The following is a 51,411-nucleotide window of genomic DNA, read 5'->3' as shown; positions in this document are numbered from 1 at the left end:
CATTTGAAGTTGGAATCTCAGATGATGATGCATGCGTGCACGAGCATACGCCAAATGCCCTCAATTTTGCTGTGCCAAACAAGAATCGTTGTAACTTCGTCGTCCGAACTCAGAATTGCACGATTGCAATTGTGTTTCGAAGAGGACTCAACGAATTACAATTCTCAAGTACAAAACCCAGTTCAACTCATGGACACTCCGAAAATGCCAACAAATCTGCTATAAGTGCGGAACCCTTATGAAATCAAAATTTTTGATGCATCTAGCCTTCACCCGAGGGTATCCAAGGCTTCCAACCACTTTAGAACACTGGACTTAGGTTCCTTATGCTACCACGTATCACCGCCAACATGTCGAATCATTGCCAAAGAAGACTAAAATAACCCTACGTAGATTTTTGTGATTTTCGCACCAGTGAAGGCTACAATCCACCTCTTTTATCATTCCCTGTGCATAGAGCTCTCCGAGACAAAAAATTTGCAAGTTGAATCGTCTCAAACAGAGGTCGGATGAGAGAGATATCATCATTTGAAATTGGAATCTCAGATGTATTTTGACCTATGTTCAAGAGTTGCGTAGGACTCGTCGAGAGCTTCGAAAAGATATGCATTTCGACATATATTCAGGATTCGTGTAGGGTTCGTCGAGAGCTTCGAAATGATATGTATTTCGACATATGTTCAGGAGTCGTGTAGGGCTCGTTGTGAGCTTCAAAATGATATGTATTTTGGTCTACATTCAGGAGTCATGAGAGCTTGTTGTGAGCTTCAAAATGATATGTATTTCGACATATGTTTAGGAGTTGTGTAGGACTCATCGAGAGCTTCGAAAATATATGTATTTCAACATATGTTTAGGATCCGTGTAGGGTTCGTCGAGAGCTTCGGAATGAAATATATTTTGACATATGTTCAACAATTGTGTAGGGCTCGTCAAGAGTTTCAAAAAGATATGTATTTTGACATATGTTCAGGAGTCGTATAGGGCTTGTCGAGAGATGATATGTATTTCGAAATATGTTCAGGAGTCGTGTAGAGCTTGTCAAGAGCTTCGAAATATTATGTATTTCAACTTATATTCAGGAGTCGTGCAGGACTCATTGAGAGCTTCGAAAAGATATGTATTTCGACATATGTTCAAGAGTCGTGTAGGACTCGTCGAGAGCTTCGAAAAGATATGTATTTCGACATATGTTTAGGATCCGTGTAGGGCTCGTCAAGAGCTTTGAAATGACATGTATTTTGACATATGTTCAGCGGTCGTGTAGGACTCGTCTAGAACTTCAAAAAGATAAGTATTTTGACATATGTTTAGAAGTCGTGTAGGGCTCGTCGAGAGCTTCAAAATGATATGTATTTCGAAATATGTTCAGGAATCGTTTAGGGCTCGTCATGAGCTTCAAAATGATATGTATTTCGACATTAGTTCAGGCTTCATGTATGGCTCGTCGAGAGCTTCGAAAAGATATGTATTTCGACATATATTCAAGAGTCATGTAGGGCTCATTAAGAGCTTCGAAAATATATGTATTTCGACATATGTTCAAGAGTCATGTAGGGTTCATTAAGAACTTAAAAAATATATGTATTTTGACATATGTTCAGGATCCATGTTGGACTCGTCGAGAGCTTCTAAAGATATGTATTTCGACATATGTTCAGCAGTCGTGTAGGGCTCATCGACAGCTTCAAAAAGATATGTATTTTGACATATGTTCAGGAGTCATATAGGGCTCGTCGAGAGCTTCGAAAAGATATGTATTTTGACATATGTTCAGGATCCATGTAGGGCTCGTCGAGAGCTTCGAAAAGATATGTATTTTGACATATGTTCAGGATCCATGTAGGGCTCGTCGAGAGCTTCGAAAAGTTATGTATTTTGACATATGTTCAGGATCAGTGTAGGGTTCTTCGAGAGCTTCGAAAAGTTATGTATTTCAACATATGTTCAGGAGTCGTGTAGGGTTCGTCGAGAGCTTCAAAATGATATGTATTTCGACTTAAGTTCAGGAGTCATGTAAGGCTTGTCGAGTGGTTTGAAATGATATATATATCGACATATGTTCAAGAGTCATGTAGGGCACGTCGAGAGCTTCGAAAAGATATGTATTTTGACATATGTTCAGGATCCGAAAAGAACTCGTCGAGAGCTTCAAAATGATATGTATTTCGACGTATGTTCAGCAGTCGTGTAGGGATCGTTGAGAGCTTCAAAATGATATGTATTTCGACATATATTCAGGAGTCGTGTAGGGCTCATTGTGAGCGTTGAAATGATATGTATTTGGACCTATGTTCAAGAGTTGTGTTGGACTCGTCGAGAGCTTCGAAAAGACATATGTATTCAGGAATCATGTAGGACTCGTCGAGAGATTCGAAATGATATATATTTCGACATATGTTCAGGAGTTGTATAGGGCTCGTTGTGAGTTTCGTAATGATATGTATTTCAACCAATGTTAAGGAGTCGTGTAGGGCTCATTGAGCTTCAAAATGATATGTATTTTGACCTAAGTTCAGGAGTCGTGTAGGACTCATCGAGAGCTTCAGAATGATATGTATTTCGACATAAGTTTAGGAGTTGTTTAGGACTCGTTGAGAGCTTCAAAATGATATGTATTTCGACATATGTTCAGGAGTTTTCTTATGACCTTGTCAATGTTGTGAGTTTCGTAATGATATGTATTTCAACCAATGTTAAGGAGTCGTGTAGGGCTCATTGAGCTTCAAAATGATATGTATTTTGACTTAAGTTCAGGAGTCGTGTAGGACTCATCGAGAGCTTCAAAATGATATGTATTTCGACATAAGTTTAAGAATTGTTTAGGACTCGTCGAGAGCTTCAAAATGATATGTATTTCGACATAGGTTCAGGAGTTTTCTTATGACTTGTCAATGTATATATGTTTCCTTATTGAAGACTCTGTAGTATGATCTGTCGCCCCCCAATCCAAACACACCAAACATCCAACTCAATTCTCAAATTGCCCACATCGGAGGATCTTTTTGTGGTATAAATATGATGAGGCAACTCCATAACTCGTTCCTATTAAATGTATGGCTCACTAAATGCACCAATAAGGAATAATTGTAGAAGAGATAAACTAAAAAATACATAAGTTGTGATATGCATTAAAGTGGCCCGCCAATGAATATTCGATGCGTGACAGAGTCAAAGCAGGAAGTTGGGATATATCTATCATAGTCCTTTCAACTCTAAGACTTTCCACTGCCATGTAGAGAAGGACCCACAAGGGCAACTTTCCTTTTTCGTCTCTTAGGAATCAGACTCCACCAATCGTCTCTCCTATAAATAATTAAAGAGGGTACGATACGAGGTAACATATATGATCAATCACATTTACAATTAATAGCTCTTATGCTAGTGCTCTTCCAATTCCCAGCTCATGCTATTGTTGCTCGGAGTTCTGATTTAAGCTTCAGAGAGTTCCAACTCGGAGTCCGCTTCGATCCTCTTTCTTGCTTAGTTCTTGGTTTATGGTGTTCAGGTCTCCTCTCAGTTTGACGATTTAGATTCCAGCAACTACAAGTAGCTTAAAGATAACCGAGGAAGAAATTGTGGCAAAATATTTGGATGCCATGAGTTAATAAATACGATTTTAAATAAGGTTACGTAGCAAAAAGGGATTCATGTAATTGAACCCATTAATTTTTTTTCTTAATGGAAATTGACCCCATTAGTTGGAAAAAATCTTGATTGAGTGGAGTAGAATTAGAAATAATTGGTTGATTATTGGATGAAGAGGAGACCATGTGGATTGATCATTCATGGCTTACGGTATTGGGATCGGATCCGGTGATCCTTATCTGTACTGATATTAGTATCGACGATGTCGATACTGGCACCAATATTGTGCACTAAATATACTGATATAGGTTGGGTCATCACCAATGATGATAATGTCCACTAAATATACTGATATAGGTTGGGTCATCACCAATGATGATAATGTCATCAATGTTGACTAGGACAACTGTAAAAGAGGACTTGCCACATGAGGTAAACAAGGAGTAGTTGGCCTTGGACTGTGAAAAACCAGCATCAATAAGAGCGGATAAAAACTTGGCAAACCAATTTTCTGAGGCTTGATTGAAACCATAAAATGACTTGTAAAGACGACACACGCGCTGCACCCCTAGTTTGGCAAAATCAGGTAGCATTTTCATATAAACTTCTTCATCCAAATCACTATGAAGAAAGACATTATTCATTTCCATCTGATATAAAAACCAACCGTGGATGGCTGCAACTACTAAAAGACAATTGATGGTGACAAGCTTTGCAACAGGTGTGAAAGTCTCGATATAGTCAGTGCCTTCTATTTGTGTGTAGGCTTTAGCTACAAGGTGAGCTTTTTAACACTCAATGGAACCTTCGTACTTGTGCTTGATTTTGTAAACCCATTTGCATCCGATAGGGATCTTTCCCTGGGGTAAATCAGTGAGAGTGTCAAGGTTTGGTTATGCTCAAAAGCTGAAATTTCAGCTATCATTGCTTCTTTCCATTTTAGATCTTTATTTGCCACAATGAAGGAGGTGGATTCCCGATCATTGTTAATAGAGCAAAGGTTAGAAAATTGAGTGGAGCTAAAATGATGATAAGAGAGGTAATTGGGAAAGAGGATAGGGTGTACATGAGGATGCCGACGCGCTTGGTGGAGAAGCATCATGGAAATGGTTCAAGTGGCTACAATAATAGCTCTTCAACTTGGTGGGGAGACGCATCCGATTGGATTTTCGGGTTGAGGTGGTGGTTGGGGCTATGGGCTGAGGGAGAGATGTAGGTGGGGAAACTGGATTTTCGATTGGTGAAGGAGGAGGGGGATGTCCAAGTAACGGGCAAAGGATGGGTATCAAAGAGGTTGGTGAAGGAGTAGAAAATGCTTAGGAGGAGAGAGGTCAGATAGGGAAGGGGAAGGATGGTAGGAGAACCGTTTGAGTGAAGTTGCAAAGATTGATCCTTTGGGAAAAATAGCCTCATGGAAAACGACATCACGACTTGAAATATATTTATGGATTGCATGATCGAAGAGATGGTATCCCTTTTGACCTTACGAGTTACCCACAAAAATACAACATTTTGCACATGGATCAAATTTATCGCGATGTAAATGCCCATAGGACGTATTACAAAGACAACTGAAAACACACATACGATCATAGGTCGGGGTCAGTTGAGAAGGGCTTGATAGGGTGTGAGACCAACAATGAGTGGTGTGGGGTGATGATTCATCAAGTTAGTTTCCGTTAGAAAGCAATCACCCTCAAAAAGAGTGGGAAGGTGGACTGTAAACGAAGAGCATGTGCCACTTTTAGAAAGTGACGATGCTTGCGTTCAGCCATACCATTTTGTTGGGGGTGTGGTAGCAATGTTGTGTTGGTGAGAGATACCCTAGTCATGAAAAAAGATTGCATTGATCTTGAAAAAATTAATTCTAAACCATTTTCAATGCATATATGGTCTTGATAGAACAATTATATTGGTTTTGGATGTGGTTAAAAAATTTGCAAAGTACACCATAAGTGTTAAACATAAACACAAGGTAACTAATATTTACAACAATGAAAGAATCAATAGAAAATAAAATTAAGAATACGTTGCACAATCAACAATAAAGGATGAACATAAAAGGACATGTAATATATACACGTGGAAGATGTGCTAATAAATTGGAATTCCTAAATTGTGAAAAACAAAAGAAAACAAAAATGAGCAACATTTAGTTCGCATTGACGTGGGCTCAATGCCACTGAAAAACCCTTCATCGGTTGATGTATGATCTCCCCGTTCCTTGCTCCGACCTGAAGACAATGGTGTTAAAAGTAAATTAAACTTTTTTCTTAGCTACAAATAAAGTTACTTTTTCTCATTACAAATTCATAGAAAAAATGAGTAAAGTAGTGTAATCTTCTCTCCAAATTACATGACCAACTTGCATGTTGCAGTTTCAATCATGGTTCGTAATCTCGGATCGGAACCGTCGAGATCAATCCAATCCATCTGTACGGACAAGGATAAAAATGTTTTTAAAAAAAAATAGATTATTTTTTTACAAAAAACAGAGATAAAAGTATCATATTTGGCCCAAGTTTAGGCGATCTCGATACGATCCACTTATCTGATACCGATACCAAGATTACGAACCATGGTTTCAACTTCCCCATGGAGGAGGTAAATGAATTCTCAAGACAAGCAAATGGGCTATCTGAAATTTATTAGAAACATTAAGGGGTAAGGTGGTGTACATGGCCCCTTCCAGACCCTGCAGTAGCAGGAGCCTTGTGCACTGGGACGCTCTTTTTTTTTTAGGTGATTGGTTGTTAAGTAACAACAAATCATTTGAAAACCCAATTAACATTACTCCAACTTTTAGTCCCCCAATGGAAAAACAAAAAACAAAAACAAAAAACAAAAAACAAAAAACAGAAGAAAAGAATCAAGCTACCTCTATCGAATCTCTTAACCATGTCTAAAAAGGAGGAGGGGGGAATTCGATCAGGATCCTTATAATTCTGAGATAGATATAGGTTGATAAGTAAAATTGAAAAAACCAATCTAATTTTGATTTCAAATCTAATGCTTATATCATCCTTAAGAACTTTTCTTTACAAAAATAAAGATGAATACATTAAAAGAGAAGAAAAGGGGGTGGAATAAGAGAACAAAGCAATTTGTACCTTAAGAAAGATCCATTACTTCACAATCTTCTCATGCAATTAGAGTTCTACTTCAAACCCACTCAATCCTATTGAGTAAACAAGCAAATAACTGATATATTGGGCTAGCACAAGCTTGCAATGGATCTCTAACATAATTATGCCAATAAGAACTTATAGAAGCTCTAATGGCTAGTCTCCTCATCCAGAACCTATCCAACCAATTCTGGTTGTGATTCGTAATTAGTCTCCCTGCCGATTGAAGATAAGCCGATGCCGCTTGTTTAACCAACTGGTTTCGAATCGAAATGTCGAATCCATTGACATAGAGGTTTGGCAAACATTTAGTTGGGGAATTTGGTAAGAGATCTTTCAAGCTTGTGTACTTAAGCTGATCATCATCAACAATGTAAGGGTATCTAACGCTTTCTATGTTGTTCTCCAATCTAATCTCAGATGAACTTTTCAAATGTTGCATCTCTGTCTCTGTATCCATTGCTACTACTACTACTACCATGAAAAGAGGTGGAAATGGTGATCGGTTATGTGTTTCTTGGTTTGTCTTGTGGTTGTAAGAGGTTGAGAACAGAATGGAGAGAGATGGGGAAGAATAGTTAGTTTTAGTAACCATAAATTAAAATGGATCTTTTGCATCTAATTTCTCTCGTTTGATGTGATGTGTCAAAGGTAATGAGGTGTTCATGGTAATTAGACCTGCAAATGTATTGCTCTGTATTGACCAAAATACCCTTAATAAACACGTGTCATTGAAATGTTTTGATTTTTTTGCTTAACAGAAACATTCAATTTTTATTGGTCGACCTTAGATATTGGAGTTGACCCGGACAAATCTAAGGTAGCGTTTTTCTAATTTAGGACCTTTTTTACTATTTGATTAGATGACAAATATGACAAATGGCGTTTAATTATTACGCCATCTGTCAAATTAAAGGGCCATATCAACCCAACAATCTCAGTTGGGTATAGGACTAGCGTACGTAGCTCTTGACCCGCCACATCCATGGTTTTAGGAGTCGGTATTGTATCAATTGATCCGTATCAGTATTGGTCGTGACTCGTGACTGAAGGCCGCGGGACTGGGGTCCGATGCGATTTGAGGCTAGCAAGGCTGGGAGGACGAACAGGGATTGGGCGAGGTGGGTGCGTGGGTGGGTTGCAAAGGATAGGGGTGGGGCGGTGGTGTTCTACAAAGAAGAAGAAATGGGTTACCAGTAGGGGTGTCAATGGGTCGGTTTGATCCGGTTTTGGTTTGAGTTTTTTGATTTCGGTGTGACTTTTAGAGAAACCGAGACCAATTCAATAAGAACTTTTCGATATCGACTCAGTTTCGGTTTCGATGCGGTTTGATTTCGTGTCAATTTCGATTTATGATAACGAGTTGATATCGGTTTGGTATCGGATTTTTTTAAACAAGTTGGGTTTGGTTTGTGCCTATTTTTTTCTCTTTCTCTTTTCAACTGCATAAAATATTTCATTAGCCCCACACTTAAAAAGGAGATCAATGGAACAAGCATTGTTACAAATCAATTTCTATATTTTCATAACCTCATACTCATTGATTTGTAACAATTTATCTTACAACCATAAATTTGCTCACTAATATTGAAATCAATTCAATGATTCATAACCTTATACTCATTATTTTCTTATCTGTTTCATTCGGTTCGATTTTCGGTTTGTTATCGGTCGGTCCGGTGTTCAACCGATCACGTCATACCCTAGGGTTCGGTTCGGTCTCGGATTTTTTCAGCAGGTTTTGGTCGATCATAACGGTTCAGGCTAGATTTTGACACCCCTAGTTACCAGTTACATTGGTATTTAATTATTAACTTAATACCTATATTAAATCCAATGGTCCATAATAAATAATTACTCTTCAAGAAGTTTCTAAAAAAGCATAAGATGAAAGAAAGGGTCTGAGAATTTAGCCCATCACCAAACAAGAATGGAAGTTCCACCAACTGCGTAGGGAAACCAAGCAATAGGACTACTATAGGACCACCTCCACACTACCCAGGTGACTGAAACTCCTCCTCTTCCTTGCTACTCTATGGAGGCAGGGTTTTATTGGTATTGGTCTATTGATCCGGATCGGTCTGTATCGGTTTGGATCAGATAGATTTGTTCCTGTATTCTTCCAAAAATTAAATTTTTTCCAAAATATTTTTATCGGTCTACTGATACAGATCAGTCAGGAATAAATATCGGTCCCCACCAATTTCAATACGAATCGATCAATCTAGCCAATCTAATACTGATTCCTCAAACCATGTGTGGAGGAAACATTGTTACAAAACTTAGAGTAAATCTAGCCCACCCTTCATTTCTTGGATAGACAAAAAATCTATGGGAAAGAATGAGTAAATCTTGAGATGTACTATGCCTAGTGAAGTATAATGCTTCACTATTTGGCCCTAAGGGTGTCAATGTGTATCGAGTTGAACACTGAAACTGTTTCCATATCGAATTATCGATATCGAATCTGGTACGGTATCGATATGGGATATACGTACCAAGTTAGTATTCAATATAGTATGGGTTATAATATTGAAAATACACCATACTTAACTGATACTATACTGAAAGACCTATTTTAATTTATACCGAATCGATTCGGTACAATATTGATATGAAATACCTGTACCAAATTGAAATTCAGTAAGGCGTCGGTATGGGGCATATGTGCAGTGTACCGAATCAAAACCATACCAATTGACATCCTTATTTGGCAATGTATGGGTTAATGCATGCATGGTTCTAAGTATCGGTATCGTATCGCCCGTATCAGGCGATACGTATCGGTTTTGCCAGTTACTGATACCGATACCGTATCAATAGCTCGGTACGAATAAGGGGTAAAATGGTCCAAAAACTTATTTTTTAAGGAAATCAAGGGGTTTCTGATACAGCCGATCTAGGCCAATATCGTATCGGTATCATATCGGTTTTCCGTGTTGTCGATAACCATTCCGATACCTTGCACTAAAACCATGAGTGCATGTGAAAGAAGATCACACATACATCTCAATAGCCAAATTTTAGTCCAAAAGTAGGAAAAATTAAAGTTGAAACTCCTATTCAAAATTTTAGTAAAATTATCAAAATGCCATCAAATGGAGATGAATATAAAATACATTTTAAGCTGAATGACATGCTTGCTTGGTCTTCTATCACATAAATGTGTCCGTATAAGGATTGGTCTGATATGGATTGACTTGAATCCACCGAACCGATCCCATTTTTCACCTTATGCCGGCATGCAGGGGTATTTCAGTCACTGAACGTTATAATCGACCGAGTTTAAAACCTTTTTTTATTGAAAAAATAGGCTCAATTTCGGAAATATAATAATGGGTTTTTTTTATTTTATGTAAATTTAATTTTAAAAAATAAAAATAAAAACAGAGTACAAGAGCAAAGCCCGAAGGCAAGGCAATAGGGGGACCCCTATGGTACATGGTTTCATTTGGTTTAATTCGATTTGATTTCGTTTGACTTGTTTAATTCACTTTAGTTCAAACCCACAGTTTTACCCCTAAAATCAAAATCGAATTAAATTTCATTTTTTAAAATTAAAAACAAATGTTTTTCTTGGTTCAGTTTGATTCTATTTTAAACGAATAACTGTAGACACCTCATTTTTTTCGTCACCTTGAAGGATCTTCGAGACAATGATGAATCAAGTCCAACTTTGTTGTCAAAGTTCACCTGACATAAAATAACCTGTTGGAAATGTCACATCGTTTATCTACGTGGTATCAGGATTTTAGTAATCGGGATCAATCTTGGTCGATTCCGATCCAGATTGCCCTGAATCGGGCCGGATCAGACAGATTTGCCCTTAGTGTTTCATAAAATGATTTTTATTATCTTTTTACCTTTGGGTTGTATCATTGGATCAGTATCCGAGGTGGCGAGGCAAAAGATCAGGATCCCCCACGGGCTATACCGAATTTTATCCGGGCGATTCCACCGATCCAAACCCATATTTTGAACCAAGCATGGTACCAGAGCTTGGTTCCTACTAAAACCTTCATCGGTGGGCTTAGGAGTCGGGAAAGATGAATGTGAAGGAACAAGTTGGGTCTGAGCGGTAGTTTGGAACACTCTCGAGAACGTTTTTCCTGTTCTTTATCCCATTTGGGACCAGAAAAGGGAATAAATCATGGACCATTTTTCCGTGCCCAAATAATGAACCGGGTCCAACTCTCACTCCCAGGATCAAATTCAAGAAACAGGTCATAAAAGTGGTCCTTGAAAACCCGATGAAACTACCCAATCCCCCCTCTTTCGCTCTCGGCTGAAACCTTCTTGCGACTGAAACACGTCTTGAACTCCTCTGCAACTCAAAGCCCAGGCAAATCGACTCCATTGCAAGGCACGAAAACCTTCTGCAACTCTATACTACTCGAGTGAATTTACACACGCAAAGCTGAAGCTCTCTCTCTCTGCAACTCAATCAACTTGCTCAACTAGGCGTCCGAGTGTCCAGGTATAGCTTTGAAACTGTTGCTCCTCACTCAATCTTCACCCCTCTTCTCACTCTGTCACTCTGGCTCTCCCTCTTTATCTCTCTCTTTCTTGCTTTCTCGCTTTCTCGCTTTCTCGCTATAGCCTAGGTTACCATTCACTCAAAGTTCAAGTGAATGGCCAAACAGGGGAACCGTACTTCTCCCCATCCCTGTTCCACAAACCAAAATTTTCTCATTTCCCCATCGTTTTCAACCCCAAACCCTTAAATCCCCAAAATGTATGTCAAACCAAGTTTTATTCGTCCTCATATACATATCGTTAGTTTGCAACTTAGGCATTCCATTCCTTTAAGGATCAAACTTACAAATCTGTTGAAGGGTTTTTTTTTTTTTAAATGAAAATCTGTTATGCGCTCAAAGATGAAGATGGAATAAGCAACTATTTAATTTCATTTTTGCAGGGAAAATAGAAGAGAAAGTTGGATCAGTGGTGAACAAATCTATAGTTCATACCCTAAAATCCCAGGTGAGTCTTATGAATGAAATACTTTCATTCTTTCAAACGTATTTGTGTAGCACCAGGACTTTATCAAAGATTTTAAGAATAAGATTAAAGAAAGGGTTGATTTGCTGGTGATGTTTTTTCATTTTATACAAGTCCACAGGATGTCAAGAACTTTGCTGAATTTATTTGAATATATGGGTTGGGATAGTAGATGATGGATTGGACTTTATGAGGGATGAATTCGAATATTTTATTTGAAGACTAGTAGGTTTGTAAGTAGAAGAGAGGAAAATTAAAAGTGTCTTTATTGCTGTCTTTAGCAGAAAGTTTCAACTCAACTACCCCTGCGCTATACTGTTCTTTTAATTTTCAAGAGAGTTTAGCTTATTTGTTGTTGTTATGGTTTCGAGTGTTCGATGTTTTTTTGTTCTCAAAGAATGGAAAAACATTTCAGAACGGCGTTCAGACATTTACCAAACGTAGCCAAACAGAACTGAAAGTCGGAAACGGGCAATTTTGTCATAAAATTTTTGGCCTGCCCAAATCGATCCCCTGAGCTGAGCGAGTTGATGGCTAGAAGGTTTTGTTGCCGCCTTTCGTTGTTTCCGTCTCTGCTTTCCATTCGAAAATCATGGTTGGCAGAACCAGCAGTTCAAAGGTGATAACATCTGCCACTGTTTTCACAATCAGAGAGAACACACTCTCTCTTTTTCTTTCTTTGTAGTCTTTTTCAAGTGTGAATTTGGTTCTTATAATTCTTCAAATAAGTCCTACGAGTAAAAGCACTCGTCTTCCTTTCAGGTTGGATGCTCAGAGTGATTTCTTTGTTAGTATTTTAAGAAATCAAATTATTGGAGGATACTGGCCGAGTTTTCAAGGTTAGTTTCCAATGCTGAATTTTATGCGTAAGATTTATAATTTTTCTTTCTTTCTGTCCCACGACATCCTTAATTCATTTTGGAGCAAGTCTATTTATCTTCATTGACTGCCAACTTCTGTACAGGCTTTTTGTTATGGAGAATGAGTGGGTTGTAGTAAGTTTACTGTATGAGTGTAATCTATGTTTTTGTAGAAAGTACTCAAAGGGGACATTCTTCTTCTGGTTGGAACTAATCATTCGATGAATAATTCCCCAGTGGTTTGACATTTTGGTAATTGGGAGGCATTTTCTTATATGCTGATATATTTGTGTCTCTCACTCTTCATCGACTCAACTTTGATTCCTTTAATCAAATTATCATTTTGGTAATAGGGAAAAAGTTGTGCACAACACCAGCTCAAATTGCACAACCCCTCACATATCACTGTTCATGTGAGGGGGTAATATGTCATAAACACCCCTCCCCCTATTGTCAGATTCAAAAGGGGGTTCTCTCATTCGCCGGAAACTGCACTCGGGCAGTGTAGGGAACCATTTCCGAATGAATATTTACTAAGGGAAGAAGTTTTTAACAGAGATCATATAATGTTTTTGTAATTGCTTGACAACACAGTTGTATTTGTTATCTCAAATCTAGCACATTGCCCACTGTCACAATATGCTACACCCTTAAAACAACACTACAAAATTCTTAAATGGAATTCCATACAGATGTACCAGTGCAAGCTTGCATAATGATTTCACTTTTGAGACAACTAATAAGATCAAAGTGCAGTTTACTTCCTATTCTGTAGTATTCTATTGTTTTTCGCAATTTGATTAACAGATATTGAGTATCTAGTACTGTCAAAATTCTTCCCTACTGTTCTGCTATTTGTATTGTACTCATCATACATCATTGCTTATCTTGAATCTTCAGTATGGCGATCATATGCTCGTAGTGGACGTTCATATTATGACCTCTTTGGCAATGGAAAACCTGGAGATGAGGAGTTTAGGAAAGCTTGGGAAAAGGAGATGGATGAGGAGACATGTCTTTGGACAGGAAGTGATGATGATGATAATGATGATGATGAAAGAAATGCTAAAAAAGGTCGAAGCCGTGTTGAAGAGGAGATCAGGAAAGTCAAACAGAAAGCAAAGGAGCACTCAGACCTTATTGATGCAGATGATAGCGATGAGTTGAGAAGTGTATGGTCTGGAAGTGATGAGGAGAAGACACTTTGGACAGGTAGCGAATGTGATGATGACGATGACATTCCTACAGAAGCCTACCCAAACAAGAGTAGTGATGCTTATTTAGACAAGTTATTTGAGTTTGAGGAGACACCAAAATATCGAACAATCTCAGAATTATTGAAAGCTGAGAAGGAACCGCCCGAGCTTTCTCCAGGAAAACAAGCTAGGAAAATTGCAGTTGAGAATGCCCTGAAAAAACTGAAGAAAGGGCCAGATGGGCGTTACATCAATGTATGGGAGGTCATGAGTGATATAGACATCCTAATAGGAGCTTTTGAAAATATTGTTTCAGGGCCAGAGTATGCAGAGCTTAGAAAGGGTGGACCAAAGAAGTTAAACATGCAATTCTTCAAGGATATACAAGCACGCATGAGAGATCCGAATTTCAAGTTCTCGCCAGAGTTAAAATTGAAACCAAAGAGCAAACTGGTCTCAAGAAAAAAATGGCAGAGAGCCAAATCTAGACAGAGGAAAGATCGGAAGCGCTGACAGTTATAGATACATTTCTTCTTTCTTATTGGAGACAAGGTAAATATACATTTTATGGTTTTGAATCCATGGTTCATATTGATAGCTGGAGTCTAATGTACTGATCGCTTTGTTAAAAACTCAAAATCTTTGACATACATCGTTGTACAGCCTTTAAACTGTCTTTAATGTTTGATGCAGGCGTTTCCTCACAATTATTATATTTTCGCTGCTACATTTTATTTTTAGTCCATTTTTAATCTTAATTTTCTATACTGTCATGTGTTGGTGGCAACCTTGTCTAAGGATTGCAATGGGTTAGAAAAGGGTGCTACTGCAGGGAGATGGTTAATACTGTGAGATCTGCCATATCATGTTCTTCTCAACCATTATGCATTCCTCTTTTCTTCTGTTTCTTTTTTAGATCTATTATTTGTACATTTTTTTATTGAGCTATTTACTTATGCATTTTTGGGAACTATTCTTAGTTTCTTTCTCTTTCAAGGTTGTCACAATCTATTGTATCTCAAAATATCCAGTGTTCTTAAAAGTGCAGCCTTTAACTGGTTTTGGGGACCGGGTCCCATTTTCACTAGGTTTGACCAGTAAACAAAACCACCTTATGCATTTGCAGCTACTCAGTCAAATGTTGGACAATCAAATCTTTCTAAAAATACAAATAACCAGGTTTAAGAATTGTAAATTTGGATTTTTTTTTTTAATTAGTGATTCTTGCTCTGTTTGGACCTTCAAGATTTGTTTATACGTTCTGTCAACCATAAATAAAGAGGATACTATTGAGATAACATTAGCTGCAATGGGCGTGATACCTATGGTTGTGAGAATATGGTCTTAGTACAGTATGAACATTCTTACTGTACTCAAAACCTGGAAACTTTCCTCTTACATTCATGCTGAACCCAAACTGTAATGAACATTGCTTGACTTGTCTGTGGAAGACTTCCTTATGAAATAGCATCAGGTTGATTTAGTTTCAAGTCGAGTGTGCAAATGAAATATATATGTGATGTAGTCATGATCTTACATTTAATACCCACTCCAATTTCTCCCATGCACTCTTTCCAAGATGTTTCCAGCAGCTATATTCCAACGGCTAGTTCCCCCTTCCCCAATATATATATGTATTGTGAAGTATAAAAAAAAAAAAAAAAGAGAAGAATTTGAGTCCAATGTAACCTATTGTGGTGAGTGAGTCCCCAAGCGACCCCAGAGTTAAGTGGTCCTCTTTGACCCTTGAGTTGAGCAGTCTTCTCTCTGACCCTTGTTATCTTACTCTTGGTTTCTTATTTTGGCAATAGAATTCTTCTATATTTTTTAGCTGCATCAATATGGGACTATAGCTTTTTATTCTCCTGTTGAGCATCATAAGTCGGGCATACCTATCTCCTGAAATGTTTGCAATTGTTCATGATCTCTTTCCTCTCATTTGCATTTTCAGTTGTTAAGTTGCCTGGATTTGAGCTGCCAAAGTATCCTATTTACTTACCCTCCTCCCCACTTCCCCCTTCCCTCAAGACCCCTCCAACCACCGCCCCCCCTACACAAAAAAAAAGAGACAAATTACAAAGAACTGCAAAAAACTACAAATTGGAAAAAATTGGTGTTCAAGAAAATATATGGGGAAAAAAGTGATTTAACTCTCTTCTGATCATCATTGAAAAAAAATTAGCATCATCGCCTTAAGCATCAGCTACAGAAGTATTGGTTTGTTCTCAGAAATCGACATTCCTGGCCCCACGACTACTTCCATCTGTATTAAGATACTCCAATACTACCAACCTCCAATTTGATTTGCTTGATAATAATAATACAGTAAAAGTGAACGGCAGAGAAATTCTGTAGTACAACATATGTTTTCCTACTTGAGGTAAACATGCAAATGTTTTGGAGATCCCTTTGAAGCATTCATCCTCAGTCTGCTTATAACCATGAGATCAGCTTTAACAAAAAGATGCCTTTTTCATATAAACTTGTTGCCAATCCTTCGACAGATTCAAGAGACTATTTATTTACATCAGAAGTAAACACTGACACTTCTAAGAACCTAGACAAACACATTTGTATATCTTTGTGCTCTATGTCAAGATTGTAATACCTTTTTTTTGAGGGTGGGGGAAGCAGAAGATTTAGTCCTGGCACTTTTACAACTGTCACCGAAAAATCATGTTAGTGAGCCTGGTAATACATCCTACAGCTTAAATATCTCCAAGTATTGAAGGAAAAGAATTTGAAGTTTGATACAAAGTTGATTCCTCCAAAATCCTACAGAAGTGACCATGGAATTCATAATTTGAATCTAACAGTAGCTCTTCTCTATAGCGACCTCATGGGTAGTGCAATTGAATGTGTTTTTTTTGTTTGAAACTGGGAATGAACCATTCAGCTCTAATCTGTAAGCTTAAGAAATTTTTTCTGGACTGTATTTGTCTACACAAGTCACAAAGGAGTTGTTAACAGCATTGTCTAGGCCTTTGGTAGGTTTCCAGAGTAAGATAGCTGCATACTTCATTAGTCTAACAACAGAATCTTCTTCATTAGTCTAACTATAGAATCTTTCATTAGTTTAACCAAGGCTGCATATTTCTTCCCAAGACAGAGCAGGACCAACAATCTGTTAGATAAATTCAACTATACCTATTCGAATTGGCGCATGGAAACTTGGACCACATCTGGTACTAACTTTGATCTTATTGAATGATTCTTTCGGGTAATAGTTTGATTATCACAAGTGACTCTTAAAATAAAAATAAAAATAAAAAACACTTTTTAACATGGAATCTTTGGACAGTTCACCTAGTTCTATCATGTTGTAATGGTTGGTTATCCAGGGAGTGGTCTGGGTTGCTCATGAGTTATATTTTGGATTCAAATTCATATTATATACAGTTCTATCTACTGGCATCTTCCTTTGTATTGGTTTCCCCCCTGTCCTGAATTTCTCAGAGCTTTATTTTCTGTTTGGTCAACTCAGTTTGGATTGAAACTTGAGATTTGAATGAAGGAACCTTGAGTCTACCTGTCTATGGAGCTTTAGTGTCACTTAATCTGTCATGTAGTACAATTAGGGTATGTTTGTTGGGCAAGAAAAGAAAGGGGGGGGGGGAATTTGTTCCTAAAACTGTGGATAAAGGGACTGTCAAAACTGATATCCAAAAAGGCATAATTTGGCCAAGGTCAAATTAATTCCAGTCAGTCGAGAATCAAAATTCTTTATCCCTCTGGAATTTAGAGAGGTGATACAAAACATGACCCAAACCTTCTGAGCTGATGACTAGCGATTCATTCAGATTAGAATGGACTGAGGCTGATCCCGATTCCGGCCGATCCCCTTCTAAAATCTATGGTTATGACAGATTTCAGTCGATTCTCGCCCATCCGATCTGGACCGGGTTCTTTAAACCCTTGAGCAAAGTCCATAACTCTTTGCCAACTTCTTGGAATCGTCTCAGATTTTGGGCTTCTGAAACCCATCCACGGGACAATCAAAAAGTTATCTTACATGTTTGGAACATGGCATGCAAACTGCAAGGCACAGGGTCCAGCTTACATGGTCCTCCCCCACCTCTCTCCCATACTATCAAAGTTTGACTCAAATATCTACTCAGAGTTGCATGTGCACCTTCACCTAACTTACACTAGATTATAATACCACTTACAAACACGCACGATTTAAATGATCAGATCAGAATCGATTGGGATTCTGATTCATCCATGATTCCAATTATGCCTGTTCTCAAACTCTTATTTTTTTTCCACCATCTCTATCTAGGGCTGCAACAGGGTCGGGTTGGGCCGGGTTTTATAGAACCCTAGCCCAATCCTAAGTCCCCTTAGCTGGGCCTAGGCCCGACCCGACCCTAACTCAGGGCCAGAAAAATCCAACCCTGACCCGCCCTCAGGGTCGGGTCGGGCCGACCCTGATTGGCCCTGATCATGGGGAGGGGAAAAGAAATGCATGGGCTGGAATGGGCTGGGAAGAACATTATTAATTTTACATAAAATAATAATATAATAAATTATATTATAACACTTATTGTCTTCATATATAATATATTATATAAAGAAATGTGGGTGAAATTTAAAGTTTATAATGTATAAATTTTGTCAATATATATTTTACAGTATAACTTAAATCAGGGTCAGGCCGGGCCGGGCCGGGCCAAGCTTAGCTCGAGGCCTCAACCCTAACCCGACCCGACCCTAACTCAAGGCCAGAAATTTCTAGCCCTGACCTGCCCTCAGGGCCAAATATCTCAGCCCAAACCCTATTCGGGCTCAGGGCGGGCCAAGGCGGGTTCAGGTCAACAGGGCCAAACTTGCACCCCTATCTCTATCTATTTATTATTTTCTCTTGGGGAGAAGAATCCCATCTGCCAGTATGGGGAAATCTTCTGTCACCCAATAACGATGTTAGAATAAGTATCATTAACATGGGACCTACATGATCAAAGAAAGAGAAAATAATAACAAAAAAATAAAAACCCTTGTGAGTGGGCATATGGTGCCATTGGCTACAAGACAAACTTTTTGGCCTTTCTTGTTAGTCTCTAGAGTACAAAAAATCAATTGTTTAATTTCAAATTTTAATGCAGCATCTCTCATAAGACTCAGATTACTCTAAGCACTACCACTGTAAAATGTCTCATACATCCTCCTCCCTTTATTTTTATTATTTTTTCATAATGCCCTCCTTTAAGCCATGAAACTGCACACTGTCCGTTTAGCAAACCCACCCCACTAAATTTTCGTATCTTTACAATCAAAAACTCTAAAAACCAGAGATTTATGAGCAATTACGGTTTCCACCCAATTCCTAACAGGCTAAAACCCTAGACTCTGCTACCATTTCTGATGATGAACTTTATAATCTCTTTTGTTGCGTTAATTTAGTCTAAGATTTTGCCTTAAAAAAATTTATAAAGACCTATGATGCTTTTTCTTTCCAATGCAATCCAGGCTTGTAAACGGATTGAATTCGACTCGGATATGGATTGAAATCCAGATATTCCTTGACCGAATACAAATACCTCTAAATAGATTCGGATGAGGATCCAATGCAGATTTCTTACCATCCTTCTATAGCTTCCTCCCCGTAGCAGATACAATTCACTCTCAATCTATCTCATAGATCATGATTCTTATTTCTTCATATTTTAAAACCTGTTGAATTGTCAAAAACCTTCAAAATCATTATTTTCTTAACTTTTTATTATTAATTATAAGGATTTTTTCCTAGACGAATTTTTATCACAATATTCAGATTTTTTTCTGGATATCTCTAAATGAATACGGATGTCCATAAAGAGATAAGGATCAAATTCAAAATTTCGTTTATCCATTTACAACTCTAATAAGATCCCATTTTCTAGGGTTTAGAACAAAATTCCAATTGGGATCCAATCACTTGAAGCTCAGAGTTCTTAAACATCACATACATGATGGAAACCCCAAATGTTCCTCCTACTCTGTTTCATGTCTACTGATACCAAAGATAAGAGTAAATATATAAATTCTGACAGTCTTGTCTGTAAAAAAATAAATCACATAAATTGACACATATGACATACCTTTTACTTACCATATACCTTCTTTTTTATTTTTTGTTGAAAATTTAATTATAACAATCTATCAATTATTTATCTTGAATCCTCAACATATTCCTCCCCCAAAGCCATAAATTACAGAACAAAGCCCAGAAACAAAGAGAGGACTACAAACAAACAAACAAACACATTTGCAAAGAGGGATAAAAACATCTTTACAAACAACTTATACTTTTAAAACTAAAGAAGAAGATTCATCACTCAGAGGCATATCCATATACCTCCCTCCATCAAAACAGCACTGTTTTAATATTGCCTACCAGCTAATAATAATAATAATATAGCACTTGTCCTCTTCCCTCCTCTTTGGTTTCTCAAATGAATAACATTTTCTTTACATAACAACACAGCTGTTTGGGTTTTCATCACTGAACATATGGGCGGCAGAATCAGCACCATTGTTGTCTGGTTGGGAGCTTGGGTAGGGGAATGGAGTGTAGTAGTTGTTGTAGTAATAGCCAGTGCTGGGAGCGATGCTAGGAGATCTGTTATACATCATCTGGGGCTGCATATACTTTGCCTCATTCATCATCAAGTTCATGTTATTCCTGTTCTGCATATTCATCACTGATGGATGATTAAACTGGTAACCCTGCAAGTTGTTCATCATGGCTGATGGCTGGTGCCCACCTGCTGCATACCCAGCAGCAGCAGCAGCAGCTGGGAATCCAGCAGAAGACCCCTGGAAGCCATTGTTCATCTGGGCTTGAAATCCTAACCCATTCCCTCCAAGGCCAACACCAGCTCCATGGCCATTTAGTCCTGCTAACATGGCAGTGATTTCATTTCCTTTTTTAGCTTCACCAGCATTTACATGGCCACCATTCAAATGGGCATTATTCATCTTGGCAGCAGCTGCTGCCATGACCTTCTGATCCATACCCATATTTTGGTTAGGGTTTCCTCCGCCATTGCCTCCACCACCTTTCTTTCCAGCTTGCCCGTTTCCACCATTGTTCATTTTTCCGTTGTTGTGTGTGGCCCCTGAACCATTCTTCTTGGCATTGGCTACCATATTGGCCTGCTGATTGAGCAAACCCATATGGTTAGCTTTCTGTTGGAACAACCGTAACTCTTCTTCAAAATCATCTTCGTCGTCATCATCATCATCACAGTCGAATTCATCATCTTCAGAACTGAATGCTGGGTGCTTATGCTGGTTTTTGAAGGCCTGGAGACCCTTCATCAGACCCTGCTTTTGGTTTTGGCCATTCTTGTTATCTTTGATGCAATGAGCTTGCTGCTGCTGTTTCTGGTTGTGGTTGGATTTTGCCGACCAAAGCTCTGCATGTTTACCTGATCTCATCAGCTTCTTAATCAAAGTTGCAGGATCGACACTTCCTGAGACTGTGACCTTTTGTTGTTCTGCATCTATATTTACTTTGAGAACACCTGAAACAAGCAAAAGAACTAAGTAAGAAAGAATAATAATAATAATAAACAGCTTAAAATTAAAAGCAACAAACAAGATGATCAGTACTACAGCAAGGATAAGGAGAAGAAACAGCATTTTGATGTTATTAAAGCTTTGCACTGTTCTCTGTCCTGTGCTTCTAAACTAGTTGGGGAAAATTTTCAGTTCTAAAGCTCAGAAACATAATAATCCCCCAAAAGTTTCCCAAAATATTAGTAAAAACACTCGGCATAAAGCATCAATCAACTAGCTCCTTAAATTCTTCCTTTCACGTTCCATTTCAAAAAGAATTCCTCACCTCACCTGCTAAAACCATGGTACATTTTCTACTTATTCTGGGTATTGAAGACCATAGAATCCTTTTAGATTTCCCATAGTTGATACCAAACCCAGAGTCCAAGATCCACGCTAGTACAAGAACTAACTGATGTAGATAAACAGATCACTAGCTCCTAGCTAAGAAGACAGAAACGGAAAATGGGCTCTCTGAATTTTAGGCAAAACCCAGTCAATGGGAACAAGAAACAGATGTTAAAAGTATAAAAAGAGTAGTAGAGTGAGTAGCTACCCTCAATTTTCTGCAGGAGTTTCTTCACTTTCTGCTTGCATCCATCACAATGTATGTTCACTTTGAGAACACACGTCTGTAAAAAAGAAGCAAAGAAACAAAAACACAAACACAAACAAGAAGCAAATTCTCAGTAGGAAAGACCACCGCCCACCTTTGTGGTCTTAAAAAACAGAGAGCCTCAAAAGACAGGGAGAAAGAGAGAGAGACCTGGATCTTGAGAAGCTTAAAGTCTTCATCTTTAGTCATTTCTTCAGTTGTCTGCTTAGGATCTAACTATCACTCTGCGCAAAAAGAGGAAAAAGAAGGGAAAACAATGGTGGTGAAAAGGGTTGTGTGGGAAGTTTTTGAACAGATTTTTCTTCCTCACTTGTTCTTATCAGCAAAAAAACCAACCAAACCCACATGGGGGGTCTTAAGGTTTAACAATTAAAAACTCTAAATAAAAGAAAAAAAAAAACACTTTCACTGAGCAGGATGCCAAGTACAAAACAACACCAAAACAAAAGAGAAAAATCTCAAAATAAGAGACAGGAGACAGTGGAGGTGAGGGGGTAAAAGAGAGATGGACGAGAGTTTTGAAATGGAAGTCAGGAGGAAGGGAAGGGAAAATAGTTAGGGAGTGCACTGGAGTATAGTCACTAGCCTGGTGAGATTGGACCTGTAGTAGTAGTAGTAGGGTAGGACTTTGGAGCCGGGGGGGACTGTTCTGAAGTGATGTGATTAGACAAAATTAAAAATCCTGAAGAAAAGAAAGACAATAAAGAAAGAGGAACAGTGACTTGACAGGCCAACTAGTTCTATGTGACACTGTCTCCTCTGTCACATGTTACCCCCATTTTCTCGTGATGATCAATTTGTTTCGTTTAAAAATGAGAACTTTTACTACTGCGATTTTCAACTTCTGAGCAGGTGAGCTCAGTACCTCACTTCAACATATATTTATGGATTATCCTTTCGCCTTGGTCGTACTCATATTTTTTTAAATTTATTTTAATATTTGGGAAAAGTTTTCATACACAGTCCCTTAACATTTTATAAGAAAATACTTTTTCAGGTCTGTGTATATACTATTAGGACATACTATTATTTGAGGTATCGGTATTGTATCAGTTTTGTAAGTGATCAATTCCACTATTATGTTGATACTGTATTTGTGCGATACGGTACGAACAAGGGGTAACATGGTTTTAAAAAAAACTATTTTTAAAGAAGAATCAGGGGCAAATTTATCTAATACAATCGATCAGCGTTGATTCCAATCCAATACCATTTCAGTTTTTGAGTTGACCGATACACATTCCTATACCATACACTATTTGGTCGATTCGAAATGGAATTGATTGCTCTTGACTAGAGGTGCAAGCTTAGCCCGGTGAGCCCGAGCCGGCCCAAGTCCAACTTTAGTCTGACAGATCCTGGGTTAGGCTCTCCATCCACGTGTTGGGCCAGGCTTGTTGGGCCTATGTTGAGTCCTTGGTTTAAGTTTGATCCGGCCGTCTAACCCTATATATAAATATATATTTTATTCAATTGAGGCTGCCACTTTTACAGGATTAATTCGGCCCAATCCGGTCCCAATTAGGGTCAATTAGAGTTGGGTTGGGATGGCTTGAGCTTGATTAGGCTGAGTCTGCCTGAAATATCCTATCCCAACCAAACCTCGGGCTAGGTTTGGGCTAAGTCAAGGGGACTTAGGATTGGGCTGCGTCATTACAACCCAGCCCAATCCAAAGGCATCTTTTATTTTTAGAGACAATTTTCTATCTGGGGCATAGTCTACGCTAGCACCCTCTCCCTCTATATGTTTAGGGAAAAAGATCTTATCCAGCCGTGGCGGGAGCTGCACCTGTGCAGCTCCGCTAAACGACAGCAAAAATAGGGGTAAGATAGTTATTTCACAAGTGGGTCCCACCTGGGACCCACATGTGAAATGACTCCTCCCCCCTGTATTTGGGGTGGTTTTCGAGTTGCACAGTGCAGCTCCCGCCACAACTGCACAAGAGCCAAGTCCATATCTTTAGTCCCTAGCTTTGCCCTTAATTAAACTGAGAACTCGAGAAGAGAATGTTCATTGGCTCTCGCTTGCTTGCATAGCCTTCGGTACCAAGTAGGAAACACTCCCTTGTTTTTATTACGTAATATTCATATGGGAAAAAGAAAGTTAATTGGGCACGTGCAGTATGTTGCCCCTATGGACACAGGGGTTGGCAAATGACCGCCGCACCCCACGGGAAATTTTGCCTATCCATGGGGGTGTGGCAGTCATTTCGCCTACTTGTGTTTGGATGCCACAGGGGCAGTGTATTGTACGCGCCCAAATTGCGTTTTTTCTCCCTATTCTTATTTTGCAGTCAATCAATAAAGTGTATCGGTGACATGTCAAGCTGATTCTACCAATCCATTCGCTTCGCTGCCTCCTATTGTTTCAAAACTCGAAATCAGATCGATCAGATTGGCCGAGTTATGTTGGAATCGGACATGCCTGATCTAGCTGATTTTGCATCGTTTTTATTTGACCATTTTGCAAAGGGTGCAATTCGATTGTCGAGTTGTGTTCCACTGTTCCACCTAAATGGCTAAATTGGATAATGGAACACATTGGTACACTATTGGAGAACAAACGTTCAGAAGCACAAAAAGCAACTCCAATGCGACGTGAACAACAAACAATTCAAAGACACCATACGTGATCTATGGATTCCAAGGTTGATCGAGACTAGGGCTGCAACAGGGTCGGGTTGGACCGGGTTTTATAGAACCCTAGCCCAACCCTAAGTCCCCTTAACTGGGCCCAGGCCCGACCCGACCCTGATTCAGGGCCAGAAAAATCCAACCCTGACCCGCCCTCAGGGTCGGGTCGGGCCGACCCTGATTGGCCCTAATCATGGGGAGGGGGAAAGAAATGCATGGGCTGGAATGGGCTGGGAAGAACATTATTAATTTTACATAAAATAATAATATAATAAATTATATTATAACACTTATTGTCTTCATATATAATATATTATATAAAGAAATGTGGGTGAAATTTAAAGTTTATAATGTATAAATTTTGTCAATATATATTTTACAGTATAACCTTAATCAGGGTCGGGCCGGGCCGAGCCAAGCTTAGCTCGAGGCCTCAACCCTAACCCGACCCGACCCTAACTCAGGGCCAGGAATTTCTAGCCCTGACCCGCCCTCAGGGCCAAATATCTCAGCCCAAACCCTGTTCAGGCTCAGGGTTGGCTAAGGCGGGTTCGGGCCAACAGGGCCAAACTTGCACCCCTAATCGAGACCAAGCCGCCATCGCCTTAGCTTCAGCCTCCACCAACTTCACCATAAAAAACAACATCACCAGCGGTGGCCCAGTCCTGGATTAGGTTGCCAGCTAAACCGGCAACAGGGGTGGGGGCGAAGTTGCAAGAGGAGGAAGAAGAATAAAGAAAAGGTAAAACTGTCTTTCTTTTATTCTCTCTTTATGTGCACATTTTCTTAATAATGGATATCTTGATAAGTGTTCTCTAATCTGGTTTTTTTCGGTCTTTATCATTACTTGTTATGTCAGTTGGGATACTCGAAATAAAAAACTTTTTAGAAAATCAAAACTTGATTCATTTCAAACTTTAAACAATATTAATAGATGGTTTACTGATCTTCATATCTCTCCACCCACAATTGATGTTTCTGTTAATTCGCTTAACAGTATCGTTTCTCCGAATGGTTCTCACAATATTATATACTCAGACAATCCTATTCTATGTTGTACAGGATCCTTTGCAGCAGGGCTAGACAAGTCAACTTGAGTTTTTTGTGTTATTCTGCAAGGACACGTCATTTTGATAGAAATAGGTAAGATGGAAGCACATCACCCACTAGAGCCAGATCTGACGGTAATGACAAAGGGAAGAAGGCTCAAAATTTTGGTCTCCGAGTACAAGAAATTTGGAGTTTGAGCGAGGTTGTTTTACTTTTTGTTTCTCACCCAAAGGATCATCCATAGCCGTGGAACTTAGTCCCCCTTCTTTTTCATATTTCAAAAGCTGCACAGAATTGTAATTTTATTCATATGACTAGGGATAACTATATTTTGTTGAGTTATCCATGATAGTTAGGATTAATTTTCCTAACTCTAACCAAGCTGTATCTATTTCAACTCTTTAATATAATATTTGCTCATGTTTCATCACAAAAAAAAATTTGTTTTTTACATTTTAATTCAAGCAAGAGAGGGTGCATGTACTCCGCTCTTATTGATATGTATGGTGTTGATATCATGTTTTTTTTATCAAACCCGCAAACCCAAAAACAGAAACAAAAAAATTCAAACTCCCCTAGTGATATGTGGGCCCATCGGATGCAACAGTTTGTGTGGGTTACTTATGAATGGGTTTTTTATTTTTTTTGTTTTTGTTTTTGTTTTTTGTGATCACCTCTGCCATTGGTCTAAGATGTCTAGTTTCACTCTTCTAGGCACATATGGAAGAGCTCTATAGCTCTTTTTCAACTATGAAAAGAGAAGATGGGGGACACCACTGAATTGATGGACGAGAAGAATCATGAAAAGCAATTTGGATTTTTGTGTGTCGTAGTGACCTAAGTGTGTGTTTATTTTTCTGATCAAGTGGCATAAAGAAGTACACTAAGGTGCGGAAAAATAGTATCCTATGCTGAAGAAAGAACCAATTAGACCTAACAGTTTCATGTAAGTAGTAGATATAGAAATAAAGGTACTACCGATATTTTCCCCTAATTTAAAATCCAATATCTCCTTATCTGACCCTAATAAACCATCTCTTGGTAAAACAAAGAAATGTTCAAGTTTTAATTTTCCTTTAAAATTCCGTATAAAAAAATAAAGGGGAGTGAAGGCTTACCATGTCCTCACCCAAAATATTTAAAAAAATAAAAAAACAAAAAAAACTAGCCCTCTAATAATTACGATGTGGTAGTTCACTTGGAGCTGAAATTTTATATATGAATGGATCATAATTTATATATGGATGGATCATAATGTCTTCTTTTTTACTTGTCAAGTTTCACCCAATTTGAGTTTGTCAAATGGCGAAACGATGTATTTAGAAAAAAATATATATTAGGGACTACCAACCGACGGTACATGGAAGAACATGGAAGGATATACATCTACATAAAAAAATACATTGAATCTTGATCTAAAATTTGATATGTGACTAGTCCAAATCATCTCCTACAAATCCAATAGTCATAATTTTTAAATCACCTTTCCAACTAATCATCATTTTTCCGTATAGATTTTCATTATTTTATTTATGATAAGAAAACAAATGAAACAATAAATATTCAATGTAGATAGATTTACTTACCTTTGTTGAAAAAATTGCATTATATATAGTTTTAGAAATAAGATCATGAACAAGTAAATGGAGTTGTCGAGTTCTAAACACATCTTAGAGGTATCATTCAAACAACCCCTTTATTTATTGAATAAAGGTTTTCCACCAATGTACTTTACGTCCTCCTTATATAAGTTTTTTTTTTTAGGACAAGAGATCGTTGTCTAGTCGCATGACCCCTACATCAATGCGAACCAATGAGAATGCACATAAGGATATCAACAGTGATGAGATTTTTTTTTATTTCAAAAGACGAAGTGGTAATTTCATGCACTCCTATATCTAAAAATAGAGAAGCACGAAAAGACAATTCTTTTTTCTGTTTTTTTCTATGAATTTCATATGAAAATGATACCATTATCCATTCATGCAGCCACGCCACCATTAATATAACGTATGAGATTTCTTGATATTAACTCTCTCCCTCTATTAAATTTGATCTTCACTTTTATATTTTATGGGAAAAAGATATCTATCTGGGAGTGTGGCCTACACCAACATTCTTATGAGTCTATCTTTTTTTTTCCTATATGAAAAGATATTTATACCCCCATGTTTTGAGTAAAGAACCAGATGCATGGGAGTATGATTTATATGAAAAGACACCTAGGCCCGCACTCCTGGATAGAAAACTGCTTCCCATATCTTATATGCGGCAGTTTTGTGACTGCGCTTCATCATGCGTCTGTTTTCTACCATCGTTGGAGTTTTCAGGCAGTAAGCCATGGTGGCGAAGACACCCATTTGAATAATTGAATGCGTATATGTATGTGGGTGTGCGTGCGAGATAAAGAGAGGGGAGAGGAAGAAGGAGAGACCAGCTCTTAACAAGAAGCTCTTTTATCCGTTTGGGTATGGTGGAGTCATTGGGGGTGGGTGGGTGGGGGTGGCCTTGTGTTTGTTTCAAGGGTCAATTCTATCTGGCCTGGGTAAGCGTGTGCGTGTGTATCTTCATGATGACTGCCTCCCGCTTTCAGCAATATTTCCCTGCAAAGTGGTCGGCAACATGCCCTTTTCTCTCCCTCTCTCAGTCCCTTTCCCTGGCTTAAATTACTGACCTTTACTCTCTCTCTCTCACGACTCTCACAGTCACAGAGTAAAAATATGGCTTGCACTCCAAGGATCATCTGAGACGTCTCAGTTTCTTTATTGGAAGTCCAAACAAGAAAAAGATTAGAGTAGGGCTCATCACTCATCAGGCTCGATCTGCTGCTGATCGAGAATCTCAAAGTCCATTGCTTAATGCTTATTGCTTAGTAGGAGTACCTCCTCATTATATATATATATATACTCATTTTACATAATTACAACGTCATACATATAACATATTCGTACGTCTTCCAGACACTTTAATGCTCAGAATTTCCTTCTTTCCTTCTTTCCTTCTTTCCGGGGCAGTTTGCCTTGCAAAATTGAACTGGGTATGATTCTTATCCAACTGAAAAGATGCTCTGTTGTTTCGGTTTCATCCAAATTATGATAAATTTCCATTCATTCCTAAATAAAAATATGAAAAAAATATATCTACTTGGTGGTGTTTTTCTATGCCGCTACCTTTTTTCACAGGGTATCATGAGATCACGCTTCTATTCCTAGGTAGATACTCAGATGTGCTTACCCAATGGCCTAAGTAAAGATTTCTTGCGACAAAAAAATATAAAGTATAAATTCATTAATGGTATGAAAAATTCCTGTCTAAATCGATCAGATCAACCGAAATGACCAGAAAATAGTAAATCAAACCAAATACTTAATGGTCTGGCTTTGGTTTCGTTCTTTTAGAAACCCAAACCATCCATAACGTGGAAACCGACTAAAAAAACCCAATAAAATGCAGTTTCCAGCAATAAAATAGTAAACCCAAACCATCCATATCTATTGGACAATTCATCACCCACGAAACCCATTGATTGATTGAAAACTGCTTGTTGCACTGTGAAGAACCTCTACCATTATATATATTTATAAAAAAAGGAAAACTAAACTGGTAATAATCTGATAACAACCCGTTAAACCAATCTGATAAAATCCATAACCGAATTAAATCAAAATCGAATCTCACCTTAACGATTTGGATTCAATTTAAACCTGAAAAAAAAAAAATTCCAAAACCGAACCAACCATTTGACACACCTTATTGATCCGTTCACTTTCACATATCAATTGAATTATTTCGTTTCAAAAGGTAAAGTGTCGGACTAGTTCTAAAGTAGGTTTCCTTTGTCCTAAAAATTTTCAATGAGTGGAAACTATGATTGAATTTCATAGTATTCGATTCATGAAAATAAACTATATGAGACAGATTGTCAATTTTTTTGAAAGATTATTGTCAAAGTTTTGATAATGTTAATTTGTCTTGGACGACTTCAGTTTTCGGTATTAGTGAGTGACAACCAACTCATATATGGCAAGACCACACGTTGCAATTTGCAAAGCCCATGGGACCTGGGTCCATTGGTCCCCTACAATTATTATTGTCTATAGCTACTCTTAACTCGTTTGTTAGGTTAAGGTTAGGTGCATACATACCTGTAACCAATATATTATAAGGTGATTTTATTTTTATTTTTAAATTGTCATTTCAAGTATTGCTTCTATTGAGGACAGCTGCTATCTCAGCTGGCTTAGGAGGTTTCTAAGTTTGAGACCTTTTATTCCTCTTTTACCTTCACATGAAAAAAAAAATATTGTTTCTATTGGACTTCTTATAGTAGGATATGAATCGAATAATAAATATTCTTTTTCGGGGAGTCCTCGTAAGAGCGATAGGCACAGGTAGTAAGGAATGTTTAAACTTAAGGGTCCCGTAATTAATTTGCAAAGATGAGGAACACTGCTTCAAATATAAAGCAGTGAATAACGGACCCGATTTCCTTACTAACCGTATAACCTCTTTGCTGAAGAGATAAGCAGCAATACAAATCTCCGTGGACAGACCATCGAAGATTATCAAGGAGGCTTTTCCGCAAAGCCCCTGGATAATTAAAGACCTTCGGATAGCCTTCTGCCACTGAATTGGTGAAAGGTGCAGATTTGCATAGCACAATTCTTCTTGGAGGAGGGTTGGTTTGCCCGGGTGATTGATCCTGCCATAATGTACTCCTACCTATAGCACCGGCAAAGGAAATCGAGCATACATATGACGATCTTCATGCGTGAATAGCCGGGAGGAAAGAAAGGGTGGTAGATGATAATGAGAAAGGGCGCCATGTTTGGACGGACGGGCTGAATGGATGAGCTAAAGGTGGCATAGTGTGATGCACTCTCTAGTGCATTTGACGGTGGCCACTGCACTTGAGAAGATAAAAATCTAAGAACATGTTCTTGGTCACCATAGGATGCACTTCAAAGGTGCACTGGGCAGTGCATTGCACTTAAGAGGATAAAAATTCTTTTTTCAGGTTGTCTAGAGTTGCTTCTCTCAATCGATTAGTCAGGAAATGCCATTTACGTCCAATCTGAACAAGTCTGCCCTCTAATCTAACTGAGAATGCTAAGGAAGAAATTAAGCACTGAATTGAGGTTTAGCCGTCGTTATTACTCAGGACGCCTAGACTCTGGTGATCGCTTTAGTGCAAGGGAGACTGAGCAAGTGGGAATAAGTTCTTCCAAATGCAGACTTAGAAAAGAACAATGGGCCAAATGTTTTTTCTGAACAAGTACTTAGGGCTGCAAATTTGGTCATAAAGCTTGAACCAGCCCTATTTCCCGGGATTGGGCTAGTCTATGGTTGAGGCTTGGGATTGGTGGGCCTGACTGTAGCCCAAGTTCATAAAAGCAATATGTAAATATATGTGCATATATGGCCTATAGTTGTTGTTTGGGATTTTGTAACTTTACTTTTTTCTTAAAAAGCTATTTAATGGAGGGGTAAAAAGGGATTGTTAAAAGGTTGGAAGTCATTTAATGCAACATTTAATACAACTCCTATGTGAATGACATATTAACTCTTGTTTGAAAAGCTGCATTAAATGTTTTTGAAATAAGCCAAAGGGGCAATTGAGAGTGTCAAATTCTAAATACACCTATAGAAATATCATTTGTCAAATTCTAAATACACCTATAGACACATCATTTGTCAATTATGGATCAATAACCGACTACTAAATATAAACATGTCCATACCTAGCATTTGAGGGCCGATTACCTAAACGTTACAGTAAAGGTGCAATGCTTTAAATTGGTGGGAAATGATTAGGCCTAACCGAAATTAATTGGGACCAGCCGGTAGACATCCCTTTATGGAGTCATCCAATGTCTCAAGAGTGAGAGGATGCGAGATTATGTCCAACAAAGTGGTCCAAAAATGAGGGAAAATTTATGTATTAGGAGAAATTTTTTCCTACATCGTGCAATGAAGGAACTATACAATCATTAATGGCTGTCAATATCTGCCTCAATTTACGAATCATCGATAATACCTTCAAGTATTTCCTTATACCCCATGAACACCATCCGAAGGCCTCGTTCTCCCTTGACCATGACTGAAGAAAAAGTCAGTCGTATGAATAAAGTATTGTTTCTTAGTTAATTGTTTGCCTTTAGAACTGATTTTAGTTTTTACTACACAATAATGGATTCATTGGAACGGTTGCCTGATAAATACTTTTTAAGGATTATTTTCAATGGATGATGGATCCAATCTTTGTCGTCGAACTGATGTACATTCATTTAAATACACAAGGGTTGGGCTGGTCTGGACTCAGGTCCAGCCGTCAAGTCACTGCAAGTTACAGGCTGGGTGCGACCCAATTTTTGCCCAAATCCAGCCCATTAGCTGGGTGTGGACCCAAGTTTTATTCAAATGGGCCAAATCCAGCCCATTAAATAAATCCATGGTGCCAAACTTTGACCAGACAAAGATTCACTTTGTTTTTTTGTTGGTAAAAGATAATCTTATTCAGACGAGTGTGCAGGAGAGTAATTACAAAGCTCTCTCAACCACGCAGAGGATAACGGCCAAACCGTCTAGCACTCAATCGATAGGGCTTTCCTGACTATAGTATCAACCTAATAGATGAACTAGGGGTGTTAAATGGTCGGTTGATCAGTTTGCTTTCGGTGGTGTTTTTTTTAATTATTGTATTTTATTTTGGATATGCCATGCCAAACCAAAACAAAACCGATAACTATTCATCCGGTTGGTTTCGGTCCATCAGCGATTGCTTTTAATGGTACCTTATCGATCTATTATAGATCTGCTCTGAGTATTTCATATATTTAAAAAGTGTAACAAATATTGAATTTATCGGATTTTCAGTTTTTTTTATATCGATTTTTTCTTCGATTTGTCAATATTATTGGTAGTCTGATCGGTTTTGATCTCTTAGCGGTTTCTTTAAACCAATACCTAACTGATAAGGAATTCGGTTTTGTCAATTTTGGTCAGTTCAATCGGTTCGGTCTCATTTTTTACACCACTAAAGTGAAGGTTTCATTTGGATGTATGGAATGGCATGGTGTGACTCAAAGGCATTATAATAATGGCAATACATGGGACAGAATCATTCAATAGAGGGCCCTCCATGATCCAAAAGGATCTGTCCAGCATCCTGCCTGGGCTGCATGAGCAGCATCGGACACAGTGACGAGTGAAAAGACTGTCTCATTCATGTTTGGGCAAAGCGCTCGGATAAGGGTGAGGTGGTCTTTTCATATCGCACTGTGTTCGACGCTGCACGTGCAGCCCGAGCAGAGTATTGAACAGCAGCCAAGTCCATGAATGATCAGGGAAACAATCCTTATAGTTTTTTTTTTTCTTTGGTAAAGGAAAAATCCCTATAGTGGGGGATCGTGAAGCAGACAATGTGGAAAATGTTTCCACTCAAAGAAACCATCAATACCAGCAACACATGGATCAAATAAGATGCCATACTTTTTCTTGATAATAAGAGTGGGGGTTTGCACTAAATACAAATCAAGTGTCCCACAATTCTTCTTGCTATGGTTGTTGTGGGCTTAAATCTGTTTTTTTTTTTTTTTTTTTTTCAATTATTATTATTATTCAAATAGAGGGGAACAGGTTTTTATATCCAATGGCCGAAGTCTCTTGTTCACTCCTCACATGAAAATGACATCTCTACATCTTATGAAATCGTTTCATTATTCTTCATTGGTGCGCTTCTTACTGTTTGTTCAGAAAACCCTCTTCTTAAAAAGGAGATGAGAAAAGGTTTTTTGGGCTATTAAACGGGATCTTTATCGCTTACGGTCTCCTGCCTAGTACAATTCCTACAATTTTTTAGCAAGGGGGGCAAAATGACCATTCCACCCCTTGCCCGAACACTTTGTTCGGATGGGGTCCATCTCCTCTTGTTAGAGGACTGTAGGAACCATACCGGGCACGGAATCGTAAACGATAAAAATTATTCCATCAAAGGAGCACGGTTTTGGACATTAGTAGCGAATTGTCTATATTTTTTAGGGAAAATTTCAAGGACACCCCCTATAAGTATACAATGTTACAGGCACCCCAAACTTTGGAAAAATATCACAAACACCCTTTATTTATTTTTTTTATTTCAATTTAGTCCACTCCATTAGGTGTGTGCAGTTAGATGGCTGTTAATTGTTGTATAATAATGGCAAAATTACCGTTATAAAAGGGTGAACTTATCATAATACCCTTAATGTCCTGGCTCAAGTGATGGTCGTCCAAAATGGTTTGCATCAGTTCTCCTTCGATGAAGATGCTCCAACGAGTTCCAACGATAAGAACAGGGAAGATGATGGAATAAGAGTTTTAACTTTATTAAGGGGTAAAATGGACATTTATTAAGAAGGTAAAATTGACATTTAACTTTCATTGCTAACTGTCCTTAACATCATGGGGAAGGTTGATATTTTGCCAAAGTATGGGGTGTCCTTGATATATTGTATGCTTACAGGGGGTGTCTATGAAATTTTCCCTATTTTTTATTATAAAAAAAAATCTATAGACCAATGCTTAAAGATTGGCTATATGGTATTTTTTTTTTTCTTTCGGGGGTAAGAAGTATATTTATTGAGAAAGAGGGGAAGTCATGGGGTTTATAGAACAAAGGAGAGCCAACCATGGAATTGAGTTAGGCCATGTTATCGCTCTTTCAATCAATAAAGCCTTCCGGGCTAGGGTATCCACAACAGTGTTGATACACCTAAGAATATAAAAAACGGAAGAGTCTACAAAAGCAGCTTTGAGCACCTGGATATCTCCGATGATTGGATTGATCTCGATGGGGTAGCTTGTAGTACGTTTTGCCTTGAAGGATGAGGGCCAAGGTCTGATTATCTGTCTCCACCATTAACTTGTCGATGCAATCTCCCACAGCATGAAGCATGCCCGTTCTAATAGCCAAAGCCTCACCTAGCTTGGAGGACAGAGCTGAACTGTAGTGGTTCAGAATAGGCAATATGACTAATCCCGGTGTGTAGGTCGCAGAATGAAACCGATGCCTCCTGTAGCTGATTCCTGGACGAACGAAGCGTCACAGTTAAAAATTGGTGTTTTACACTAAGCCGATACATATCAAGATATGCTATTACTGCTAACCTAACATCCAATTTTACTATTTACCACCTTTTTCATATGAAATAGTCTCATTGTCCTCAATCCTATATTAAAATCATTCCATCATACCTCATTGATGCACTCCTTTCCACATGTTTATAGAACCTCTCGCAAAAGAGAAGAGGTTCTTGGGATTGTTGTATGCTACCCAAGTGGGTAGCTTGCTTAACCGTACTCTTTCAAAAGAGATATCCTCCATTATATGCCAATATTCTCTTCAAAAAAAAAAAAAAAGTTGGGGAAAAAGAACACCATTCCATCGCATCAAACATGCCACCCCTGGGCCCCTTGATAAAGGGCACGCAAGTAGACCTTATATGCCAATATTTCTCACTGGACACTAGACAGATCTTGATATTGAAAGGATCTTTTCCTTCGTCATATTATACGGATCTTTATCGCCCCCTTGGGGGGGGGTGGGGGGGGGGGGGTTCTATGTGCATCGTACGGTTGGATACCATCTATGTGTGTACGATGGGGTTCATTATACACACATGGGCAGTGCCCAATCGCACGATGCGCACAGGACCACCCCTAGGCCCCACCGTACACACATAAATGGTATCCAACCGCACAATGTGCACAGAACCTTCACAAGATGCCAAACAACAAAGTAGACCAAAAGACTTGTTTGGTAATAGGAGTCAAAAGAAGATTAGATATAGGCATTGCATAGTGAAGTGGTTTTCGAAGATATGACAAATTTGCAGGACCAGCCAGCCAGCCTCCATCAAACTTTAAAACCGGCCAGTCGGCTGGATCTGGATTCGGGATGGATGGTCACTACTTCTTAAGCCAATCAACTTGTCACTAGTGTCCAATTGTAAATTCCCTTCTCTTTTTTGTTCTCTTTATCCATGTGTCACGAATGCCATTATTGTTGTGGGTCTGTCGGTGGTCCACAGTGGGATTTGGAGTAAAAAACTTCCACATCAATACCCTCTTTCTATATATATAATACCATTTTATCTTATCTCATAGGTTCACTCCTTTATTCTGCCACAAGGTAGTTCCATTTCTCCATCCATACAAGAAAACTGAACCATAAATGCATTGATTTTGGCTCCTTGTAACCGACACCCAAGTTTCCAACAAGTAACCTTTGAAATCGTTTCAAGCAAATGGCCCGCCCCCTACCCCCTTTGTCTTGCTTGTTTGGATAAAATAACCATTATTATCAGGCCAAGAAATTAATCTTCACACCCTTTGTCGTCGGCTTTTTCTGACGTAAAAACGTTATCTGAGATGAATTTCAATTTTCACTCACACCAGGAATTTTAGGAGAATAGGTAATATCTTTTTGGAAGAGACGATGCCACCCGGATCCGCAGCATACCCCTGCGCCCAGACACAGAGAATGTAATAACAGTCGCATCCATTGGAAAGAAGGAAATGACAAGAGGTACAATAGTGATTTCACATGGCCCTGTGTTTGGGCATAGGGGTGACATGCATTGTTCGACCTGGAGGTGTTCTCCTGTTGTTTTTTTTTTTTTTTTTTAAATGAATAGATAATATCACTAATATTAATAAGGGCAAGAGATCTCTACTTGATTGCATGATATCTACACAAACGTCTAAGCTAATGGATTAAAGATTCAAAGTGGGCCAACGAACATACCATAGGCACATATCATAGAAATCGTTATGATGACCATTTAGATCAAATGTCAATAGCAAAGCAATAGACACTGCATCATATCACCTTATTATTTTTTTAGATCAAACCCAAAACAATTGATATCAAAACCAAGATCACAAGTAACAAATTATTAATATCGCTCATATTTGTAAGGGCAAGAAATCTTTACTTAGTCATGTGGTATTTACACAAGCGTCTGGGCCAATGGTGATTTAGGATTCAAAGTGGGCCAACGGACATACCATAGGCACGGTTACATAAATCATTATGATGACCATGGAGATCAAATGTCGATAGCAATGCAATATAGACCGGGTCATATTGCTCTTTAAAATCAAACACAAAACAATTGGTATCAAACCCAAGATCACAAGTGATAAGTTAACGTTGAAAAAGAAATTGTTGAACCTAGAAAGTAAGCGTTCTGCTCAATGCACATCTCACATCACAGTGACCATGAATGTGCATTGGGCAGTGTTGCACCGCACTTGAGAGGGGTAACGAGAAGAGTCTCATTTTTTTTTTTTCTGAAAGTGTAATCACACAAATGACGCATTAATCCTAAAAGATTAATCAACTTTTAAGACCGTGGAATGACGAATATACATAACACACACCACACTTACAAACCCGACGTGGGACTAAACAAACCCACACACCCCTTCTTTTTTATGAAAGTATAATCACACACACCGCACACCACACACCAATGCCAAGAAAAGTCACATTTACCTCCTGCTTTTTCCTAATGCTTACCCATGTTCAGATCATAATGTCACAGTAAAATTCTACATCAACCGATGAGCCAAGTTGTTTGTCCTTAGTCCTTAGCCCGTACGATCATCTGTTCTTCTTCTTCGTCTTCTTCTGCTCTTTCTCTACACTATAAATCTCACTCACTCACCCACTCACCCACTCTACCGCCCAGGCCTCCATACCGTCCTTTATCTTCTTTCTCCCCCTCTCGTCATCGAAGAATGAAGAAGATGAGGAGAGCTCTTTTGGTGTTCTTGTTAGTCAGTCTGTGCGTGGTGACGCTTTCGTCGGGTTCCGAACCAGAATTTGATGCATTGCCGGAGAAGAGGGTTTTCGATACGGGAGGACTGTCCAGAAAGAGCTTCCCAAAAGGTTTCATCTTTGGGACTGCGACATCGGCGTATCAGGTCGAAGGCATGGCTAGTAAAGATGGCAGAGGTCCCAGCATCTGGGACGCCTTCGTCAAAATTCCAGGTAGTTCACAACCCACACTTTCTCTGCCATTCTTCCTTTCTTCTCTCTTATGCTTTTTTGTCACAGAATTCACTGGATTGTAACTCTGTTTTTTGGCTTCCTAATGTGAAACTTTCAGGAATAATTGCGAATAATGCTACTGGTGAGGTTTCAGTGGACCAATATCACCGCTACAAGGTGAATTTCCCGATTGCCGACACCAATTATAACTTCTTCTTCATCTTCTTCAGTAACTCTGATCTTGCAGGAGAAATCGCTAATATTTTTGAATTATCCGTTCCCAAGAAATTGTTTTTTTTTTTCTGTTCAAATAAAAATCGATGATAACTAGGGTAAGATTAAAGAAAAGATTCCGATCTGACGAATCGCTGATGCATTGTGCGTCGGTTTTTTACTTTTGGTCCTTTCGGTTTCAGTGGTGTCAGATCTACGACGACATTTCGTGAGTCTTTTGGTAGTCGTTTTCTATCTTTCACGAGATTCAAGGCCGTTGATATGAATGAAATACAGTCCCGGGTCCCACCCCACATGGTGTTCTGATGTTCTGATGTCCACATGTCTCTCTCTGATGTACGTTGGAAGTCGAATGTACACTGTCCACGTTATGGGCCTTGGGGATACGCCTTTCCAAGCCCATCTTGTTTAAATAATTGGGCTTAGCGTCTCATTCCAAATCTAGCCCATAACAGTTGGGTTGTGACCTGCTCTGCCCTGTTCAGTCTAGCTAGGAAAACCCTGTCTATTGTTGAAGGCTTACTAAAACTAATGATCTTAAGATGTGTTTGGTCAGCAAGAAAAGGAAAGAAAAAGATTGAAACTTTTTAATACGTAGAAAGAGAAAGTTACATGAACTCATCATTGATTTTATTATTATTTTTGTCTTATTATGTTTTTTTCTATTCTATCAATTTCTTACCAATCAAATATACTTTTATGAAAACAGCATGCTCATGTCATTTTTTTATTTTCCTCATTTTTTACAACAAATTCTAAAATGACGACAATGTCCTAAAAAAGGTGGGGAACATATTCAAAAATGATCCATGCATTTATGGCAGTGGGTAATAACTCTATAAATTCAAGCATAATTTAATTAACATGCTGTTATTTTTTTGTAATTTTATTACATTTATTTTAGTTTTTGCATTTTTTTGGAAGGTAAAAGCAAGGATAAAAAAAAGAAAATTAAAAAAATAAATATTTAAGATCCGAATTAGATCAAAACAAAGTAGTGAAATGCTAAACAAAACTTGAACTTTACACCTGTGTCAATAGCTAAGCCTAAATCTCATCATGTACGCCCCACTCTTGCAAAAACCCAAAACTTTCATAGGGGTAAAAGTGTCCAAAAGAATATGATTTAGATCATGGAAAGTCAGTGAACATCAAACATAATGGGTAACATCTCCCCTAAAAATTACGTGATTTTATCGCCCTTGTGCTATTTAAAAGGATTTTTTCTGCCGAAAACAAGCATTTTTTCACAAACAAAATCAATAATAATTATAAAAAATATAAAACAAAGTTGGGAAAAGTACCCTTGAAGTGTGGAAGGGTCTTGGCTCAGTGTAGGTAACCTTCAATGGTTGGAGAAGTTCACCGGAATCACCCGAAATGCCGCTTAAAGTACGCAACCCAAATGGTAAAACCTTAACAACCAAGGGTCTTTCGGTAATTTTATTTCTCTATTGTGAAGGATTTTTAGGGTGTAAATGGACAGAGGGGAGCAAGAACTTCGTGTACCTATTTTTTTCACGAATTCTTGGTGTCTTTAACCCCTCCAAAGCATTGAAGGCAGGGGACCAAGTTGGGGTTGGCAGCTTGGTGGGTCCACATGCGTTCCAAGCAGAGCTTCCACCGGCCTAGGCACTGTCCAGCAGGCCCAGCACAGTGCAAGTCAAGCCTGCCACCACCCCATGTGTGCCCAACTAGCCTGCAACTGCAGCCCAACTACTTGGTCCTCTGCCTTCAATGCTTCGAAGACCTTTTGGGCTCGCTTTGGAAGGGTTGGACATACCGAAAAATCATGAAAAAATTACCTTCATGAAGCCCATTCTCCCCTCTTTCAATCCATGTTCGCAATATTCCCAGATCATGCTCCAAAAGCCATAAAAAATTCTGCAACTACCCCTTGTTCACTCCTTCTACCATTCAGTACATCCAACTTGGAACGGCTTTCAGAGGTTTCCGGCAACACGTTAAGGCAAAAAAAGGTTACCTACACTGAGCCTAGACACTTCCAGACAAGGGTAATCTCACTTATTTTTATGTATTTTATTTTATTTTCTTTCGCAAAAATGTGCTATATGAAAAATAGTACAAGATTGATAAATCATGGAATTTTTAGTAAAAATCGATGATAAGTATGTCGGCGTCACACTTGATATGACAAAAAGAAAAGATTCCTATATGACTATCCCTCTGTGGATGTGTACGAATCGCTAATGCGTTGTGTCGGTTTTCTACTTTTTGTCCTTTAAGTTTTAGTGGCGTAGGATGTACGACGACATTTCGTGAATTCTTTAGGCTATGTTTGGAAGCCAAGAAAAGAGAAAACATAATAAGGCAAAAAAACATGATGATACAATCATTGGTTTATGTATTTATCTCTCTCATCAAATTCAAAGTTTTTTGAATTTTTTCTTCTTTCTTGGCTTCCAAACATAGACTTAGTCGTTGTTTTCTATCTTTCACGAGATTCAAGGCCGTTAATATGAATAAAAAAAAGTTGTGGTTCCCCGTCCACATGGTGTTTTGATGTTCTGATGTCCACATGTCTCTCTCTGATGTTGGAAGTCGGATGTACATTGTACATGGTTTAGGCTTCGGAGACACAAAAGGCCCAATCCCATCTCTTTTAAATAATTGGATTAACATCTTATTCCAAATCCAGCCCACAATAGCTGGTTTGTATTCTAGGAGAACCCTGTCTATTCTTGAAGGCTTAATGAAGCTAATTCAGGTCTTAGGGTATGTTTGGTTGGCAAGAAAATAAAAGAAAAAAATTGAAAATTTTGGAATATATAGAAAGAGAAAAGACACATGAACTCATCGTTGGTTTCATTATTATTTTTGTCTTATTATGTTTTTCTCTTTTCTATCTATTTCTTGTCTACCAAACATACTTTTAGGCTGTTTTGAAAGGCAAGAAAAAAGATATAAGAAAAGAAAAACATAATGAGGCAAAAGTAATGATGATATCAATGATTAGTTTATGTGTCTTTCTCTCTATTCATTTTCAAATCTTTTCTTACTTTGCCTTCCAAACAAAGACTTTGTTCTTACCAAACTGCCAGCTTGATTGTCTTGAATGGCCTGATCTTTGTCCAGCCACACCATATTTTAAACCACTGAACAGTTCCCCCCCCCCCCCCAACCCTTTTATGGTTATCATAATATTTGGACTGGGGTATGCCATATTTCTTTGTATAAACTAAATTACTCAAGAAGTAAATATGATGCTCGTGGTTGCAGGAGGATGTGAATATCATGAAAAAGTTGAATTTTGATGCATATCGATTCTCAATTTCCTGGTCTAGGATTTTCCCAAGTATGATTTCTTTTTTTAATTTATTATTAATTTTTGTTTCTAGAATTTGCTTGCTCCAATGGAACATCTATCTGATGTTATATCTTTCTTTGCTTAGATGGATCTGGGAAGGTCAATTGGATGGGAGTTGCTTATTACAATAGGTTGATTAATTACTTGCTTCTAAGAGGTAATTACATTTCTGTGTTTACTACTACTGCTCTTATGAAATAACTGTTTAGGTCCTTGAACATCATTATCCACAAATCATTCCTTAGTTTGAATGAGTGCTCTTATATGTCTAATCAAATCTTTCCTATCATCTGTTTACATTCATTGATTGGATTTAATATTGTATCTGATATTTTGTGGTGTCCTGTAGGCATTATTCCATATGCAAATCTATATCACTATGATCTTCCATTGGCACTCGAGCAGAAATACGGAGGACTATTAAACCGCCAAGTGGTGTAAGTACAATACTGAATAATAGAGTGATGAACTTGTTTTCTAGCTTTACCTATATAACAATGTTGCATTGCAAGTATTACACATTTGATTGGTTTTTTACTTTTATGTTCTGTGATTTCGAAGAGTGGTGTCCATTATGTAAAGTTGACTCCGGGTTACCAGAACGCTTCTATAGCATGTTTCTGTGTTGGTTTTATAGAAGTAATATAGACTGAGCTCATCCTTAGAGCACTACTCTCAAATCTGTGTTGGTTTTATAAAAGTAGTGTAGAATGAGCTCATCCTTACAGCACTACTCTCAAATCTGTGTTTGTTTTATAGAAGTAAAGTAGATTGGGCTCATCCTTGCAGCACGAGCTCATCCTTGCAGCACTGCTCTCAAATCTGTGTTGGATTTATAAAAATAATAAGATTTTGAAGTAGAATTTGTTAATCCAAAAAACTTGTGGTTCGTATCCCATTTGATTAAGCCTTTAATGATTCTCTTCAAAACACACAGGAAAGACTATGCCAATTTTGCAGAATTCTGTTTCAAGACATTTGGAGATAGAGTGAAGAATTGGATGACATTCAATGAGCCAAGGGTTGTAGCTGCACTTGGTTATGACAATGGGTTCTTTGCTCCAGCAAGGTGCTCCAAACCATTTGGAAACTGTACAGCTGGGAATTCTGCTACTGAACCTTATATTGTAGCCCACAATCTGCTTGTGTCCCATGCGACTGCAGTTAAGAGATACCGTGAGAAGTATCAGGCAAGAATCAGTTTTTCTGCTTCCACAGTTGGATCCAAGTTATATATACTGGTCTTTTGATGACTGATAATGTCTTTTGGTGTCTTTTTCATGAAATGTAGGCAGAACAGAAGGGGCGGATTGGAATTCTCCTGGATTTTGTTTGGTATGAACCTCTTACTAGACGAAAGGCTGACCAACTAGCAGCCCAAAGAGCTAGGGACTTTCATGTTGGATGGTAATGACATTAACCTCATAATTAATGTATGGTGCATTGGCCATCGGTTACTAATAAGTTATTAGCCGTTGTGGCTTAGATGATCTTCTTGATTTTGCAGGTTCCTTCATCCCATTGTATATGGTGAATACCCGAGAACAATGCAGGATATCGTGGGAAAAAGGCTTCCCAAATTCACAGAAGAAGAAGTTAAAATGGTGAAGGGTTCATCAGATTTTGTGGGTATTAACCAGTACACTGCTTACTACATGTATGATCCTCATCAGACCAACTACATTCCAGGCTATCAGAATGACTGGCGTTGTGGATTTGCTTGTAAGATTTCTTCCTTTACCTTGCAACAGAAAATATGTTACCCACAAGAATTATCTTAATCATTCATTTCTCCCTGTTTTATTTGTAATCTCTGCAGTTGCTCGCAAGGGGGTACTTATTGGACCAAAGGTATACATAATATACCGTACCGTACTTCTTTGTTTTTATGTTATTTCTACATTTGAAATGATTGAACAGAGTTTTGAATTAGGATCCTCTGTTACTAAACGAATTTAAGCTTTATGATGGGTTCCTCACCTCATTAACATAGTTTACAATCATCATTGATACCTAAATGATTTTTTGTTTGGGGTTTCATCAATTAATTTGACAAGTTGAATATTTGCAGGCACATTCTTATTGGTTGTATGATGTACCATGGGGCATGTACAAGGCTTTGACCTATGTGAAAGAGCAGTATGGGAATCCAACTGTTATTCTATCCGAAAATGGTATGTGCAAGCTAACATTCATAACCTAATTTATTATTGATCAAGATAAGATGGTAGGATTTCTTCTACAAATTTTTATTGGTTGGTTTGTTGTCTTATGTTTTTCCCATTAATAGTTGGGAAATACTGCTAGAATTTATATTCACAGCTAGACAGCTCCTTGGTCTAAATGGGATACATTATACTATTTCACATATAGATGATTAGAATTTATCTTGGGAGACGATAAGGATCGAGACTCAATGACCTGGATAGAGAGTTTTAGTAAATAAAAGTTAAGGCCAGAAGATAATATTTCTGGTGTCTGATGGCAGGCATGGATGATCCTGGTAATGTTACTATCCCCACTGGATTGTATGATACTACAAGAATTAAGTTCTACAAGGGCTATTTGACTCAACTCAAGAAGGCAATTGATGATGGAGCAAATGTGATTGGCTACTTTGCATGGTCGTTGCTTGACAATTTTGAATGGAAATCAGGGTACACATCAAGGTTTGGCATTGTCTATGTTGACTACAAAGATCTTAGGAGGTATCCAAAGTTGTCTTCACAATGGTTCAAGCAATTACTTCAGTGAGATAGGAATTAATCGGCATCTTTCTTATCTTTCATCTTTGTGTATGTGTGTGTGTGGTAGAACTATGGGTATTATTTCTTTCATGATCATAGTACACGAATTAATGAATGAAAAAAAGAAAGGTTGGAGTTCTCTTCTATCTTGACCGCCGCACCCCCATGAAAGGACGGGATTTCTTGGAGGTGCGGCGGGTATTTTGTGTGCTTCTGTTGTTATACTAGTTAGCATTACCGCACTAGTTATCAAGCTTGTGGTGCAGGGGGCGAATCAATAATCAATTAAGAACAAGACTGTAGTTTTCTAAGAAGGACTATTGCAACTTATGATGCGACCCCGTAGAGAAAGAAGGCCATAAATAAGAGCCAAGTTTTTTCCTTTTTTTGGTAAACCAAGGCCAAGTTGACAATTTGCAATGTTGGAGTTTGGATTGGAAGCTGATGGTTTTTAATGGATTAAAATCCTCTGCAGTATCAGCGGGGCGACAGTGCACATCCGACGGCACAGCTAAGGCCATGTTTGCCATGTCGCCCCACCGGTACTGCAGAGGATCCTGATCCGCTTTTAAGTTGCTTCTCTCTAATTTAATTTAACACTTCATTCATTGCTTGTCCGGAGGTCTTCGATCCTTAACTAGCCAGTTGGAAGGATTTGAACTATTTCTGAACTGGCATTAAAGACGAAAAGAACGAACACGTGCAACATGAGTATACTATCTTATGTTTTACAATCACAAAATATCACGTGGAAAAGATTTACCAAATCTCAAAATGATTTAAAAAAATTTAAATCAACAACCTAAAATACACTCGGTATCCTTCTCTCTCCTCGTTTTTTTTTTTTTTTAATATTTTCTTTATAAATTTTTTATTAATCCCACCCTTCCTCTTCCTCAAAAGGAGGAACACCGCAATAATCACTCTCTCCTACCCCCAACCCCTTCTGGCCTCCTCCTGCCACCCACATCATGATAATATCAGGTTCACTATTCATCAATCCTGATACTGTGTTGATATCATATCAGTAAAACAGTGTTGACAAACGGTAAAACTATATAAAAAATAAATAGATAAAAATAAATAATAAAAAAAAATATATATATATATATTATTTTTTAAAGAAAATCATGGACAAATTTGTCTGATACAACCAATCCATGTTGATACTGTATTGATCGGTTTTACAAGTGAACGATACCCAATCCAATATCGTGCACTAAAATCATATCCCACACCGCCTGAAAAAAGAAACCTCCTTCCATGTCACTATGTCTATGGATGTAAACGGATAAGATTTGGCTCGAATAGTGCTATAATTGCATCTGCATCCCATTAGCTTTCGAATGGATTTGAATAGTATTAAACCAATACGGAAGCGGATACAGATCGGATATTTTATCCGTTTACATGTAAATATAATTTTTCGGATAGCTATAGCCTATCCGTATCCGCATCCGTTTAGCTTTCGAACGGATTCGAATAGTGCTAAACGAATATGAACACGAAACATCCTTAAGTATGTCAGTAGTCTCCTAGGGAACCCGTTGGATCTACCCGGGCCCAGTGGAAGCATCCTTCTCTGTCAAAGGGCTGATATTTGTTTTGATCGGAAAAAAAATTGTCACATTGTTTGAATTCAACGGGATGGATCCAAGGTTACAGGTAACAGGTATCTATCAATATCAGTATCGATGCCCATATAGATCAAATGTCGATATCAATACAATTCATATCCGGCCATATCTCTTGTATAAGGCTTAAATTTTAAAAACAATTCATTGTTTTTTAATTTTTTTTGGGTGAATCAACTCATTTTTATTGATACAAATCGGCATTCGTGTTGATACTAATACGGATCCATTGTATTGAGCCCGATCGGATCATTTTACCCCGGATCGGCATCGATTGGTATTCGCGATACGGGCGATATCGGATTCAACAGGATTGGGTACCTTATACCGTAATATTTCGGTGTAGGTGTAGCCCATTTTGTAACAAACAGGTATTTGACCTTTTGACTCTTTTGTTAAAGGGCAGAGCTCGTGTGTTGTGACTGTTGTCCTTATCATCAGCATCTGTGCTTCTTCTTCTTCTTCTTCTTCTTCTGCTCTTCTTCTCTTCTTTACACTATAAATTCTCTCTACATTCTACACTATAAATTCACACAATTCAATCATAATGTCCTTTATCTTCTCCCTCTCTCGTCATCGAAGAATGAAGAAGATAAGGGCTCTTTTGGTGTTCTTGTTAGTCTGTCTGTGCGTGTTGACCCTTTCGTCTGGTTCCGAACCAGAACTAGATGCATTGCCAGAGAAGAGGATTTTCGATACGGGAGGACTGTCCAGAAAGAGCTTCCCAAAAGGTTTCATCTTTGGGACTGCGACGTCGGCGTATCAGGTCGAAGGCATGGCTAGCAAAGATGGCAGAGGTCCCAGCATCTGGGACGCCTTCGTCAAAATTCCAGGTAGTTCACAACCCACACTTTCTCTGCCATTCTTCCTTTCTTCTCTCTTCTGCTTTTTTTTTCACAGAATTCACTGGATTGTAACTCAATTTTTTGGCTTTGTAATGTGATTATTATGTGAAACTTGCAGGAATGATTGCGAATAATGCAACTGCTGAGGTTGCGGTGGACCAGTATCACCGCTACAAGGTGAATTTCCCGATTGCCGACACTAATTATAATTTCCCTAACTTCTTCTTCTTCTTCTTCTTCAGTAACTCTGATTTTGCAGGAGTAATCGCTAATATTTTTGAATTATCCATTCCCAAATTTTTTTATTTTTTTTTTCTGTTCAAATAAAAATCGATGATAACTAGGTTAAGATTAAAGAAAAGATTCCGATCTGACTATCCCTCTGTGGATGTGTACGAATCGCTAATGCATTTGTGCGTCGGTTTTTTCACTTTCGGTCCTTTCAGTTTCAGTGGTGTCAGGATCTACGGCGACCTTCCGTGAATCCCTTGGTCGTCGTTTTTCTATCTTTCACGAGATTCAAGGCCGTTGATATGAATGAAACGCAGTGGTGGGTTAGCCCACATGTCTGTTCTGATGTCCACAGCTCTCTCTTTCTCTCTGATGTTGGAAGTAGGCCTTGGGGACACGCCGGCCCATCTCGTTAAATAATTGGGCTTAGCGTCTCATTCCAAATCCAGCCCATAATAGTTGGGCTGTGACCTGCCCTGTTCAGTCTAGGCTAGGGATGTAAACGGATCGGATTTGGCTCGGATACAGATTGGATGTGATCAGATCTGGATATTCCCTAGCCGAATACGGATGGATTTGGATGCGGATCGAATTTGGACTTCCAACCATCCGTTTACATCTCTGTCTTGTGTAACCCATACCTTCCTCTCCCTAGCGGATACAATTCACTCTCAATCCATATCTCTTAGATCATGATTCGTTTTTTCCTCATATTCTAGAACCTGTTGAATCTTAAAAAACCCTCAAGATCATTATTTACTTAATTTTTTGTTATTAAGTACTCGGATATTTTCCCAGATATCTCTAAACGAATACGGATGTCCCTAAACGGATACGGATGCAGATCGGATTTGGATTTTTGGTTATCCATTTACATCCCTAGGTCTAGCTAGGAAAACCCTCTCTATTCTTGAAGACTTACTAAAGCTAATTCAGATCTTAGGATGTGTTTGATTGGCAAGAAAAGGAAAGAAAAATATTGAAAACTTTTTTAATACGTAGCAAGAGAAATATATATTTGGTTTCATTATTATTTTTGTGTTATTATGTTTTTTCTTTTTTCTATCCATTTCTTGGTAACCAAACATATTTTTAGACTATTTTAGAAGGCAAGAAAAAAGATTTTTAAAAAAAAACATATTATGACAAAAGTAGTGATGATACTAGTGATTAGCTTCCTACCAAAAAAAAATATTAGTTTATGTGTATTTCTCTCTATTATTTTCAAAAAAAAAAAAAAAAAAAATCTTGTTTTGCCTTCCAAACATAGCCTTAGTTATTACCAATCTGCCAGCTTGACTGTCTTGAATGGTCTGATCTTGCCCTGTCCCGCAATATTTTAAGGGGGAAGTTTTCATAAACGGCCGTGTAAGCATGCACGGTCGTGTCCCCTCTCACAAAGAGTTGGAAAAGTCATAAACCCCCACCCATTAATTAATGCCTTGAAACTCCCACCCTCTCACATACACGACTTACACAGCCGTGTATGAAAACTTTCCCCATATTTTAAACCACTGAACAGTTTTTTTTTTTTTTGTTTCTTTCATGGGTAGCATAATATCTAAACTGGGGTATGCCATATTTCTTTGTGTAAACTAAATTACTCAAGAAGTAAATATGATGCTTGTGGGTTGCAGGAGGATGTGAATATCATGGCAAAGTTGAACTTTGATGCATATCGATTCTCAATTTCCTGGTCTAGGATTTTCCCAAGTATGATTTTTTTTTAACTATTAATTAATTTTGTTTCTAGAATTTGCTTGCTCCTATGGAACATCCATCTGATGTTATATCTTTCTTTGTTTAGATGGATCTGGGAAGGTCAATTGGAAGGGAGTTGCTTATTACAATAGGTTGATTAATTACTTGCTTCTGAGAGGTAATTACATTTCTGTGTTTACTACTACTGCCCTTATGAAATAACTGTTTAGATCCTTGCACATCATTATCCACAAATCATTCCTTAGTTTGAATGAGTGATCTTATATGTCTAATCAAATCTTTCCTTATCATCTATTTACATTCATTGAATGGAATTAATATTGTATTTGATATTCTGTGGTGTCCTGTAGGCATTATTCCATATGCAAATCTGTATCACTATGATCTTCCATTGGCGCTCGAGCAGAAATACGGAGGACTATTAAACCGCCAAGTAGTGTAAGTACAATACTGAATAATAGAGTGATGAACTTGTTTTCTAGCTTGACCTATATAACAATGTTGCATTGCAAGTATTACACATTTGATTGGTTTTTTGCTTTCATGTTCTGTGATTTCGAAGAGTGGTGTGCAGTATGTAAAGTTGACTTCGGGTTACCAGAAAGCTTATATAGTATGTTTCTGTGTTGGTTTTATAGAAGTAATGTAGAATGAGCTCACCCTTACAGGCTTACAGCACTACTCTCAAATCTGTGTTGGTTTTATAGAAATAATAGGAATTTGAAGTTGAATCTGTCAATCCAAAACACTTGTGGTTCGTATTCCATTTGATTAAGCCTTCAATGGTTCTCTTCAAAACATACAGGGAAGACTATGCCAATTATGCCGAATTCTGTTTCAAGACATTTGGAGATAGAGTGAAGAATTGGATGACATTCAATGAGCCAAGGGTTGTAGCTGCACTTGGTTATGATAATGGGATCTTTGCTCCAGCAAGATGTTCCCAACCATTTGGAAACTGTACAGCTGGGAATTCTGCTACTGAACCTTATATTGTAGCCCATAATCTGCTTTTGTCCCATGCAACTGCAGTTAAGAGATACCGGGAGAAGTATCAGGCAAGAATCACTTTTTCTGCTTCCACAGTTGGGTCCAAGTTATATATAGCGGTCTTTTGATGACTGATAATGTCTTTTGGTGTCTTTTTCATGAAATGTAGGCAGAACAGAAGGGGCGGATTGGAATTCTCCTGGATTTTGTTTGGTATGAACCTCTTACTAGAGGAAAGGCTGACCAACTAGCAGCCCAAAGAGCTAGGGACTTTCATGTTGGATGGTAATGACATTAACCTCATAATTAATGTAGGGTGCATTGGCCATCAGTTACTAATAAGATATTAGCCGTTGTGGCTTGGATGATGTTCTTGATTTTGCAGGTTCCTTCATCCCATTGTATATGGTGAATACCCGAGAACAATGCAGGATATCGTGGGAAAAAGGCTTCCCAAATTCGCAGAAGAAGAAGTTGAAATGGTGAAGGGTTCATCAGATTTTGTGGGTATTAATGAGTACACTGCTTACTACATGTATGATCCTCATCAGACCAACTACATTCCAGGCTATCAGAATGACTGGCATTGTGGATTTGCTTGTAAGATTTCTTCATTTACCTTGTAACAGAAAATATGTTACCCACAAGAATTATCTTGATCATTTATTTCTCCCTGTTTTATTTGTAATCTCTGCAGTTGCTCGCAAGGGGGTACCTATTGGACCAAAGGTATACATAATTTACCATACTTCTTTGTTTTTATGTTATTTCTACATTTGAAATGATTGAACAAATGTTTGAATTAGGATCCTCTGTTACCTATTGAATTTGGGCTTCTATGATGGGTTCCTCACCTCATTAAGATAGTTTAGAATAATTGATACCTAAATGATTTTCTGTTTGGGGTTTCATCAATCTGACAAGTTGAATATTTGCAGGCAAATTCTTATTGGTTGTATGATGTACCATGGGGCATGTACAAGGTTTTGACCTATGTGAAAGAGCATTATGGGAATCCAACTGTTATTCTATCAGAGAATGGTATGAGCAAGCTAAAATTCATAACCTAGTATATTACTGATAAAGATAAGATGGTAGGACTTCTTCTACAAAATTTTATTGGTTGGTTTGTTCTCTTATGTTTTCCCATTAATAGTTGGGAAACACTGCTAGAATTTTCACAGATAGACAGCTCCTTGGTCTAAATGGATACATCATACTATTTCACATATAGATGAGTAGAATTTATCTTGGGAGTCCATAAGGAATGAGACTCAATGACCTGTATAGAGTTTTAGTAAATAAAAGAAGGCCATAATATAAATTTTCTGGTGGCTGATGGCAGGCATGGATGATCCTGGTAATGTTACTATCCCCAATGGATTGTATGACACCACAAGAATTAACTTCTACAAGGGCTATTTGACTCAACTCAAGAAGGCAATTGATGATGGAGCTAACGTAATTGGCTACTTTGCGTGGTCGTTGCTTGACAATTTTGAATGGAAATCAGGGTACACATCAAGGTTTGGCATTGTCTACGTTGACTACAAAGATCTCAGGAGGTATCCAAAGTTGTCTTCCCAATGGTTCAAGCAATTACTTGAGAGGAATTAATCGGCATCTTTCTTACTTCGGTATTATTTCTTTCATAATCATAGTACATGAATTAATGAATGAATAAGAAAGCTTGGATTTCTCTTCTATCCTATCCTTGATCTCTTACTGTATTATGTTACCTAGCAAGTTAATTGTAAGCTGTGGCAGCTGCAGGATAAAAGAATTCTACAGTAGGATCTAATGGAACTCAAAACGGAAACTTGCAAGCAATAATTAGAATAGTTTATTAAGTTACACAATTTTAAACAAATCTAAATGGACTTCTTACCTCCTTTAACAGCATTTCGTAAAGCACTTTGCGGAGGCAGAGGGAAAAAGTAACCTCACTGCAAGATAGCATCTCAAATTTACCTACATATTACTGCTTGTTCTTTGTAGTGCCAAGCTCCATCAGAGAAAAAAAAAAACAGA

At 38.1% G+C, this 51,411-nt stretch overlaps 4 protein-coding genes across 5 annotated transcripts; 3 read left to right on the top strand and 1 right to left on the bottom strand.

The window, feature by feature from the left end:
- The first annotated feature begins 12,196 nt into the window (after window positions 1-12,196).
- LOC122645985 lies at window positions 12,197-14,474 on the top strand. The gene is made up of 3 exons (XM_043839429.1): window positions 12,197-12,333; window positions 12,477-12,553; window positions 13,475-14,474. The coding sequence occupies exons 1-3, from the start codon at window positions 12,245-12,247 to the stop codon at window positions 14,281-14,283; spliced, it is 975 nt and encodes a 324-aa protein (XP_043695364.1). The 5' UTR covers window positions 12,197-12,244; the 3' UTR covers window positions 14,284-14,474.
- Window positions 14,475-20,003: 5,529 nt separating this feature from the next.
- Window positions 20,004-22,442, bottom strand: LOC122645984 (heavy metal-associated isoprenylated plant protein 37-like). 2 transcript variants are annotated; one of them, XM_043839428.1, is made up of 4 exons: window positions 22,079-22,442; window positions 21,869-21,944; window positions 20,223-21,278; window positions 20,004-20,192 (listed from the first exon to the last, which is right to left on the bottom strand). In XM_043839428.1, coding segments are annotated over exons 1-4 (1,173 nt in total). In that variant the 5' UTR covers window positions 22,118-22,442; the 3' UTR covers window positions 20,004-20,190. The 2 variants fall into 2 exon arrangements, with proteins under 2 accessions (XP_043695363.1, XP_043695362.1); XM_043839427.1 differs by having other exon boundaries at window positions 20,004-21,278.
- Window positions 22,443-37,489: 15,047 nt separating this feature from the next.
- On the top strand, window positions 37,490-44,104 carry LOC122645789 (beta-glucosidase 44-like). The gene is made up of 11 exons (XM_043839153.1): window positions 37,490-37,649; window positions 37,768-37,826; window positions 41,124-41,199; window positions 41,297-41,368; window positions 41,561-41,648; window positions 42,149-42,405; window positions 42,507-42,618; window positions 42,719-42,933; window positions 43,031-43,062; window positions 43,283-43,385; window positions 43,700-44,104. The coding sequence occupies exons 1-11, from the start codon at window positions 37,592-37,594 to the stop codon at window positions 43,963-43,965; spliced, it is 1,338 nt and encodes a 445-aa protein (XP_043695088.1). The 5' UTR covers window positions 37,490-37,591; the 3' UTR covers window positions 43,966-44,104.
- Window positions 44,105-46,175: 2,071 nt separating this feature from the next.
- Window positions 46,176-51,084, top strand: LOC122645424 (beta-glucosidase 44-like). Its single transcript, XM_043838729.1, has 11 exons — window positions 46,176-46,425; window positions 46,556-46,614; window positions 48,306-48,381; window positions 48,476-48,547; window positions 48,741-48,828; window positions 49,196-49,448; window positions 49,550-49,665; window positions 49,766-49,980; window positions 50,078-50,109; window positions 50,319-50,421; window positions 50,726-51,084. Exons 1-11 carry the CDS (start codon window positions 46,176-46,178, stop codon window positions 50,995-50,997), a joined length of 1,536 nt encoding a protein of 511 aa, XP_043694664.1. The 3' UTR covers window positions 50,998-51,084.
- The last annotated feature ends 327 nt before the right edge of the window (window positions 51,085-51,411 follow it).

This window comes from Telopea speciosissima, chromosome 11, assembly GCF_018873765.1.
Source record: "Telopea speciosissima isolate NSW1024214 ecotype Mountain lineage chromosome 11, Tspe_v1, whole genome shotgun sequence".
Lineage (NCBI taxonomy): Eukaryota > Viridiplantae > Streptophyta > Magnoliopsida > Proteales > Proteaceae > Telopea > Telopea speciosissima.
This window is presented reverse-complemented; position numbering and strand designations above follow the sequence as displayed.

Bases quoted from the DNA above. Each gene is read 5' to 3' on its own strand.
- LOC122645985 (XM_043839429.1), top strand. From the start codon at position 12,245: ATGGCTAGAAGGTTTTGTTGCCGCCTTTCGTTGTTTCCGTCTCTGCTT. The intron at 12,334-12,476 runs GTGATAACATCT...TCTTCCTTTCAG, and splicing joins GCAGAACCAGCAGTTCAAAG to GTTGGATGCTCAGAGTGATT. The intron at 12,554-13,474 runs GTTAGTTTCCAA...TTGAATCTTCAG, and splicing joins ATACTGGCCGAGTTTTCAAG to TATGGCGATCATATGCTCGT.
- LOC122645984 (XM_043839427.1), bottom strand. From the start codon at position 22,117: ATGACTAAAGATGAAGACTTTAAGCTTCTCAAGATCCAG. The intron at 21,945-22,078 runs GTCTCTCTCTCT...TCTTTTTTACAG, and splicing joins TTAAGCTTCTCAAGATCCAG to ACGTGTGTTCTCAAAGTGAA. The intron at 21,279-21,868 runs GTAGCTACTCAC...TGCTTGTTTCAG, and splicing joins ACTCCTGCAGAAAATTGAGG to GTGTTCTCAAAGTAAATATA.
- LOC122645789 (XM_043839153.1), top strand. From the start codon at position 37,592: ATGGCTAGTAAAGATGGCAGAGGTCCCAGCATCTGGGACGCCTTCGTC. The intron at 41,649-42,148 runs GTAAGTACAATA...CAAAACACACAG, and splicing joins CTATTAAACCGCCAAGTGGT to GAAAGACTATGCCAATTTTG. The intron at 42,934-43,030 runs GTAAGATTTCTT...TAATCTCTGCAG, and splicing joins CTGGCGTTGTGGATTTGCTT to TTGCTCGCAAGGGGGTACTT.
- LOC122645424 (XM_043838729.1), top strand. From the start codon at position 46,176: ATGAAGAAGATAAGGGCTCTTTTGGTGTTCTTGTTAGTCTGTCTGTGC. The intron at 49,666-49,765 runs GTAATGACATTA...TTGATTTTGCAG, and splicing joins AGGGACTTTCATGTTGGATG to GTTCCTTCATCCCATTGTAT. The intron at 50,422-50,725 runs GTATGAGCAAGC...GGCTGATGGCAG, and splicing joins TGTTATTCTATCAGAGAATG to GCATGGATGATCCTGGTAAT.